Source organism: Papaver somniferum, chromosome 9, assembly GCF_003573695.1.
Source record: "Papaver somniferum cultivar HN1 chromosome 9, ASM357369v1, whole genome shotgun sequence".
Taxonomy (NCBI): domain Eukaryota; kingdom Viridiplantae; phylum Streptophyta; class Magnoliopsida; order Ranunculales; family Papaveraceae; genus Papaver; species Papaver somniferum.
This window is the reverse complement of record NC_039366.1, coordinates 122238810-122310898: the sequence shown is the minus strand read 5'-3', so window position 1 is coordinate 122310898 and position 72089 is coordinate 122238810. Positions and strand designations below refer to the sequence as shown.

Below are 72089 nucleotides of genomic sequence, written 5' to 3'. Positions count from 1 at the left end.
AGGCTAGAGTCTGTAGCGGCTAATACAGTTTGGTGTTCAATCTGGACTAGGTCCCGAGGTTTTTCTGCATTTGCGGTTTCCTCATTAACAATTTTTTTGGTGTTTGTGTTATTTCTTTTCTGCATTTTATTGTTTATCTTTATAATTGAAATATCACAGATTGCACGTAAATCAATCAAAGTAGATAACCCATCGTAGTTGATTGGATACGACTTGATTGATTCTTAGATATTGATCTTTGGAATCGTCCAAGTACTCTCACATGTAAATTAGGTTCACGGTTTAGTCTCTATAAAATTTCTGATTGTGGGAGAAAGAGATATAGCTCTGAATATTATTCCTTGATTGAGATTCATTAAGTTGAACTCTCGGAATTGTATTTAGGTTTTGTCCATACAGGTTGCCTAAGAAAAAGTTGATGGTGTATTTTGGTACTCCGCATTTTCATTAACTTTTGCCAACTCATGCAAATTTATTAAATCGCTCCATATTGATGAGTCAACCACGATTTTTGTTCTCCCCCGATCTGTTTTTGCTCTCCCTCTAACAAAAGTCAAACAAAGGAGATAACATTAAGAGAAAAACCTTCTACAGCTAAAAGAGATGCAAAAGGGGGTTTGGGAAGACGTATCACAAATAGTGAACATTTTTTTGAATAACAAGATTTCCGAGACTATGAGCTACTGTTTTAATTATTCTCGTTTGGTAATTGGAGATAAATGACTTTATTATCCAAAGATTAAACCTAATGAAATTATATTTTGTTTTGATTTGATTGTGTTAAGTGAGGCTATCATACCAGGGCCTATGGTTTTAGAGATGGGCTTGAGTATATGGGCAATGACAGAAAGAATAGAAGAAAATATAGGCACTTCTCACGTTGAAATATTCAAGCAGTTATGGGTTATGGAGTAATTACAGGATTCCTAGCATGAGTAACGGTTGAAATTGTGACCATCAATAGTGTTCACTCGATATTTCGATATGACTTGAGAGCAGTTAACTGACCGTCATGATGTAGTTATTCCGATGATAAATCTGGTAATGAGTCCGATAATCGAGATGTAATCTTTATGACGTAAAATCCCAAGTTAAAATCAGTGATTGCAATCAACAAAAATATCTTCCATGAGTTGCTTGAAAAATAAATATGATGTTTAACCCATGTGTCTTACCACTCACTAATTTTAAGATGGATCCCAACAAAATGTTGTATATAATGCGATCTTCCTGTAGGAAACCAATCTTGCATTGAATCCTATAATTAAGTTTAACCTTATTCGAATCATAGCAAAACTTATAAATTGAAATCATACCCAAGAAAATAACATCTAATGAAAAAGAAATAATCGTTTCAACGAACAAAGAAAGAATCATCACAAGGGTGAATCCAAAGAATCATCACGGGAATGAAAGAAATGACCGTAAGGGTGAAGATAAATAATCACCATTAAGGTGAAGAGAAACACCACAAAGGTGATGAGAAAAATACTAAAACCAACATTCCTTGATCTGACTGCAAGATCTAAGAAAGTCAGATCAAAACCGGTTAGATTAAGGATAAACAAGAGAGGGTGAGACATCTAAGTTGTTAATTCATTTGTATTTTATTATTTCGATATTTAGGCCAAGCACTATGAGTAGGGTTTTTTCTTCGGTATCCCCATAATTTTGCCAACCCAACTAATATGAGTGATAGAAAAAGCCTTGGCTAGTAGGGCACACATATGAATCAGTCTCTAGCCAAGGGATAATGTGACCAAAACTCAGTTTCCCTAATAAAGCAGATCTTATGGATGCTCAATTTTCTTCTGGTTTTTACGATCTGAGTATCTATCTTCAGTTTCTTTTTAATTTTTGTGTTTTTCAGTCTAACTATAAAGTCTTCTTTACCTATTAAACCTCCTAGGTTTTCTTTGATCAATAAAAAATAGTTAATAAAATCTAAGTAAAAATATTTTGGATAAAAAAGAAAAATTAACGGGTAATAAGTTTTTGTATGTCACTGTTAGTTTCTGAAAAGGAGAGGGTACCAAGTATACCACCAACTATTACGTTCGACAACATGTATGGACAAAATCTAATACAATCACAAGTAGGTCAAAGCAAAGACCATTGAACCAGATTGTATATAAAGTTTTTTTCTTTCTTTTCCATAGTCAATATGTATATATAAAGCAAGGTTCGTGTACCTGATTGTATAGATGAGTTCTTGGACGATCTCAAAAATGAATATCCAAGATCAATCTAGTTGTATTTGAATTATCAGGATCCGATTTCTAACAAGTGTGAAACATGTAATATATCTTTCAATATATAAATTCAACAATAACAAGTATTGTTTTTGATCTCAAACAATAAGTACTTAAACTATCTAGACTGATTACGTACTACTTGTGTTATTCCTACTATAAAGATAAACAACATAATGCAGAAAAGGAAAACACATGACATCAGAATTTTGTTAACGAAGAAAACTGCACTGGAAAAAAAAAACCTTGGCCAACTTTGAACACCACACCGTATTAACCCGCTGCAGATATTATCCTACTATCAGATTTCAAACTAGAATGTAGTTGAGACCTAATTAACCCTCCAAACAATTCAGTTGTTGTTGTATTCCTTACATATCTTGAGCCTCGTAAGATTCTACACACTTGATTCCCTTAGCTGACGTCCTTTATATCATGAGAGTTGCTTCAACCTCGATGAGTGAAGACTTTTTATACCTATATGGATGGATAAAATGTTTGCTAACTCATTATAGTAAGACACTTCATGCCCAAATGGATGACAAGAATATCCTTGTTCGCTCAATACTAAAGAGACCCTAGTTTGGACCATAACGACTCCCATAATTGCTTAGATTGAATGTCGTTATTTGCTTAATAGTAATTGCATTTTGACACCATCTTCATAATCAATTAAGCTAGATTTCGTAAAGATTAGATATTTTCTAAAACGCTGGGTTATTTCTTTATTTATTTACGCATACTCTTTTTTTCTTATACCAGTAGTCCAGTATATCGTATATCGGGATTTTGGAAGCTTGTGATTGTTGTTGTTTTTACTGAGTAGGTGAAACTGCCCTTGATCTTTATGAGATTAGTAGTGGCTTATGTATCTCTATCGGCATAATAGAGATAGATTGATATTTTGAAAAATGCGCTTATATCTTATCTCAGTATACTCAACAAGGAGTCTTAACATTATATAATTTCAAAATGCACTCGTATAAGTCAGAAGAGTTCTGATGCGCTTAGATGTATGTTTTATCTACCTGGTAAATAGATAAACTCAAAATCATTTTTGATTACAAATGAGCCACTCTTAGTATTTTTTTTCTTCTTACTTTCATTCTTCTTAAATCCAATGCATAATGGCAAGAATGATGATTCAATGTGATATCTGATTATTTATTCGGCTTTTAAAGGTCCAATAACCATCGAACTCCGAAAATAATAGTACTTGTTAGAAGTGTCTGACTTCTGTGGTAGGGGTGCTTCATCAAGCATGACACTATTCCTTCTAGACCACATGCCAAAGGTAGTTTTTTTAAAGGCTACCAAATGTTGGTACAATGATGCAAGGGTAATATGTTCGGATGAGTTATTCTTAATCCAAATCAGGTCATTTAACATTATCATGTTGCTTAGGAATCAGGTTGGAACCGTTAGATGTTTTCTTCGGATTATAATTTGCATCTGTATAATTAGGTGGCCTAAAATTATATGTGGTCTGGTAGTTGTATGTAGCCTTGTTGATCTTACTAAGTCAGTTGAAAATATCCGAGTCGTCCGATATTAAATCGATTTATTATCAATGCTAAAGTTTAAGGCTTGCTTTTTCCCAAAAAAAAATAAATATGATGCAGTTGTGTCTTATCTGCCCGCTTGCAAAATTTTAACAAGTTATTTGACCAATAAGCACAACCTAATAGTTTAAAATTTGATATTTTTGGTTGGACATACAACCACTTAATTAACTTTTCTCTTCTCTCTAGAAGATAGATCCAGAACTACTATTCCATGGTTATGAGTCTTATGAAAAACTCTTAAACATCAATTTGATAACTATTTGTGGACTAATAATCCTAATATCATTTTGGTACTACTTTATTAATACGACTTTGGTGTTCTGGTTTCATGTAAGGCCAAGTCTTATGGTGGAAAATTTCATCTTCAAAATTCCACGACACCTAATCACTTGAATAGATCATGAAAGTTCAAGTTTAATGGTGGAAGGTAAAATAGATTCCAAAAAAGCGATTCCGAATTGCATTCAAAATCGCGTACATTATTGGCCCACAAAATCGAGGGTCAAAATCAGGCCATTAGATTTAGAAATAAAACTAACCACAAACTTGAGCGCATTTCTAAATTGCGATTCCGAATTACCATTTTTTCTTGGATTCCAAAGTATCTTCCATGAAACCTTGGAAATTCATTGGAAAATGTGTGATGATCCCAACTTGGAAGCCATTAGACTTGACACTATACATTTTTTCTAAGCTTGTAATTAGGGCTGCACATGGGTCGGTACAGTCCGGGTTTCTTAAGAACCCGGTACCTCCTATTGAACGATTCATATCTTGAGTACTTGTACCTGTCCCTGTCCCTATACATGTAAGACCGGTTCGGTACAAATCCGGTACCGGGTTTTAACTCTTAAACTCAAGAACAACAACACAAATTCATACAACTTCAACAACCCCCACCTATTCCCTTTATTCTCCCAACTATTGGTTATGTTGGTCTTCTTCCCCATTCATACACATTACAAGATCCCTGTAAACCCATTGTTTCTCTGTAAAATAATAAACCTAAAACCATCTTTTATATCATCATTCATTAGCAGCGACGTCATCACCCCAGTCTTCTCAAAATCATCAAGAACATCTTGAATTCAATTTTACAAGTTTAATTCCTTTGTGTAGAACCAACTTCATCATAACCAATCTTCGATTGAACAAAAGTAGCTCAAATTTCTTTACCTAATTCTTCTCTGAGATCCTCATTGCAAACCCTTATCAGATTCAATCTTTCTCTGCTTATCTCATAACAACAACTTAATCATCCCATCTTCTTCTCAAAGTTCGTAACACACCCGTATCTTAGCCATTTCCATCAAAACCATATTAATTCTTTCATCAATTTTCGCTTCTCAGATCTAATTCATGTTGCAGTGACACTCAAGTGAAAGAGGGGAAGAATAAGAAGTTGTCTTCTCTAATTTCGATCTAATTAAATCCCATTTAAATCAACCTTCAAATCTTCGTATGTCTTCTATCCCTTCTTCCCAGTCCTTTCCTCCTTCCCTGATGGTGGTGATGGTGGTGATTCATTGACTCAGAGACGGTGAAGAAGAAGTAGGAAGAAGGAAAAAGATCGATCAAAAATATGATCGAGAGTAAAGTGAAGTAAATACCTAGCATCAACGAATAGGATTCACGGAAAATCAAAGGCTAGGATTAAACAGGTACTTTGGTCAGGTACATTCCGGAAATTTTAGCAAAACCGGTACCTGTACCCTTTATATTATCGGTTCTTGATTCTGATCCCGTTCCATGTACCCTATTTTCCGGTTCCAGTCCAATTTTATCGGTTCTGGTCCGATTCTCCGGTTCCGGTTCGGTTCATGTACAGTCTTACTTGTAATAACTTGAATTCCACCATAACACTTGCCTTAGCAATACATGCGAAATAAATCTACTATTCCGTTCATAAGTTTGAGAAAAGTAATCCAGTTTACCAACTTTAAAACCATCCATATAAAGAAATAGTTATAAAGAAGAAGTTTTGTATATATCATTAACGAGGAGAATCCTCCTCCTCATTGTTTTTACTTTTGTTTCTCTAAAAAAGCTCATATCTTATTTAATCATAACGAAGAGAGGATCACAAAAGGTCAAATCCTAGCATCAGTGAACAAAATACAACAAATAACGCCAAACAAATAAATTGAAAGGAGAATCCTCCTCCTCATTGTTTTTACTTTTGTTTCTCTAAAAAAGTTCATGTCTTATTTAATCATAACGAAGAGAGGATCACAAAAGGTCAAGTCCTAGCATCGTTACAACATCTGTTTTGTTATTCGAAGAAGACTATGACTCCGAGAAAAAATGGTTTTAAGAGTATTTCCAAATGGTTAAATCGAAGGATCCCTCGTCGTTTTTACCAAATCTAAACCGTTGATAGCACAATTGTTAGGGTCTTATTATTATTTATTTATTTTTCGTAAATCCAAATTTGTTTAAGTTGTTATAACTTTTGCCTCCCTGGTCAACGGATCCTACTATTTTTGTCAAGTTGTTATATATATGGCGTTCGGATGTGGCGGTTTGTTTTTCTTTGCTGCAGAAAGTCTTGTGTTTGCCCCCCGATGTTTTTCTTTGCTGCAGATAGCCCGTGTGGCTGTGTTCGTAATGTCTCAATCCGGTCGATCTTAGCCGTCGGTATATCGATCTGGATATGTATGAAGATTCCAGCTCGGATTGGTGGAGCCCACAAAACAGTAGAGGCCACACAACCACTAACACCACAACGTGGCTCCACAGACTGAAACTGATTATTCTTTCATCTTTTCTCCTTTCAAGAGAAAGAAAGAAAGAAAAGATCGAATCGGGAGAAAATAATTAGGGTTTTTAGTCGGGGAAGAAAGAAAGAATGGCAAGTCTATGGAGATACGCAATGGGATCAACACAAACTCAGAAAGAAGATTACGGAGGTGTTGAATATTGGAGTAATCCAGAAAGAACAGGTTGGTTAACAAAACAAGGTGAATATATTAAAACATGGCGTCGTCGTTGGTTTATATTAAAACAAGGGAAATTGTTTTGGTTTAAAGAATCAATGGTGAATAGTTCTTCAATACCTAGAGGTGTTATACCTGTTGGTACTTGTTTAACAGTTAAAGGTGCTGAAGATGTTTTGAATAAACAATTTGCTTTTGAACTGTCAACTAATAAGGAAACTATGTATTTTATTGCTGATTCTGAGAAAGAAAAAGAAGAATGGATTAATTCTATTGGGAGATCAATTGTTCAGCATTCTAGATCTGTTACTGATTCTGAAGTTGTTGATTATCAATAGTAAATCTATAATTAGTTGAACTAATTTCAAATTTCAAGAATCAGAGTCTGGATTGCGGAGTTGATCCTTATCTCTCTAGGTGAGCGAGCTTCAATATTTAATGAATTTTATGTGTATATCAGTTTATGATCGTTTTTTTCTTCTGTAATTTGGTATTTGTGGAAATAAATATGAATTTAGTAATTATCAAGATCTTAATTGATTATGTATTGTATTGTATGTTATTCATTGTAACAGTTTGCTCCTTTTGCTTTGGTTTGATATTTAAGCTTTTGAATTTCGTCTTTGTTGAAATAGGTGATTTGATCTATTTTTCGTTTTTGGCTTATTTGTGGAGATTGAGGGTACTTTTCAGGGCTTTTTGAAGTTCCCAAACTCTTATTACTTTGAACCATATTTCGTTTCTGATGAATTAGGAATGCAAATCGCTGTGAAGCTCAAATTGGGTGGCCGAGTTGTTTTTAGTTCTGTTACCACTTAGGAGCTGTGTTTGTGGTATGTATTTGTTTAGTTGTTGACTTTGATTGCATAATTAAGTACATTGAGAAGGATTAAGAATTTAAGATTGGCTGTCAGTGTGATTCTTAATGCCTTAATGGTTACTTGCTTGCATTGTTCTTTTCAGAATACCATCATGAGACAATAACCAATTTAGCCTCTACATTTCACCTTGTCTAGAATCCTTTGGCTTAGGACAACAGTGAATGCTTAGTCGTCAGGTCAGGAAAACAACCAAGCTGCATAATTGTTTTATCTTGAGATGTAAAATGAAGCTTAATCACTGGCTATTTAGTTAATTAGCTCCTCTGCAATACCTGATGGGAGCGGGATATTTCACTCTTGAGCAGAGCCGTCTTATGGACCAGGACAGCTAGGTTATTGCCTAGAGCGTCACATTGTTAGGGCCCAAAATTTTGATTTTTTCTTACAACTTGATTTTTTAGTGCTCTTACATAGTGGTTGATAGTCATACTATCTTCTTTAGTAGAAATATTTTTTCTTTTTTGCCTTACTTGTGGAGATTGATGATACTTTTTAGGGCTTTTTGAAGTGTGGAGATTGATGATACTTTGTAGGGCTTTTTGAAGTTCCCGAACTCTTATTACTTTGAAGTTTGAACCATATATCGTTTCTGATGAATTATGGATGCAAATCGCTGTGAAGCTCAAATTGGGTGACTGAATTGTTTTAGTTCTGTCACCACTTAGGAGCTGTGTTTTGTGGTATGTATTTGTTTAGTTGTTAGTAGGAATAGAACTTAATAAGACTTTGATTTGCATAATTAAGTACACTGAGAAGGATTAAGAATTTAAGATTGGCTTTCAGTGTGATTCTTAATGCCTTAACAGTTGCTTGCATTGTTCTTTTCAGAATATACCATCATGAGACGATAACCAATTTAGCATCTACATTTCACCTTGTTTAGAATCCTTTGGCTTAGGACAACAGTGAATGCTTGGTCGTCAGGTCAAGAAAACAACCAAGCTGCATAATTGTTTTATCTTGAGATGTAAGCTGAAGCATAATCACTTGTTATTTAGTTAATTAGTTCCTCTACTTGATGGAAGAGGGATATTTCACTCTTGAGCAGAGCCGTCTTACGGACCAGGCCAGCTAGGCTATTGCCTAGAGCCTCACATTGTTGGTGCCCAAAATTTTAGTTTTTCTTACAACTTGATTTTTAGTGCTTTTACATAGTGGTTGACAGTCATACTATCTGGTTGCAATTTAATGACGTTTGTCTTGTAAGTACTAACGTACTGCTTTTAATCCCATTTAGACATCTACATTTGTACACTTATTAACATTAGAATTCACTGTATTAAGCAATTCTTTTCGAAATAATTTAGATATCCTCTCTTCCAGTAAATTCATCAAAATTTGATGATATCACTATGCCACTAGAAGATCTTTGTTGACTTCCGCTTGTTCCTGATTTGTTAGTGCATCCGTCGCTTGGTTGGCCACTCTATAAATGTGGTAGTTTTTGTGGTGCAGAATACATCGCAGTAGGGCTCTGATTTTGTTGATCATGTCTCGCAAGTACGATGGTGTCTCGATCCGAATTGTGGAAAGATGATGAGGTTTTGTGAAGTTGACTCTAAGCAAATTTTTGTTCATTGTCATTTGTTGTTGTTCAGACCGTTATAAGCATGGCCTATGTTTCCGCCACTAAAACCATGATTATTCTAGTGGTGGTACCATTGATATGATCGTGGTAGTTGAGGAATAAGTTTGATGTTACAATTAATTGAAAAAATATATTACAACAAAAATCATCAAACTGGTAAAGACCAAGACGTCAAGTACCAACTCTTTGAAATCAAGATCCATGTTAGAGCATCACTTGGTTAAACCACATGTATTGATATGTCAAACTTGTCGTCAATGTTTGGTGACTAAAACTGTATCTTGATTTATAGTCTACTAAAGCCGTGCTTAAACTAGGATAGAGCATGATAGTTAAGTATTAGAAATCATCGAATACCGTCGAAGATTGAAGAGCAATGAAGACATCTGCGAGAATTTTCTCAACAAAGATATATGAAGACTGACTGTCTTATTTAATTCTACCATTCTATCTTCTAAGACAATGTCATATGGCTTTAGTATATGATGAATCATAAAGAAGAAGTTTTGAACTCAAGCTTGTAGTTGACAAATCTTGAAAATTTACTCAAGCATTATATGTTCATAGGTCTAATCACTTTTGATATAGAAAATAATTTTTATTGTTAAAAAAACTATGTATGTGAACTGTAAGCCTAAAGACGCTAAATTGTACTTTTGTTCACAAACTGAGTTTTTAATTTGCGAACTATGCAATTTATTGATGTTACAGAACTCCAAGGTGCACAAGTATTCACGAACTGATTTTTCAGTTTGTGAACTATGAAATTTCAAGGTGTTCCTCGATATTTTTTGAAATTTGCGTGTTTAAGAACTATGCACTTTTGGGTATGTTCATGGACACTTCAAACATATTGAGTCCGCGAAACACTTTTCGTAATTCGCAAACTGGTCTGTTTTTGGGTGTTATTGAACTCCAACATCGCTTGATGGTTCACGAACCATATTTGGTTATTCGTGAGTTAACTTTTATGCATGTTTGTTAATCGACAAATACACAAGTGAACATTGTATTACAATACAAACTTCTTCTTACCTGGTTTCCGTTTTTCATTTTCATTATATGTCGAGAACTTTAGTTTGCTTGGGATTACAATAATTCTTAAACATGGAAACTAGTTCACGAACTTGCTTTAATCATAAGAAAATTTGTTTGAACCTTAAGTAATCTAGCATGTTTCATCATTATAAATAGAGCATTCTCTGTTGCACAGAATCTCAGTCCCAACACGATGTATACTAGCTACGGCTATAGTCGTCCTCTGAAGACATAGGTTTCTTCGTGAAACATAACTAGGTTACGACTTTGAAGACTTAACTCGACCTTTGTGAAGATTGGTCAGACTATCTTTTACATGATAGATCTTTGATATCTGAAACATTACAAGGATTTGAGGTTTTAATATGATAACTAGATGACTGCCGCCTTGACAGGTGGGGCGGGGCGGGGGTGGAAGGGGATAAACCTGAACATGAGCATTGAGATATAAGTATTCAACAAATAAATATTCGTTTATTATAACAAGTTAAGATATTATGAATGCGCTTTTTTAACTTTTGATAATCAAAATTCCCATTTATGTTCGTTGAGAATTTTTGACAAACCTGAACACGAGCATTCATATGGATTTTGTCATCTATGTTTGTCGCTCAACGGATCATCCCATGTGATTATAATTCTCATATATGCTTATCGTCGAATTATGAATACCTTGACGAACTTTCAAGTCTAGATAGGTTCTCCCCTTTTGTCAACATTATGCACGGCAACCCTAGTATACACTGTCCAAAGACTCCAAACTATTAATAAACAACAAAAGTCAAATAACTACATAATGTCATCGAACTAATCCAACAACATTCATAAATGAGTGGTTTGCATCCCTGGCTTCATTATAACTACAAATGTTGTGTTAATGTATTTACGTTAATTGCTAGCATTACACATTGAAGAGGGGAGGGTACCAAGTATACCGTCAATTTTTTTGTTACAGAACTTATAGACAATTCCTTACGTGAACTTTAGTCCGGATTAAAGCAAACAAGAAACTCCTTGTATAATCTCAGTAAAATATTATTGAATCACAAGGATTGATTAATGTACAACTTGTTTGCTTTTTATATAAAGATAAAATCGATATAATACGAAAACTAACAATAAAGAAAATCACACACCAGAGATTTTTGTAACGTGGAAAACTGCAAAGCAGAAAAACCCCGGGACCACGTCTAGTTTGAAGATACAATGTCTTTGAAAAAGCGGGGGTCTAACAACACCACCCAATATTTCGCTTAGCAATCTGTATGGACAAACTCCAATATACTTTTTATGAGAATCAACTAGACAGTTAGACTCAATCAATAAAAAGATATATCAAAGAGTTTATATCTCAATCTCTCGATTTGATCTTTACTCAAGCAAATGGAAATCTGCGAGTCTTTATCAAAGAGAGATAACTTGGACGGTACCAAAGACCAATGTCCAAGGATCAATCAATATCAATCAACAACCAAAGGTTGGATTTCCAATTGATGATCTTTAACGTACAACCTGTATTATTTCAATTATATAAAAAATATAATGCGGAAAAGAAATAACACAGACACCAGAAGTTTTGTTAACGAGGAAACCGCAAATGCAGAAAAACCCCGGGGCCTAGTCCAGATTAAATACACATTGTATTAAGTCGCTACAGACACTAGCCTATTACAAGCTAACTTCATACTGGACTATAGTTGAACCCCAATCAGTCTCCCACCGATCCAAGGTACAGTTGTACTCCTACGCCTCTGATCCCAGCAGGATACTGCGCACTTGATTCCCTTAGCTGATCTCACCCACAACTATGAGTTTCTGCAACCCAAAATCGCAGACTTGATAATAAACAAATCTGTCTCACACAGAAAAGTCTATCAAAGGATAAATCTGTCTCCCACAGAAAAACCCTAGGTTTTGTTCCGTCTTAAGATATAAAATCAAGGTGAACAAGAACCAATTGATAATCCGGTCTTATATTCCCGAAGAATAGCCTAGATTAATCAATCACCTCTCAACAATCCTTCTTGCCTACACAAGCGGTTTGTCGAGGAATCACAAACAGTGAGACGAAGATGTTTGTGACTTCTTTATCTTGCCTATCGGAGAACTCTCACGATCTCAAGCCAATCAAAGATTGTACTCGTACGATAGAAGATGCAAGATCAGATCACACAACTACGATAAAAGTAGTATCGGTCTGGCTTCATAATCCCAATGAAGTCTTTAAGTCGTTAACCTGGTTTTAGAGAAGAAAACCAAAGGTTAAAGGAGAATCGACTCTAGCGAGCGCACTAGTATCACACAGACGTGTGGGGATTAGTTTTGCACAATGCTAGATGTCTCCTTTATATAGTCTTCAAATCAGGGTTTTGCCTTAGTTACAAAGCAATCCATATTCACCGTTAGATGAAAACCTGATTTAGATTCGATCTAATATTTCTCAACCATTGGATCGAAAACTTAGCTTGTCACACACACTTGGGTAGACGTTTACTGGATTTGTGAAAACCATGTCAAACGTGTACATGTATGTTGGTTCAACATAGTAACCCAAAAGGTTAACCATATGAGCATTTCATATTAACCTAGTTCTTCTTCACCATAACTAGTTCAATTGACTCAAATGAACTAGTTAGAGAGTTGTTCAATTGCTACGAGATCTTATGTAACTACACAAGACACAATTGAAACAAAGATGATTCGATTCGATGAATCGGCTCATGAACTTTTATAGCCACGGTTTGCATAAAGCATTCATGTTCAGAGCACATCTTTAGATCATAACCACTTAAGCTCACAAGAAAGTTCGTGGACTTAAGGCAACCGACAGAGTTTTCCAAACTCAGCAGAAAATCTCGGCAAAGAGACTTTCGTCAGTTCGCGGACTGAGTTCGCGGACTAAACACGCAAACGAGTTTTTGGAAAATCCCAACAGAAATTCTCGGTAAGAGAACTTCCGTCAGTTCGCGGACTTGGAAAAGCCAATTCCTCCGGTTTCTCTCAATCAACAAAGTTTGAAAACTTCGGATTAAGGAATACATGGTTATGTAATCTAAACTCTCATTCCAATCATTGAGACATTCTCAGAGGACGTTATGTAACCGTTATTCACAGACCGTTTCACGTCAGATCAATTCTCAAAGTAATTGAAACTTTTCATGACTTTCGTCACTAGGTGAAGATAAACTTGATCAAAGAGAAACGCTTTACCAACACACGATTTCGAGAAAAAGATAAGTAGTGAATACTCAGCTTGAAATGTCAAATGTGTATGATCCAGTCTATATAGCATATGACTTTTTGTCTCATAAGAAGTAGGAGATAGAATAGATAGACTTTTGAGTGATAGATACGTTCAAATCTCCACATACCTTTTTGTTGATGAAGTTCCACGATTCCTTGAGTAGATCTTCGTCGTTGTATGATGGCGATTGATGAATCGCCATGAAGTCCTTGAGCTCAACTACACTTTTCTATCCTAGTCCGAGACTTAGCTATGTAGACTAGAAATCAAGACTCATAGTTTTGATCACTAACATTGACAAACATGCCTGATATAGCAACGCATGCGAGTTCGACCGAGCTATGCTCTAAAAATCTCCCCCTTTGTAAATTTTAGTGACAAAACTATTAATACATATGGAATACAAAAAAGATAAACTTTAGTGGCTCCTATTCTATAGTCTAATCTTCAATGTTCCTTGAAATCTTCGTCCTTCCAAGTACTCCAATGATCCCAAAGGTTGTAAGTTTAGCACCACCGTTGTTTATGATCCGTAGCTATAACAATGAGAGAAATCGAGATTCTCGATCATTATTATACAGTGTCATAGTATCATTATGTAACATCAAAGTCCAATTGCATCACGACTTTAACAACAATACTATGGTGATATGTATCACTCCCCCTTAGTCAATACTCCATCTCGATCATGGAAACCGCTCCCCCTTACACAATGATTCGAAAACCATATGTATTTTTAGTGTGAACTACGTTATTTCTCCCCCTTTTTGTCAATAAAATTGGCAAAGGTAAAGGAACGGGATCATAATGAAATTTCCACAAGAGACATTTCATAGACTAAAAGAAAAATACATACCAACTTAATTTAGATGCAATCATAAAGCCGAAGCTAAATGGATTCATCAAGGAGTTTTAAGATACAAGATAACCCCTATAAAATTCCACAGCCGCACACCCCGCAAGATATTACCATTAAGCACAAGTTCAAAAGAACTCTCCCCCATTTGATGTGTCATTCCCGAAAGAACAACAAGAGCGACCTGAATTTCGAAAGAAAAGAAGGATTTTTAATTGGACACCAAAAACCATGGGAATGATTTTTTATATCCAAAACTCAACCAAATTAATCACAAGTAAACCCATGATTAATTTAATCGGAATACGCAACTAAATCAAACCACAAAAGTGATCAATTTAATTGATTGTGCTCAACATAAGAAAACTCACGGAGCTACGACTAAGATAACCACACGGAGATGACTACCTTAATCGTTCAAATACTCAACATAAGGAAAACCTTACGGAATATACGACTACATCAATCAATAGAACATGATTAGTGATGAGTGCTAAAAAGTGCATATTTCTATATATTTTTCTTGGCATTTAACTCATCTTTTGTGCATTAATTCTACATTTTATTCCATATTCTGTATTTTCATTGTTTTCAAGAATAAATATTTTTATTAATTAATTTTTCATTTTTAGGTAATAAATAAAGTTTGGATGAATAGCGGAGCGAAAAGAGCAGAAAAGTAGTGAAAAGCCGGGAGAAATTACGCAAGGAAGCCGCAAAGAATGGTGCGCACAAGTCCAAAAAGCTAGGAATGGGCTCAAGAAGGAAGAATTGTTCTTAAAGAAGACATGGGCTTGGCATACCCAAGGCCCAAAACCCTCACCCAAACCCATTTCCTATATCCAAACCCGCCTCCATCTTCAGCCGTCGGATTGGATCCATATCACCATCCAATGGTCGCTTCATCGTCGTTCATCGAAATCGGAAGCTCCTGTCTAACACTACAGCACCTAACTCCATCTGGCGCCGTTAGTTTCGTTGTATATCTGCATCCAACGGTCGCTGCCAGCCTCTTCACTTTTAGCCGTTAGATCAATCTTCATCTCCACACCCCACGGCTAAGCATCGCAAGACATCGAAATTTGATGAAACTGCCTCACACCCAAACATTAATTACCCTATACCCCAAAAGAGAGAACCCTAACCCAAATCATTTCTCCTCCTTCTTTCTTCTTCTTTCTCCCGACCTGCTACCACCTTTCCCGACTGCAACTCCATCATCCATCGCTCCTGTCACCACCATCTCTACCACCAACTCCTCTGTCTCAATCACCTATACATCCCCCTACTCTCTATCCATCTATTACATCAGCCCATCACCCCTTTTTCTCGTTGGAACCCTAGGCGTGAAGAGTTGATGAAATAGATGAGGCTATATATTGAAATTGAGGGAAGAGAAGGATCGAGAGAGAAGAGAAGAGGCATGGGTCACCAGCAATTCAGCGGATTTGGTGAGCAATTTCGGAATTGAAAATACCTAATTTTAATTTTAGGGTTTGTAAATTATTGGGGCTTTTGAAGTATAAATAGCTCATGGTGTAGAGGATGAAGGATATCTCTGGACTAGCCAGTGTATCCCCATGAGGGCTGGACTAGCCAGTTCCTCTTGGGTAGATTTTTCTTCCCTGTTTTGTATTTGTAGATTTAATTTTAATTTTCAATTTTAATTCCAAATTCAGTTTTAGTTTATCTTGTTTCAATTCAGTTTGTTTTATGTTTTAATTCACATTTCATTCTAGTTCACATGTTAGTTTGTAGTTCTCTGTTTAGTAAATGTTTTTTTGTTGCTGTTTTGTGAGCTCACATGTGTATGTGTATAGCTAGGCTCAGATGAAGCTTTAGTGGACTGTTAGGTAGTGGAATGTTAGGTTAGAAGCCTTAGTTCACTGAATTGATTGAGCAATGGGAGAAATCAGTGCTCACTAGTGCTTGTGATTGATTGTACTGTCAAAAGACAGTCAATACTAGGAGCACATCAGTTGAGCAAGCTGATTATCTTGCTATTCCCTTTTTGTATGCTTAGGATCTTAAGTTGGCCTTAACTGTCACTTAGTTCCATTAGGGATTCAACCTAGAACTACATTATTTGGCTCGGTCACAAGGTGGATTCATAAACTAGTTGTGTTGTTTCTCTGTTTTGTATCTGTAGTTTTGCTCCCCTGCCATTGCCCTTGGCTTAGGCCTTGGTTTGCAACTGTCTTGATTTATCACTACCACATTGTCACTACCATGCCATTGTTAATATGCACATGTAGATCACTGTTGTTTTATCATTGTATATATTGCCACATTGTATATAATGACACTATCTCCATTGCCATTGTCCACTTTCCCTTTGATATATTGCCATGTTTTGCCTTGTTAGCCCTGTTTTGCTTCCCTGCCCAGCCTGCATTACCCTACTGCTGCTGCTGTGCCTCTCTTCCTTTGCCTGTGCTGTCCACAATACCAGTCCTCTCTTGTCACTGCCCTGTAAATACCCTCTCATGTTGGCCTTGTACATACATTGTTTCACTTTGTTACTTCCTCACTGTCACTTTCTGTTTGCTCACTGTCTTTCTTTACCATTCCATTTAGTTTTGCATCAATTATCAGCATAGTGTAACTTCATTGCACACTCCCAAGTCCCTGTGGAATGACCCTGTTCTTGCACACAAGCTACAACTGACCCTGTGCACTTGCAGGTATCACTGTAGGCATCCATTTATTCTTATTTTCTGTCACACTTTTGAATGCCTACCAATTAGTATGGTCGTTCATATACTCAACACAAGAACTTGTGGAATATATGACAAACTCAACTAGATTAATTACAAGAGAACCTATAATTAATCTAATTGGAATACACAACCAAACTAATCACCGAAGCAATCAATTTAATTGTCAAAATATTTTGCTCGACAAAAGAAGACTTTCGGAGAAAATAACTAAATAACCAATCAAGATGATTAATTTAGTTCAAGAATTCTCAACATATAACATCTCATGGAACAACCAACAAGGCCAATATTAATCGACATAGTTGTAAGGTGCTCAACATAAGATACACAATGGAGCCTTCACGGTAAAACATAACAAAATGGATCAATGAAGATCAATACCGTGGATAACATACAAGGATCTATTTTATTTTCTATCACTATTTGCATAACGACATAATAGACTTTATCCTTGTCAAACAAAAGATTTCATCCTATTTTCCATCAAATAAATGACTGCATAGGCATAACTTTTGTAATTGTCAAAAGTCAATTCGTCCTTTCATCAATACGAATATCAATTTATGAACGACTTTACTTTTGACACAATATGGGACCTTCAAGTTCATGGACGCAAACAATACATATCCCATAAAAATATTGCAATACTTCAAAACAGATTAATACTGCAATAATATCATCCTCCAAATATTTTTAGAATTTAAAAACCAATAAACCTAAAAATAGATATGTGTAGTCACAATCTTCGCTATTCAAAGCACTAGTTATTCTTCCAACTAATCCAAAAAGAAGACATATTAGGCAACAATTCCTTTGAGAAATTTTTTATCATTCCCGAACTCCTTGTTATCGACAACCATTGGGACATAAGGTTCACGGAGATAAGTGTCAATACCCACGAACTATCTTGGCTGAAGAGGTCGAATTAGGGTCCTCTGAATTTCTAAAGATTTAGACACGAACGTCTTTATTTCATAAATCTCCCTTCTTATTTCCTTTAACTCGTAAAGAACATCGGAAAACTTCTGAGAGTTAGAAGGAACAACCCTGGGTTTTCTTGTATTCCTTCTTTTTCTTTTTAGGGACTTAGAAATAGGAGATTTCTCTTTTTCGTTGATTGAAGACTTAAAAATCATGTTGACATCCTTTCCATCTGACGACATAGTGCTTTGAGAACAGTTATGAACAACTGGATTTGTGTGATGGAATCACTTAACTCAACAAGCAGTCTTATAAAGGATGTCAAGAGGAAAAAGGAATGTAGGGTTCGAAACCTATTGACAGGTTCGTATATGCCCAACTCTAAAACCCTATAAAGAGTAGAATTGTCGATAATAACCCTTTATTTTATTTGATAGACAAAAAATAACAAATCTAAGAAAAGAAGGAAAAACTTTTCTGAAGCCTGGATCAGCACTCAATCTTGTCTCTTTTCGAACAGGCACATGAGACAAGATTTTCCCAACAACACAATCAAGTTGTGTTGCGATGAACAACGATTTGTCCATCTTTTTCCTCATGGGAGGAATCCTCTGATCTCTGTCTATCAAAACGATTTGACCATATTTTCTTTTCAAATGGTCTTATTCTATCCTTGGAAACCAACTTCTTATACGAAGATAAGATCCTACATACCTCGGCGGTCTTCTGAGCAAGTTTCATCTTCCTTGATAATCGATCTGCTCTTCGTTGAAGTTTTCCGGCGTGCCTTATTTGGTGCTTGTATTTTTAACACCTTGATAGTTCGTGTCCCTTCATCAAACAAAACGAGCACGTCAATCTTGGATAGTATTCAGGAATCTGAGATGTGCAAGCAAGACATACTGTTGATCCTGAAACATCACTGATAGGTTTTCCAGTTATCGGATTCAATGAATCTTCCAGCTTGATTGGGTTTCCCTCTTTTACGAACCCATTGAGGTTGATATATGTATTGCTACAAGTATCAAAATAGATGTTTTCATAAAGAAGCCCTACACTTTATTTCTTATCTTCATCGGAATCATAGGTTTCAGACATTTCATCAAGTGTTACAGCTAGACCTTTGTTCCCAGTGTATTTTCTACGATTTGGGCATTCGTTAGCAAAATGGCCAAAACCCTTACACTTAAAGTACTGAGGCATGTCCTCGTCATCAGCCTCGTCAGCATCCCTGTTTTTAGGAGGTACGCGACCGTGAGGTTTGTCTGATGACTTAGGTTTGTCTCTTGAAAACCGTTTACTTCTCTTCAACAGAAGATCCCTAAACTGTTTTGTGATCAAGGAGACTGATTTGTCAAGATCTTCATCCGAAAAATCATCCTCAGACTAATCATCCTCAGAGACATGAACACTCTTACCTTTGACAAGTAATTTAATGTTATTTTGTGCTTTAAAGGCAATATTCTTACCGACTTTGGATGTATGCTCATGGTCAAAGATCTTAAGCTTTCCAACCAAGGTGTTTCTGGAAAGATTATCGAGGTTATTCCCCTCAACGATGGCATGCTTCTTAGATTTGTATCTAGATGGCAGCGATCTGAGAATTTTCATCACAATGTCCTTTTCAGCAATAGTCTTACCCAATGCAAAAGATGCATTAACAATTTCAGAAACTTTGTGATTAAACTCATCAAATGTTTCTTCATCTGCCATACGAAGGTTCTCCCAATCAGAATTAAGGTTTTGAAGCCTAGCATCCTTTTCACTGGAGTTGCCTTCAAATACGGTTTCTAAGATATCCCAAGCATCTTTAGATCTAGTGCAGTTTGTAACATGATGCTGAAGATTTGGGGTAATGGCATGTATGATAGCATTCAAACCCTCCGAATTTTGCTTTGCAGCATTTATCTCAATAGCGGTGTATTCACCAATAGGTTTGGGAACGTTTACATCACCAACTGCCACAACGGGAGCATCATAGCCATTAACCACATATACCCATGATTCAAAATCACGCGATTGAAGAAAAGCTCGCATAACAATTTTCCACCATAAGTAATTGGAGCCATCGAAGACTGGTGGTATGTTAATAGAGATAGCACCTCTGTCCATAGAGTCAGATCGCTACAAACACAGACTTGTTAGGTCTTAAACGTGTTTTCCTGCTCTGATACCAATTAAAAAAGCGGGGGTCTAACAACATCGCCCAATATTTCGCTTAGCAATCTGTATGGACAAACTCCAATATACTTTTTATGGGAATCAACTAGACAGTTAGACTCAATCAATAAAAATATATATCAAACAGTTTATATCTCAATCTCTCGATTTGATCTTTACTCAAGCAAATGGAAATCTGCGAGTCTTTATCAAAGAGAGATAACTTGGATGATACCAAAGACCAATGTCCAAGGATCAATCAATATCAATCAACAACCAAAGGTTGGATTTCCAATTGATGATCTTTAACGCACAACTTGTATTATTTCAATTATATAAAAAATATAATGCGCAAAAGAAATAACACATACACCAGAAGTTTTGTTAACGAGGAAACCGCAAATGCATAAAAACCCCGGGACCCAGTCCAGATTGAATACACATTGTATTAAGCCGTTACAGACACTAGCCTACTACAAGCTAACTTCGGACTGGACTATAGTTGAACCCCAATCAGTCTCCCACCGATCCAAGGTACAGTTGTACTCCTACGCCTCTGATCCCAGCAGGATACTGCGCACTTGATTCCCTAAGATGATCTCACCCACAACTAAGAGTTGTTGCAACCCAAAATCGCAGACTTGATAATAAACAAATCTGGCTCACACAGAAAAGTCTATCAAAGGATAAATCTGTCTCCCACAGAAAAACCCTAGGTTTTGTTCCGTCTTAAGATATAAAATCAAGGTGAATAGGAACCAATTGATAATCCGGTCTTATGTTCCCGAAGAACAACCAAGATTAATCAATCAACTCTCAACAATCCTTCTTGACTACACAAGCGGTTTGTCGAGGAATCACAAACAGGGAGACGAAAATGTTTGTGACTTCTTTATTTTTCCTATCGGAGAACTCTCACGATCTCAAGCCAATCAAAGATTGTACTCGTATGATAGAAGATGCAATATCAGATCACACGACTACGATAAAAGTAGTATCGGTCTGGATTCACAATCTCAATAAAGTCTTTAAGTCGTTAACCTGGTTTTAGAGAAGAAAACCAAAGGTTAAAGGAGAATCGACTCTAGCGAGCGCACTAGTATCACACAGACGTGTGGGGATTAGTTTTGCATAATGCTAGATGTCTCCTTTATATAGTCCTCAAATCAGGGTTTTGCCTTAGTTACAAAGCAATCCATATTCACCGTTAGATGAAAACCTGATTTAGATTCAAGCTAATATTTCTCAACCATTAGATCGAAAACTTAGCTTGTCACACACACTTGGGTAGACGTTTACTGGGTTTGTGAAAACCATGCCCAAACGTGTACATGTAGGTTGTTTCAACATAGTAACCCAAAAGGTTAACCATATGAGCATTTCGTATTAACCTTGTTCTTCTTCACCATAACTAGTTCAATTGACTCAAATGAACTAGTTAGAGAGTTGTTCAATTGCTATGAGATCTTATGTAACTACACAAAACACAATTGAAACAAAGATGATTCGATTCGATGAATCGGCTCATGAACTTTATAGCCACGGTTTGCATAAAGCATTCATGTTCCGAGCACATCTTTAAATCATAACCACTTAAGCTCACAAGAAAGTTCGCGGACTTAAGGCAACCGACAGAGTTTTCCAAACTCAGCAGAAAATCTCGGCAAAGAGACTTCCGCCAGTCGCGGACTGAGTTCGCGGACTAAACACACAAATGAGTTTTTGGAAAATCCTAGCAGAAATTCTCGGTGAGAGAACTTCCGTCAGTTCGCGGACTGGGTTTGCGGACTTGGCAAAGCCAATTCCTCCGTTTTCTGTCAATCAATAAAGTTCGAAAACTTCGGATTAAGGAATACATGGTTATGTAATCTAAACTCTCATTCCAATCATTGAGACATTCTCAGAGGACGTTATATAGCCGTTATTCACAGACCGTTTCACGTCAGATCAATTCTCAAAGTAATTGAAACTTTTCGTGACTTTCGTCACTAGGTGAAGGTAAACTTGATCAAAGCGAAACGCTTTACCAACACACGATTTCGAGAAAAAGATAAGTAATGAATACTCAGCTCGAAATGTCAAATGTGTATGATCCAGTCTATATAGCATACGACTTTTTGTCTCATAAGAAGTAGGAGATAGAATAGATAGACTTTTGAGTGATAGAAAAGTTCAAGTCTCCACATACCTTTTTGTTGATGAAGTTCCACGGTTTCTTGAGTAGATCTTCGTCGTTGTATGATGAATCGCCATGAAGTCTTTGAGCTCAACTAGACTTTTCTATCCTAGTCCGAGACTTAGCTATGTAGACTAGAAATCAAGACTCATAGTTTTGATCACTAACATTGACAAACATGCTTAATATATCAACGCATGCGAGGTCGACCGAGCTATGCTCTAACAGTATTATAAGACTTCAGTCTGGAATGTAGTTGAGAAAGAATGAACCATCCACGTTATTTTGATGTAGTTATTCCGCTGAGTCTCTCGATTCTCGCAAGAACCTGCGCTCTTTATTCCCCTGACTGATGTCCTTTACATCCCTAAGAGTTTCGCCGTAGTTCGTCGTGAAGACTAGCGCTATCCTCCAACATGACGCCAGTGATTTCCTTTCTGATGCTAGATCAGGGGGACATAAATATATTCCCTGATTTGGACGAATCTAAATCTCCAAGGCTAGGGTTTAATCTCTTCAAAAGTTATAAGGATACCCAATCAACTATCAACACAAAAATATCAATCTTGATCAAAGTCCAAGATAAATTATCATGGAAAACTTATAAAAATGATTTCAATAGATAAATTTTATACTCAATGGTGTTTTAACTTTTCTATCAAATCTGGATTTGATCAGTAATTCTTGAAAGACTTTATATCAGAAGAGAATGACCTAAGAATAGACAATAATTACAAACACAATAAATACAAACACATGTTACGAAACTACCTATCTTTTGAAGATAGGTTTTACCCGTGCTTCATGAATCCGAGGTGAAGTCTTTCAAAGTCGAACCTTAGATCACAGACATCCAAGGTATTTCGAGGACAAAATTTTCAACAAGATACACAAGCGTGTAGGAATTGAGTTTTCAGTATTATAAAGTAACTAAACAAGGATGTGTTGCTTAAGGTGTAATAATGAATTTCTTACAACCATAGTCGATTCTCTGATTGTTAATTCTAAGTTGTTTCCTTCGATACAAAAAATTATTTCTTTGGTGAGAGTTAGACTTGCAATGAGGTTCTTTCCATAGTTTGAAGTTGTAGACAATTGTTAGCTCAAGTAAATTCTATGAAAATAATTACTACTAAAGATAACTCCAAACTACTAAGAACAAACAATGTGTACTAAGAGGCAACTATATAAAAGAATATCTAAAAGTTTGAATCTAAATCAAGATAAATTCTTAGAAAAAAATTAAAACTTTCCATTCAAAGGAATTAGCTAAGAAAAAGTGATTTGTAAGCGTGTGAAAAGTTCGCATTGAAAATTATAGAAGAATGCATGAGTCCAGAGCCAATAGTTTAGTAAGTTTACACATTAGGTTTTTAGGTTTGTGAACTCAAGTGATGAGTTTGTGAACTCATAAGAGAGAAGTAGAATTCAAAACATCTTCTTGAACGGGATTGTAAATATATATTAATATTTAAGCTTGAGTCGATGAATTTTGATATTATTCTATCACCTATTATTAGACGTGCTTAGTCTTATTCGTATACATCAATAAAATAAAATGGAGGTAATGTGCACCAATATTATAAATTGTTAATCCATCTGTACGCATTAAAATTCTTTTAACTAACATCTACCCACACTTTCATAAACCTAAAGCGATTTCAAATTTAGGATTTGCAAAACCAAATTTGGTTGTATATATATATACAGATTGCGCCACTTTTAAATTATTGAAGAACGATATATTTTTGAAAAAGTTAGTTTACACAAGTGAAATTTATAAAACGATTTATTTTCTTGCATTTGAGTGCATATGAATAATTATTTTTTCATATGAAATTTCTTTACAGCATATGAATACAGTTACTATTTACATTACTACTAATTAACTTAATTGTCAATATGTGTAAAAAAACAATGTGCCATAATACGAACTTTCGTTTTTGCTGATGATTACATATACCTTTTCTGATACAAATTACAATATGATTCATTTTCTTTTCGTATAAATATTTTTTTCCGCATATAATATCGTTATGAACCCGGATATTTTGGTAAGAATTTTTAAGAAATGAAATCCCTTATTCAATAAATCATATGAAAAATAAATATCGGTTCAAAATTTTTCTCTAATACCAAGAAAAGAAGATCTTGATATATTAGATATAGATAAACATTAATAGGAGGGACACAGTAGAATGTTGTTTGGTGGAAAATCATACTTTAAAGATTGTGTATGCAACCATTCATTACTAGTTTCATGTATGTATAAACACTATTTAAGAAAAAAAAATATTGAGCGTATTGGTGACACATAAAAAGCCCAAATTTGGAATCTGCCTAGAGCCTCCGGGAACTATGAGAAGACCCTGCTCTTGAGTTTGCAATTGAGTGAAAACTCTAAAGTTTTGATAATTGAGATGTTACATAATGCATCATACTACGTGAATTCTCACTGGATTTGTTTAAATTCTCTAGTTTTTTTCACAAATATCAAGACCCTTTCTCCAAACTTCTTTGAAATCCGTGCACAATGTGTGGGCTACGTCGTATTTCCGGAAAAAGCAACTATGAAACCTTCACAGGATATTACTTCTCCCCAACCTCTTCGACCTTAAGACGAAATCCTTCACTGGTGGCAGGAATATAAGAAATTCCTTTTATGCTCTTGTTAGTCGTAGGAAGAACAAGCGTACGACTTAATCTGCTATCGGAAGTAATATACAACTTACCACCATAAAAATACACAATAACTAAGACTTTTTGAGTTTCTTTTCTCCGGTTTGATATTCTGGAAAGCCTGCCTCTTATTCTTTTTTATATGCATGGGACTAGAATAAATATAAGTAGAGTCCAATCCATTAGCCTAATAATAGTAAGAGTATCTATAATTTCTTCATGCAAAGTCAATTTATATTATGTATGTTGAAGCTGTAGAGGATGATGATTTTTCTATGTATGATGATGGTGTTTTCACTAAGTACGATTTGATATTAATGTATTTAAGTATTGAACCTAATACGACATAGTTAAAATCTTACGATCACGGGGAAATCTAATATATTATGATAAGGAACATAAGAAGCTGCATTTCATAGTGGTTGAACTGTTGTCTAAGATATTATGATAAGGAACATAAGGAGCTGCGTTTTACAATGGCTGAATTATTTTACTGCATAATTTCTTATGTTTATTCCTGTTCAGTGGTATGTTAATACGAGGACTGATTCCATTTCAACAAAAGATATGTAGTGTTATCATGTATAGTTTTAATAAATGGTGACCTAACATTCTACTTCCACCTAGTTATTGCATATTTTATAACGCGAGTATAATCAAATGAACTTTTAGATCGCATTGACCGATCTATAAAATTCTTCTTCTATGGTATTATATCACTTGTTTCATATTCTTAAAGAGTCAGTAGAAGAAGATTGATGTGCCAAGATATTATATTTGTGATAAAGAAGTATTATTTTTGAGTTCTACAAAACTTTTCTCCATATCTGTTTTTCTAGTTAATAGTCATTAATTTCGATTATATATAAGCTTTCAAAAAGAAACAAATTCAGACTTTACAATAGATATTAAATGGTCTATTTCAAATGCACGCGTTGTTTTATATGATAGTGATTTATTTTAGATTTGGACTTCACAGTTCTTGACATCAATTATTCAAGGTTATATCTATGAACATTAGGTGGTTAATTTTATATATAACTTGTTGCTTTTATTACTTTTATTGGTTACAGACTTACAGTTTCAGAATTTTCCCCCCATTATTTTAGCGCTTATTTGATTAGATAAATGTTGTTGTATGACTTACTAATAACAGCGGATCTGGAATATGAAGTAAAACACGTTCTTGTTCAACTATGTAGTCTGAATTTTCAGTTCTGGAAAGTTTAGTCGTTAAGGTTCTTAAAGAGTCTTAATGAGAACAAAGTATGCGGATATTGTGGTTTGCATATGATCCATTCCTGTTGATTTTCACGTCAGTTTCCCAGTGGGATGTAAAATTTTACATTTAATTTTGTTTTGAGTGGCCTTTTTGCTCTTTCCTTTTTGCATAGTATTCCTTTATTCCCACCCATTTAGTTGGAAACTTGCTAATTGGTTCAGAAAAAAAGTAACATCGTCGATTTCAAAATAATCGATTTAAAAATAAATAATTGAGGTCCTTTTTATATACAAAATAGAACAATCTATTACTGATTCCATTTAAGAAAAATTGATATTTTTACTTTTTCATTTTTTCATAAAAATACCAAATTGAAAATGTGAAAGTATCACTTTTCCTGGAATTATGCTAGTATATACTCAGGGATATTGTCTGGAAAACGGTATCTATCCACAATGGTCTACTTTATTCAAGCCTACAATCAGAGCGGTCAGGGTATGCATTCAGCGGATATGAAGTATTTCATATTTTAACATGCAACAAATGGCTATGAGGAAGAATGTTGAACGCGTATTTGGAGTCTTGAAAAGGAAGTTCACTATTGTTTGTAGGCCATATCGTTTTCATGATCTTCAAGAAATTAACACAATTATGCTCACTTCCATAATTTTGCATAACATGGTCATCGAGTAAACCCGACGTGATCTTACCCGGCTAGTTATCCGGACGGAGATTTGGATCCTGATCTTGAAGTGTTCCATGATCATCTTGCAAGAGAATATAGACTTTCCATTGACGTAATTCAAAACTTAATTCTCCATCAGCAACTTAGACGGGATTCCACTATGCATCTTTGGGACAAAAGAGGAGACATGATGCTTAATGCGGGTCCAATTAAAGTACCTTGATCTTTATGAATTTAAATGTTGTTTTGCTTTAACTATTTTATTTAGTTTATGTAATTTGAATGAAGATTTAATGAAACTGTGGACTCTAACATTTAAATTTTGGACAACTATTGCATTTAAACATGACGAATTCAAACTAAATAACACATTTAAGAATAATTTCAAATTAAATACTATATTTCAGCATAACTTAAACTATATTTAATTGAAAACTAACTTAAACTAATAACCAAATTTCAAAGCAATTCAACCACAATTGTAGGTATTTTCTTCATCATCTTCAAAGGCATCGTCTTCCTCATTGTGGATTGATTGTGGTATTGGTTGTACATCCAATTATTTTTAAATTTTATTAAATTTTGTTTGTCATAAGACTAAGTCCTATGGGCTAGCTTTGGCTATTAGATTAGCCATAAAGCATTGCAGAATAGAAAAAAAGCGTTGTCTATTTTTTAATACTACTTCACTTTCTAGATATATCTCGCATGTGAACTAGTAGCAGATAATTTCACTGAATGGAAACGCACTGCGTCTCTGCGCTGAACCATACAACGCCAACAGAGTTTGACCTTTTTTTTCCTACACCTAATTTACACAATCAATAATTAAATGTTTATTAACCATGCCCATCATCATCATTCACCTCTGGATTGTAGTCTGGTTGATAGGTCTTCAGGAGGTGGGAAACCGATTCATGTCTCCAAGGTCTCTTAACTTCTGCTTCATAATTCATTTTGCCTTCGCGGTACTGGGAAAAAAATATATTAGTGTCTCACTCTTTAGAAAAATAATCAAAAACATCAAAAATATTTCAGCTACTTAGATAATCGGCTTCCCTCAATCCCGTAGGTCTATTCCGGAAGTAAGGTTTAATGCATGAAATATATCTCCTCACTTAGGCTCTCAGCGTGTTACACCTTGATTGCAATGACTTTTTGTCCATATTTCCACCACTAGGCCATCTTTTAACGAACTCTTCCATAATTCTATTAGGATATGCTCCATCTCATAGGTAGTACCCCTTGTCGTAGTTTCTGACACTGATTTGAAAATGACAAAGAGGTGTTACACCATTAAGTTGTTTATCGAACAAACTCGAAGCATGCAAGACATTAAGGTCATTATTCTGCCCACACAACCCAAAATAGGAATGTCGGATCCATCTATCATATGAAGCTACCGCCTGCAGACCAACCGTGGGATTTGACTTATAGCCCACGTGGGATCTTGCTTGTTACACTGGACATTCTCTCCGTACCCAGTAAAAACAATCGACACTACCAAACATCCCAGGAAATCCACGAGCTTCATTTTATGCAAAAATCCTTTCAGTATCTTGAGCGGTAGGCTGACGCATGTATCGGCCATTTTAAATCCAAATAATTGTATTCATAAACTCCATAGCATAAAAGTAGATAGTGGTTGCTCCCATTTGTGTGTAATCATCTAAGGAATCTGGTGCAATACCTTTGGCAAAATGTTTCATGACAACAACCATTTTCATATATGGAGCATGCTCAGGAATACCGCAAGCATCCGTTTTTTTGGCGAAAATCATGGTCATAATCACAAACTTGCTCTAAAATTCTCAGAAAAAAGGGACGAAGCAAAGCAAATCGACCTTTGAATTTCTTTGGCCCATACATACAATTGGAGTTGAAGTATTGTTGCATCATACGTGCATCGACATCTACACGTTTTATGTGCACCCTCTGATGGTTCTTGACTTCATTCGGGATGGATTGGTGTATTCCTTTCCTCCTCGGTGACTCCAAAATCGCAGGCACTGCTAAAACATTTTGTTCCGTATCATCTTCATCATCCGGAAGACCGAACAAAATTCTTCTCAAAGCTCCCTGCATAATGTACCTAATATAACGAAAACAAAAAGCTTCATAAAAAGTTAAGACACTCCATAAAAAAAAGCATTTCAAACACGCCATAATAAATAACACCCCATAAAACAAAATCACTTAAAACACTCCATCAAAAAAAAAAACTCCATAAAAAAGAAATAACATCCCATATGTTTTCATAAACACTACAAGTAATCACGGGTAGGTTGGGAGTATCGAGTATCAAAGACAACGTTCGTCAAGAAATTTATAGGTATTACCTAAGGAAGCTATACCCCAATCATATTCACCAACGTTTATCCACTCTTACACTAGCATCCGCAAGAAGAAAATGACCAAAATACCAAAGAAAGAATGCTCGTGTCAATAGCTCTGCACATCCACTGTTGTCTAGGTTTTCTCTACTTTTAATGTAGTTTTTCAAGGTAGCCAAGGATATGGAATTAGTTTTAGAGTTCCATGTACCATGATTTTTGAAATCTGGGAAATAAATATCATCCATGACATCATATGTTAGCTCACTACCCAACTACGGCATAACTACTTGACGTTTACTAGGGTCACCAGTGGGAATCCCCGTTAACATGTACCAATCTAAAGGAAGGATGCCAAGCTCAAACTCCTTAAAATCAAATCTCTTGGTTTTTTCCCACCATCTCTCAGTTATGGCTTCAACTAAGCCTCCATCTGTATTGGCGAAATCAAGCACCAAAACAGAAGAAAATCCACAACAATCACAGTATGGTTGTGCTGGAGGATTATTATTCACTACAATTTTATATAACACTCAACCTATTTCAAGCTACTTCTAAAGTTTATATTTCGAGGATCACCATAACATCGTTACATACATGGTGATCTTTATTCTTTGTCGATACTATTTCCAAACCATCTTGAAAATCGTCCATACTCATACTACGATCAATAACGAAAGCAATAAAAATTAATCACAAGACTAATTAAATTTCATACAAATTTAACTACAAATTTCATTCATTTTCATAACAAATAATCAAGCAAATATCATATAAATTTTCATCACGAATAAACATACAAATTATACAAATTTACCTACAAACTAATCATACAACTTTTCATTCATTTTCATCACAAATAATGAAAATTTCATTTTCTTCATCACAAATAATCAAATTAAACCCCCAAAATTTTAAAAATCAATTTCAATCATGGATTGTAACACATATCATCTAAATCATCCAACTCATCTTATATCAATCATCAATTTCATCAAAATATCATCATAACCAAATCATAAAACTTAAAACCTAAAATTTAAATTTCTTACCCCAACCGATTTTATGGACGGAATCGAACCAAACCACCATCAAATGATTCCAATCTTGATGTTGATCAAACCCACAGAGGGAATTGACAAAATGATGAAAAAATCGAGATCGATTCAAACATGCGCAGTTGTTGGCGGAGAAAAAAAATGAAGAACAAATGAAGAAAATGTCGACTTCTGTTGGTGAAATGGGGTTTTTGGCTGCGCTGTTTGGTTCAGCGCAGTTGCGGAATGGTTCAGCGCAGTTAACCAGTTTGACTGGTCATGCACTGTTTCATTAAGCTAAAAGTGCAAAAAGTTATTGCGTTGAACGATTTAGCGCATCCTTGTTGTTTGATTCTTCGACTAGCATGCTAGATCAGCAGTGCTATTGGACTGAGGAGGTTGTCCTAGATGCCAGATTAGAAGACCATATGACTTAGCATAATGCTTGTTGTTGTTGATTCTATTTGAAGTGTTCTTGGAAAAAGTTTTATTCTTGTTATATTATAACATTTGTCACGTGAAAGACAACTTTTCAAAAGCTATTTTCCCATAAAGCCAAACTGTGATGATCTTGCTTGTTATATCAGACACTTGTCATCTATGTACTCGCCCATGTTAAACTAAGTTGATGAAGATTCACCATCTTGGGCAAGTTTTCTTGTTAATTTTGGTTTTTTCTATCCTGCTATTCGTCGCTTTTTGGTAGTGTTATGGACTTTGAGTTTGGAATATGATTGATCTGATTTTCAGTATAACCTCTTGGGGTGGACTGGTCTAAGGTGAAGTATATGGTGTGCCATTTTGAAATGCTTTTGAAGTAGGGGAATATGGAGATCTAGTCGGTACTTGATTAGTATACCTACCATTTGACAAGTATGGGTTAAATCTATTCAGCTCCATCAGGATGGTGAAACAACTTTTGAATTGGAAACCAGTTTAGCGCGATGGATTGGTCACATGTGAAGTATATGGTGCGCCATTTTGAAATGTTTGTGAAGTAGGGGAATATGGAGATCTAGTCGGTACTTGATCACTGTACCTACCTTTCGACAAAGTATGGGTTAAATCTATTCAGCTCCATCAAGATGGTGAAACAACTTTTGAATTGGAAACCAGTTTTACGCGATTTTTGCCACTTCGTTCCTGAATTTAGCAAAAATTAGGACAATTTTTTGAGTTCATTTTGACTATTCTTACCACACTAGCTTCAGTTTCACCGCTTCTTGCGCATCGATGCAATTGCATAACCGCAACTACATATCGACCAACCTTTTTGTTGATACTTGATAGTGCCGAAACGTTACGGCAATCCGTCACTATCATTTCTTCACAAAACAATTTCGAATTTTTCTTGCCAAAAGGTTGCACCATTTGGGCACCGTTGATAGAAGCAAGTGTAATATATATGTAATTTCTACAAATATTTTTGGTCTTCACGATTAAATACTTTGGACGACGAATTTTATCGGAAGCTTGAGATGACGTTGGTCGTGAATTCCATAATCTACCGGAGAATGAACAAACAACAAAAACGGATGGCCAAACTAACAAATAGTTAATGGTGAATGAGTATTTCTTTAGAATAAGAAAAGATCTAGTTATCATAAACTTTCTCTTACTTTCTTAATTTATTTTTATCTTATCCCAATACAAATAGTTAATCAAAGATCTATGGATCTCCATCTCACATTTAACTAAATTTTATGTTATCTATGTTACATATAAACAAGGGTATATATGGAAAAACCGTCATTGAAATTGGAACTCCATCGATCTAAATGGACTAGAAAGGTGAGTCTGAATTTGTGCACACTCCTTAACGGATGTGTACGTAACATTTCAATCTCTACCACTGATTTCATTAGGGAGTTATGTAACGAGGGTTGAGATTCTAACCCAAATCCCAAAAATCGAATTCAAATTACAAACCCCAGCTACTTCAGATTCAGCTCTATTATGAAAACCAGCATCAATTGTAGTACTACCACAAAGCTGAAACTGCTGTTAGTAAAGGAGGAGGAGAGAGTTAAGAGGTAATGGGAATGGGAGTAGAAAATGAAACCACGTTAGACAGACAACTCGGCACAAAATTAATTTAATTATTAATGGATATTTTAGTCTCAAGGTACAAAAGAACTCGAAGACAAATGTAAGCCATGTGTTCACTTAAGTGGTTGTCATCCGTCTTTGGACATGTATAGACGAATGGTCAGTATTGCTCACATATGAAATGGGTTCATTATTTGGTTAGCTGCTAACATTGTAGGATCGGGATAAATGAGATAACAGCTGAATTTTTGTATGTATGTTCGCCTAAAATTATTATTATGCAGTTAACGCGTTTAAATATGTATGTGTCCTAAAAAAAAATTGAGAGTATGCACACAGCACCAGCACCTAGGGCTGTTCATGGTCGGTTTTGGTTCGGTTTCTAGCCAAACCGAAACCGAAATCAATACTATCGGTTTCTAAAAATCTAAACCAAACCAATCTATTAACCATTGGTTTGGTTTCTAAATGGTTCCAGCCGGTTTCGGTTTTTCCCAGTGGTTTTTGGTTAACCAATAGTTATGTCAAACGATTCAAAAAAAAAAGATACACAAATTTACAGATAAAAAAATCGTAGCTGCCGATAGTATTGGTTTACACAAATTTACAGACAAAGAAAATAAATAAAAAAATATCAAGAATAGTTAAAGTTTACTCTAAATCTAGAGATCAAAAGAAGATATATAATATATCTTAATTTAGTTACTGATAAACAAAAAAGAATGAAGAAAGGAAGAAGAAAGTCGAGTAGCAGCAGTGACTGCTGTAGTTAGGGGTGGAGAAGGGAGGCGACTGAGAGAAGGAGAAAGAGAAAGAGGGAAAATATCATACTGAAATATTAGATTTAGGATTTCTATATATCTTCTAAATCAATGGGTAGAATCTAATACTTGTTAATCAAGGTAGAAACTAAGTTTAAAAATTAATCGGTTTTACAATGATTTTTGGTTCGATTTTAGAGGTCAAACCAAATCAAAACCAACACTATCGATTTTTCACTTTCTACACCATAACCAATCCATTAGTAAATGATTCGGTTTGGTTTCTTCCTAGTTGATCTGGTTCGGTCCGTTTCCAGCGAAAAACCGAAACCATGTTCAGCCCTACCAGCACCACTTCGGCCACCACAAATATATCGTCACCAAAATTATAGCTTTTGAACAGGGCCGGTTGTCGTTTTCAATAAAATCAGCATTTTAAGTAAACTGTTTTCATGTTAGGCAAAAAAATTTCGTTGTGACAATAGGTAAGAAGAAGAGCAAGCCATCAGTTCTTCAAATGGAAATTTGACAAATTTTGTTTACGTTTGTAAAAAACCCTTAAATGACCTCTTGGCTTTATAATAGTAAAGATTTGTAGGACAAAGATAAACACTACCCAAATTCTCATTAAAAGAGAAGTGCAGAATAAACAAGTTTAAGAGAAAGATAAACATTACTCAAATTCCTATTATAAATGGAAGATACAAAAGATTTTGTTTGCCGACGTGCAGTTCACGTGCACTCCACTTGTACATGTAACATGTTTAAATTATTCACATTTCACAGAACATACAACCATGAAGGCATGAACAGAGCAAACAGTCGCTCATAACATTTTTAACGGCCACTCAGAAACTAAACCAAGAGCTCCATGGCTGTTTCCTATCCCCAATTAATTTCTCTACCAAATCCTAATTTCAGAACAAACAATCAGATATATAACACAAAACCAAGAGTCATAAACAACAATCCGAACCAATACTCTGCAGACCATTCTATACTAACCTTAATCGATCAATGTTCAAGTACAGTTCATTTAAAGGAAATCCATGCTCAAATGCTTCGTATCGGTCTACTGTTTGACCCTTTCTCAGCTAGCAGATTCATCACAATCTGTGCACTTTCTCGTTTTAAACCACATCTTGATTACACACGTAAGGTATTTGATCAAATTCCGGAACCAAATCGTTACACTTGGAACACACTTATTCGTGCTTATGCGTCAAGCTCTAATCCTACTCAGACCATTCACATTTTCAATCAAATGCTTCTTGAGTGTCCTGATCGTCCGAATAAGTTCACTTTTCCTTTTTTGATTAAAGCTGCTTCGGAAGTATCAGATTTGAGACAAGGAGAAGTTTTTCATGGGATGGCTGTTAAAGCTTCACTTGATTCTGATGTTTATATTCTTAACTCTTTGATTCATTTTTATGCTGCGTGTGGGAATTTGAATCAAGCTTACAAACTGTTTCTGAAGATTCCTGAAAGAGATGTTGTTTCTTGGAATACTATGATTACTGCTTTTGCTCAGGCGGATTATCCTGATGAAGCTTTAGAGTTGTTTAGAGATATGGAGGAAGAGAATATGAAGCCAAACGATGTGACTATGGTTAGTGTTCTTTCTGCTTGTTCAAAGAAATCGAACTTGGAATTTGGGAGGTGGGTTCATGCTTATATTCGGAAGAATGGGATAGAAGGAGATTTGATCTTGAATAATGCATTGCTTGATATGTATATTAAATGTCGTAGTCTTGAAGATGCTAAAAGTTTTTTTGGTAAAATGCCTGAAAAAGACACTGTCTCGTGGACTACGATGCTGGTCGGGTATGCAAGTTTTGGGGAATTCGATGCTGCTCGCAGAGTTTTTGATGAGATGCCAAGTCAAGATATTGCTGCTTGGAATTCCCTGATCTCAGCTTATGAGCAGAGTGGTCAGCCAAGGCAGGCACTGGGTATTTTCAATGAACTACAGATGAGCAGGAAAGCAAAACCTGATCAGGTCACTTTGGTGAGTACACTTTCAGCTTGTGCTCAGTTGGGTGCAACAGATTTAGGGGGATGGATCCATGTATACATGAAAAAACAGGGTATCAAATTGAATTGTCATCTCACAACGTCCCTCATTGATATGTACGCCAAGTGTGGGGATCTAGAGAAGGCACTCGAGGTTTTCCGTTTTGCAGAGAGGAAGGATGTGTATGTTTGGAGTGCCATGATAGCAGGGTTAGCAATGCATGGACGTGGCAGGGAAGCGGTTGATCTGTTTTTGGATATGAAAAATACCAAGGTAAAGCCCAATGAAGTGACCTTTACAAATGTGTTATGTGCATGTAGCCATGCGGGATTAGTAGAGGAAGGTAGGATATATTTCAATCAAATGCTTCCGGTGTATGGAGTTACACCTCAAACAAAGCATTATGCATGTATGGTTGATATTTTAGGTCGCGCTGGCCTCTTAGAAGAAGCCATGGAATTGATAGAGAGGATGCCAATTGTTTCTGGGGCTTCTGTATGGGGTGCACTTCTTGGAGCATGTAGGACTCGTGGAAATGTTGACTTAGCTGAACATGCTTGTAAACGGTTACTTGAGTTGGAACCAAGGAATCATGGAGCATATGTGCTTCTGTCAAATGTATATGCAAAGTGTGGTAAATGGGAAGAGGTTTCACGGTTAAGAAAGGTTATGAGAGATGCTGGAATTCAAAAAGAACCAGGTTGTAGCTTGATTGAGGTGGATGGCGTGATCCATGAGTTTCTTGTTGGAGATAACTCTCATCCTTGGTCGAAGATGATCTATACTAAGTTAGAGGAGATAGCATCACGATTGAAATCAGTTGGGTATGTGCCAAACAAGTCCCAGGTACTTCAGGATATAGAAGACGAAGATGTGAAGGAGCAAGCCCTATACCTTCATAGTGAAAAGTTAGCGATAGCTTATGGACTTATCAGTACAAATTCACCTGCACTAATTCGTGTAGTGAAGAATCTTCGGGTTTGTGGGGATTGTCACTCTGTTGCTAAACTCATATCTAGGGTCTATGACAGAGAAATATTATTGCGAGATCGCTATCGATTCCATCATTTCAAAGGAGGCCATTGTTCTTGTATGGACTATTGGTAACACATGCTAAAAGTGATTGTGCATTCTTCATAGTTAATACAGGCAGGGTATTTAAAACCATATCACTTGATCCTAGTTAAAAGTAGCCGAGCAAAACACTCACACTTTATGCGGAGTTCTATGTGGGCTTGCAATCAATTTCAGATGACCAGGAAACCACTTCCCCAAGAACCAGGGCTTTCTGGGTACGGCCTGTTTGTATGGGTATGTTACATGTTCATTAAAAAGTTCTGACGTGCCAGAATAACTGATCAACTGCTGTGGGATTCTTACGTGTTGATTGATGTCTTTATCAGGTCGATGAACTCAAGGAAGCTGATCAGGTTGTTAGTTAGGGAAATTTCAAATCTGTGGGAAACCATTGAAGTTCTTATGTAAAAACAAGCCAGGTATGACCTCTTTGTTGATTGTTGTTTACGGATGCATATCACCTTGCTGTCAAATATTTAACGAATTCAAGGACCTGAAATGTTCATTGGGACATATAACATCCTGGAACAAGTTACATCATTATCTTCATTAAAGTGTTATGGCGGGTAATCCTTACACCAGCATTTGATTATGTGCTGAACAATTCAAGGTAAGTATTGTGTTAGCTGTCATACATTGAAAACCCATTGTCCTATTTTCTTGAATCTGCTCAATCCGGATTTTGAAGCTGGGGACCATAATCCATATACCAGACTATATGGTGAAGTAGTTCAGATGGGTTAAATACTTGACTAATACCAGCAGTTGCATTTGCATCAAGAACACCACATATCTTGGGCTATCAAAAACATTTCAATAACTTACAGAGAGAGAACCACTTCAATTTTTTACTATGGAATTTACCTGTAAGGATTTAACTTGGATTCTGCAAATATTTTTGTGAGTTGACAGAATCAGGATATCAATCAAATATGGCACTTTCAACTTTGATTTTAAAGAATTACATACTTATGTATAACCCTGGACCTTAGTGATTTGGTCAAGTATTTGATATTTTACCCTCTAGATCATATAAGTCATGGCTGGTTGATAATTGACCCTTGCATGGTCAAAATCGTTTTTCATTGACCACAGTAGCCCATTTTTTATTTATAATGATTGGCTGTGGAAACTAGTCTACAAGATAGGTGCAAAATCTCACATTAGATTTTAATGATTGTATAGCTTGTGTTTACTTTCTTCAGTTCAACTCTTTCTAGATATTTGAAATCGCATTAAATTTTAAATTATTTCGAGTCATTGCCTTTTTGTTTTAAAAGCTTGATATGTCAGTTGAAATTTTCATACTTGGCGGGAAAAGTCTATGGGTGTGAGTGGTCTAGGCGTTTGTGTTTGCAATTTAATATTGTGGCCTACATGGCCTTGCATAATGATCCGAAGCCTGATTTTGGGCGAGCACTGTTTTCTTTATCTTCTATGAAGTCCCACTGTTTTGTTTTATGATCGGTAAAAGTCCCATTATTTTAGAGTAGATCTGCCAGTGCATACGAGATGTAGGGATTGCAAGCGTCCTTAGCTCAAACGAGTGCTGAGTACTGGGAACCTGGACTGCAGAATTAAAAGGTCCTAGAGGCCACTGTTTGGAGTCAATACTGAATAATAATGACTGGTAATTCTCCTAAAAAGAAGTAGACAAGCCGCCGGACTTATGACCCACCATGAAAGTGAGAAAAGATGATTCATAAATGGTTTGGCAGATCTGTGGTCAGGGCTTCTGAAGAAGTACTGCATCATTTAGGTTTTTGTTAAAGATGTCTAGGTGCACGAGGTGCAATTTAAGGCACAACAACAATAGCTGTTGTTCTCACCCTGCTTTGGAACTGTTTATTCATTTCAAGTTAATGTGAATGGTTAGAACCGAGAACTTTTGTTTCAATACTATCGTTCATGAAATATGATCAAGGCCAACCATTTTTAGGGATGTTTGCAGTTATATAAGAGCAGTCCTATTTGAAAATTTTGATTTACGACTCCAAGACGTCAGATCCTGTCCTGATCATGATCAAACCTGGGCTTTCCCATGGTGATGTGGTCGATTGGATGGCTGCTCTCTAGTAGTTTACGTGTACCGGTCATCCTCTTAGGGCTGCTAGTATAGGAATAGGCTTGCTTCAGCTATGGTGCACATAACTTCTTTCATTTAAGGCTACAAAATTATTTGTTAACTGTAATACTATTCTGATTGCGAAGTCAAAGACTGGAGTCTGGAGCAGCAGAGGCTCATCAATCGTTTTGTATTTTTGGTGTTATTTTTTCGTCGTTTGCGTTTGTCGGATAAACTGCTGGGGAAACGAAGAGCTTATGTATTTGTGAGAATTTGATTAGATTAATGATAGCTTAAGTCATTTTCGTTGAATTAGATTAGATGCCCGCACGTTTGCTTAATATAAAAGCTGTGCAGGATAATTTAATTAGCGTCTCCGCTGCGCTAAGGATGACACACACAATGAACATAGCAGGTTGAAAAAGTCCAGTTGAAAGACCTGAAACGAGAGAAGAAAAAGAATATGGAATCTAAAGATTCAACTACTAATTAATTTGAATCCCAACAGTATTTTTTATTTCCGATAAGAGGTCAATCTTATTTCCGGAAGTCAATAACGGAAATTGAAACAGTATCCGTCACTTTTTTGTTTTTGTCGGTACAAATCGCACCATTTTGGCTTGTGGTATTGCCGGTGTTGAACTGAGATTGACAATATCAAGAACGGCAATATACTTCATTATTGGTCTGGAAGTACCAGGTACGCATGCTCATTCAGATTGGGGTTTGATCTGGTCTGTGTTTGAAGAGATCAACTCAATCTACTTTTGTCTAGTTTCAACAAGTCTTTAGTCTACATTTATTACACTACCAGCATTTTTTATTGTATTTTGGATTTAAGGAAAGAAAAGAAGTAACAGTAGAAAATGATGAGCTAGTTTATACCATGACCAGTTTTAGTTAAGGGGTTATCTCAATCTGAGTATTGCCCATGTTACATGCACTTGGTGTTGGAACAAACTTTTTTTTTTCTTCTGAACTTGACTAATCAATCCTCGTTACCTTTCCCTTCTTTTAACTCAGTCCGTCAGTCATAAATATGATGTTTTTACTCTCTTTCGTACATCTTCTGTAGTACTTGTGAATTTAGCTGAAGCTGATGTAACTGATCAAGTTGGCTGGCTTTGCTCAGGGGAGATAAGCCGAGAAAGCCATATATAAAAAAATCAATAGGATTCGTTGACATGATTAGAATGACATAATTTTGACATTTTAACGTCAATTTTAACGACAGTCATTTTTTTAAAAGGCAGTACTTTTACAAAAACAAAAAAGTCATTGGGGATCGCCAAAAGTTAAATAGAGGAGAAAGCAGGAGGAGCTGAGCTTAACTAAAGAAGGTTGCTCTTTATAACATGATCATTTCAAGATGACAGTAACACGCTTTTAGCCGTCCATCTTGACCTACATGTTCCTATCATCATTCTTCATTATTACAATCTTAGTGTAGGGGCGGCATGTTTTATTAGAGGGGCGGTATTTTAATAGGACAAAAATGGTCATTACTTGATCATCTAAGATGTCCCTTATCAAAAAAATTGGAAATGATAAATTAACCCTCGTTATTGATAACCTAGTTTAGTGATGATAATCAAGTTTAGTGTTAATGATTAATTTCACTTATATTAACTCAAAATCAAAACAAAATCAGATTTTTAGAGTTAAAAAGAAAAAAGTTTAGAGGAGAAGACAAAAAAAATTGTGATATTTGTGAAATCCTAGATTTTGATTCACTCAACCAAAATGAGTGATTCCAGTGACCCGGTATACTTCTAAATTAGTTCCCATTAGCTTTTTCTCGCTCAAAATTATCTAAAGTACGTAACAAAATCAAAACTTTTAAATTTTCAGAAGAACTTACGGTTGCAATTTTGCTCGTGACCAACCGTAACTCTTAGTTACGGTTCGTAAGTTATCGAATACCAACCGTAACTGGTTAAATTTGGGGAAGATCCAATTGTAAAATCAGTTACGGTTGGTAATTAAATTTGGACAACAACCGTAACTAAATTACGGTTGGTAACTAATGAATCGAGACCAACCGTAACTACCCTACTACGGTTGGTGTGTCAACTTAACTTTTGAACCGTAAATCATTATTTGATAAATTCTTAAAACACAGGATTATTTAAGGTTGGTATGGTTGTTTGAGTAACAAACCGTAACTCAATTACGGTTGATAAATATGATGCAAATACAAACCGTAACTGAACATATTTCTCAAAACTAAGAACTTACGGTTGGTATTTGAGTTAAAACCAACCGTAACATCAACCCAATCTACAGTTACAGTTCGTATTTGAGTTATTACCAACCGTAACTCACATGCAACCAGAAATTTCAATTTCAATTTTCATACAAAACCCTAATTTTTGATACAAAATTAACTTAAATCCAACACGATAAACTAAACCCTAATTGGGTTTTTCCAAACATTTTTCGCATCGTCGATTAATCGAAGACGATGAAATTTTCAGTTTTAATGGAGGTTACGGTTGATGGAGGAGAAGAGAAGATGAAGAAGATGATGAAAAAAACTGATTTGATTTTTTCTGATTCATTAGGTTTAAAAAAAATTGATTTGATTTTGGTTGATTTAAGGTGAAAAAGATAATCTAGTCAATTTACATCCCCTTTAGGACATCTCCTAACCAACTAAAAGGACATTACTATCACAATGCCACCCCTCTAATAAATCATGCCGCCCCTGTAACAATCTTGCATTATTAACAACAGAGAAAAACTATATAAACCAAACCGTTTTCTGATTTTAAAAGAATGAACACTTTTAACCGTCTTTAATTTAACTCCACCTAAAAAACACCCACTTTTCCCCTTAGGTCTTCTTCTTCTTCCACTAGTAGTACTAGTCTAGATCAAATTCAGTAGAATAATTAGGTTATCATTTCTGTATGATTGGAGCTGGATATGATCTCATCATCCCTTGCTTCTTAGCATTTTAATAATCTCCACTCACAATTTTGTAAGTTCAATTCTTCTTTGTTCTGGGTATTCATTTTGGTTTTTTGATTTTGTGTTGGGGTGGAGGAATTTTGAGTTTTTGATATCTCTGCTTAGTGTTAGTGAACAGTTGGGTTCTTAAAGTCACTCAATCTCTCTTTTTGTTAAACAGGGAGACATTGTGGAATTAGGGATGAAGCTTTGTGGCTTCTTTGGTAGGCATGGAAGTAACCAAAGAAAGGCAGAAGGTATGAGTGTATTGATTGGAATCTTCAATTCACACCATAAAAAGTTAAAAAAATGAAGGAACTGTGGCTGTAGGTTCAATAAAACTTTTTGAAATTGATTTGGTATATATAGTTGCTTCAACAATTTGTGAGAAAATGTTTGGATTTATACCTCATCATTGCATTCTCTAGCCCAATTTTTGATGCGAATTTGACGACCTCGCCTTATGTCAAATGTTAAGGGGAAATTTTCACAGTATATATTGCTCTTGATTTCATGTAGTTTACAGCAGCATTCTCTTTCTCTAGGCAGCAAATAGATCTTAATTTTTGTTATTCTCCCTCTTTTTGAAGCAACAGAATCAACCTGCATATAACTGAGCTTACTTGACCTTGTTTTTCAATTGTTTGTGCTCAGAGATGAATACAAATGTAAGGCTGTTTTCGTATAGCATGTTGAAGTCTGCTACTGAGAGTTTCCATCCGTCAAAGAAACTGGGAGTAGGTGGCTTCGGAGTTGTCTATAAAGTAAGATTATGACACTTCATACAATGGGTTGATTAGATCCTTTGTCATCATTGTCTTTGTCATCACCGTTCGTGATGCGAAGACAACGAGAGATTTCTTCCAATGTTAAAATGCCTTTGGCGTTCTTGTTTTTTGGTTTCAGGGGACCTTAAAAGACGGAACATATGTTGCAGTTAAGACTTTGTCTGCTGAATCTTCTCAAGCAACACGTGAGTTTCTGACGGAAATTGACACGATAACAAATGTTAGACATCCAAATCTAGTTCAACTAATTGGATGCTGTTTAGAGGGAAGCAATCGGATGCTGGTCTACGAGTATCTGGAGAACAATAGCTTAGCATGTGCTTTATTTGGTAAGTTTCATCATGGTGGCAGCTCTATATGAAATAAGTTTGATCAAATATAAGATTAATGAGCCCGAAGTAAATGGACTCTTTCTTATTGTGAGTTTAGTTAATTTGTCCTTCCTCTCATTCAAGTTGGCCCAAAATTTATATGCTTTCTTGGAATTTTTCTTGAGCTTTATTCCATCTAAACGCACAAAATCAACACAGTTTTTTTGCTTAACGGTTCCAGGTTCGAAGAGTAAAAGGATTCCTTTGGATTGGCCAAAAAGAGCTGCTATCGCCATCGGTACGGCCAGAGGACTTGCATTCCTTCACGAGGAAGCTAAACCACAAATTATCCACAGGGACATTAAGGCTGGCAATATACTTCTTGACGCACAATTGAATCCAAAAATTGGAGACTTTGGATTAGCAAAACTATTCCCAGACAATGTCACTCATATCAGCACTCGAGTAGCAGGAACAATGTGAGCATAACTTCTCATCCTTTGGTTTTTATATAATGAAAAACTTTTATGCAATTCCATGTGAGCTTTGTGTATTGAGCGGACAAATAACAATACAAGTGTACTGACGGCTTATATCATGGATGCATGATGTGATGCCATACTATTATGAACCTACAGCTTCATCTGTCTTCATTTTCTGCATTTCCTCGTTGAATCTAGTGTTGACTTTGTACACTTGCAGGGGTTATTTGGCGCCCGAGTACTCCTTGCTGGGACAGCTAACAAAAAAAGCAGATATCTACAGTTTTGGGGTGCTTCTTCTTGAAATTGTAAGCGGCAGAAGTAGTGGTACATCAGCGTGGGGAGAGGAACTTATGCCTCTTGTCGACTGGGTACCCCTCTTCTCTCTCTCACCCACAAATATTCTAAAATGAGACTTTGAACTACTGTATCATTTCGTTGTTCTGTATGATTAAGTATACGATTGAAATTTACAGACATGGAAACTGCGGGATGAAGGTAGACTCTTAGACATTGTAGATCCAGATTTAGCAGAGTACCCAGAGAATGAGGTATTGCGCTTCATTAAAGTGGCCATGTTTTGCACGCAAGCAGCTTCAAACACAAGACCATCCATGAAGCAGGTTGTGAAGATGCTCTCGAAAGATGTAGCTCTTCCTGAAATGGAGCTCACCAAGCCTGGTTTTCAAAAGAGCAACATCACTCAACAATACTCTGGTAGTGGTAGCTCACAAGAGGGGTCCTCTCAACAGACTCAAAAAGAAAACAGATCGAAGAATCCGTTTGTAACCTCAACACAATTGACCACGCCTCATGTAACCTTGGTGAACCCTGAACCCAGGTGAGAAATAGAGTAGCATAGCATATACATTATACACATAACAAGTTGCAGTGACGTTCCAGTTTTTGCCTGACGATAAACCTTTTTGGCTTCTATGTAAAGCAACAGCTCAGGGTACAAACATTTACACCCATTGTGTGTCCGTCAGAAAAAGTAAATAAAAGAATAGAGTGTAATTTTTAAACCTTGATGTAAATTCAATATCTGATATATTAATTCTTTTGCTACCTGCTTGAAATTTATGGAAGTATTACCAGTGACACTGATACTTCCATGTTACTGCATTGGACTCTTGACAAAGACTCATAGTTACAGAAAGATCAAGCAGAAAACTAGTAGCATCGGCCTCTCCAAAGTTCACCAGCACCCCCAAAACAGAATTCCAACATGCTGTCCCACACACCCTTCACAAACTGCCCTACAATAACATACTCATTAACCATCTTAACATCAACACCGGACGTTTGAAACTGAGGGAAAAGCAGCCAACAGGATGTGATCATCATGAACGCAATTATCAGAGGTCCTGTAACTAACGGATGCAACTGCCACTTGTTGGCTGTAAAGCACTTCTTGATTTCAATTTCAAAAGATAAACAAATTCCATTGAGAAGCAACAACGTCAGGGCACTCCATGTAGGCCAAAGCCGCCCTAAGTAGAACAATAGCAGCTCATGCATTAACCCATAGACGGCAAATGTAGCGAGTATCCCCACATGTTGCGCCCAATTTTTTCCTATATAACGAGTACAAGTAAATCGTACTGGATTGTATACCGTCGGCCGTAGAATGCTAGTGACCATTAGATTCCACCTATGGCCCCAAAAGTTCTGCAATGAAGTTGAGAAATATGGCTCATTGAATTGTGGTTCGAGTTCCAGTTTTCGTCCAAGAATAAACGGCGTTAGGATTCCTATTAAGGCTAGAGCGAGTTCCAGGACCAAGTACAATAAGAAACAGTATAGATATATGCTAAAATTTGGGTGTAAATTAAAAAAAAATTGCTCATGGTTGTAAATGATGGGAATCAACAAAGCCACAAGTAAGATTTCTAATACATAGTATATGCCTGATTTGGGTTTAACATGAGATTTTGAATATGGGTTTGTTTGTATGGGAGAACAAGCAATGATGATAAAAAATGTAAGAGAGAAAGATGCTGAGTTTGGCTTTGATAAAGGGCCCTTTTCAAATGAGAAGAGAAGAAGTTTGAAGTTGGTAAGCCAGGAAATGAAGAAACCAGTGATACCAGAAAGATGAGCAGAAGACAGACAAAGAGGTAGGAGAGAAAAGATGGAGATTATGGGAAGGACAGAGATAAGTCTAAAGAAACCTTTTGGGATGTTTGCTGAAATGAAGTAAGAGTAAGTTAGCGATGCAAGAATTGTAAAGCATACCTTGATGAATCTCCATAACTCATCACCATGATAATACTCTTCTTCCATAGAAGGTACTATCATCAATTTCATCTTGCAGATAATCTTCCCAATCTCGATAAGAGTCAAACGTAACACTAAATGCATTTACACTTAAAGACAAATTGCAAGACTTTGTTCGGAGTCCATGTGCTGCAGTGCTAGCTCATGTTTTTTATTTTGTTTTAATAAAATCACGTAGTTTTGACTATCTCTAAGTGAGAAAGCCTTACAAGCAATGTAAATTAAAATAAAAAATACAAACAATAAACAATAAACAGTTAAACCACCGATGTACCTCAAGGATGAAATACGATGCTATGTTGGACACGCATGTGCTAGCTCATGTTAGGAAATTAGTTCTTCATACCTATTTTCACCGACCATCTAATAGAAATGTTAAAAGATAATGATCGGTTGTGTTAAGTTTTTGATAAAAACATATACAGAGAGAGCGCCTTATATAGGCAGTTACAGACAGATTGTCATAGACAATTACAGTTAAAAAACAGAAAAGTAAAACGTGTGTTCAACACACTATAATTACTCAGACTCTCTATCACTCAGACACAGTCAGACAGATAGAAACTCAGACAAAGCTAAGCTAATTATTCTGACACACCCTCTCAAGCTGATAATGTTGGAAACATAACAGTTTATAGCCAAAGATAGAAAAACAGGATGAGTGAGGCCCTTGGTGAATAAGTCTACAATCTGATCTGCAGAGGAAACATGACTGATGCTTAGAAAGGCAGAGCTCACTAGCTCTCTGATAAAGTGGTAATCAGTTTCAATATGCTTTGTTCTTGCATGAAAAACTGGATTGCAAGCCAGACTGTATGCAGAAGTATTGTCACAATATAACACAGAGGGTTGTTGTAAAGAGATACAGTTCACTCAAGAGAAAAGATAACCACACAACCTCAGCAGCTGCAACTGCCATGGACTTATATTCTGCTTCAGCTGAGGATTTGGACATTGTTGGATGCTTCTTGGAAGACCAAGATACTAAAGAAGATCCAAGAAAAACACAAAAACCTAATGTAGACCTTCTAGTGTTGGGACAACCAGCCCAATATGGGTCACTGTAAGTAGTTATTGAAGAAGCATTACCTGCAGATAGAAGTATGCCAGACCCAATAGTTCCTTCCAAATACCTCAATATCCTTTTTTGCTAATAATAAATGTTCAGAAGTAGGAGCATGCATGTATTGAGATACATAGTTGACTGGAAAACAGTTGTCTGGTCTTGTTAATGTCAAGTACTGAAGACCTCCTACCATACTCCTGTAAATACTAACATCTGAAAGAGGAACACCAGTTGATACAGAAAGTCTTGGACCAGGAAGAACTGGTGTGTTAGCATGCTTGCAGGTGGGCATGTCAAATTTCTGAAGCAAATCAATGGTGTACTTCTTCTGAGACAATAGCAGCTGAGACGAATTATTTTGAAAAGATGCTTCAATTCCTAGAAAATAGTGAAGTAATCCAAGATCCTTCATAGGATATACATTCTACAGAAAGCTAATGATGTTACTTGATAAAAAAATCTGATGGGCATGCCAAGATAATAACATCAACATACAGCAAGAGCACTGCCATAGAGTTGTTGTGTTGATAGATGAACATTGAATGGTCACAAGAAAATCTGAAGAATCCATACTCATCAAAGTACCATAGAATCTCTCAAATCAGGCTCCTAGAGCCTGGTTTGAGATCATATAGACTTCTGTTAAGTTCACATACATAATCTGGCTTAGAAGAATCTACAAACCCCTTTGGCTGATGCATATAAACATCCTCTGTAAGAAAACATGCAAAAAATCATTGTTCACATCCAGTTGCTTCACTGACCATCCTTTAGACAAAGCAATAGTAAGAACCACTCTAATAGTTGTAGCTTTGACTACTGGACTGAAAGTCTCAAAATAATCAATATCATCCTTTTGATTATAACCCTTGGCCACTAATCTTACCTTATATTTATCAACTGATCCTTTAGGATTGAGCTTTACTTTATAGACCTATTTATTTCCAAGCACATTATAACTAAGATCTGTTTTACTAGAGACCAAGTATCATTCTCATTTAGAGTTGTGATTTCATCTTTCATAACAACAATAAATTTAGGATCTTTAGAAGCAGGTTTAGAAGACTTTGGTTTAGTCACAGAAGTAACATAAGCGTTAAAGGAAGAGTGAACTGGATACCTGACCATGCACTGAGATACAAAATCAGTGGGAAGTTTTTTTCTCTTTGAATTTCCAGTTTTTTGACCTTGTGATAATGGTTGATGAAGGCTGATTAATAATGGAGACTTGAGAATCTTCAGTTGAAGTAGAATCTTCAGATATATGTGCAGAAGTATCACTTGTAAGTCAAGTACTTGTACATTTGTAATATCAGATAGGACTTCTGAAGCAAGAAGAAAAGTACTTGTATTTGATCCAAATGGAAAAATATTCTCATCAAATTAACATGGACAGAAATGTTCTTGGTTTGCAAATCATAACATTTATAATCTTTGTGAATTGGGTTATACCCAAGAAAACACATTTAGCAGACTTTGGACTTAGTTTGTCTACTCTATAAGGCTCTAGATTAGGAAAGCAACTATATCCAAACACTTTAAAGAAAGAGCAATATGGTAAAGTGTTGAATAATACTTCATAAGGATATTTGAAATGAAGTACCTTAGTTGGAAACCTATTTATAGTGTAAGTTGCAGTTAAGAAGGAATCATACCAGAAAGCCTATGGTAGACATGCTTGAAAGGATAAAGTGTTCCCCATTTCAGTTATGTGTCTGTGTTTGCGCTCAGCCAATCCATTCTGCTAATGTAAATGTGGACAAAAAACTATGTATATAATACCACATTCATCTATAAAATCTTTAAACTGTCCTTTAACCATCTCAAGAGCATTGTCACACTGAAAAAAATTGATGGATGATGATAACATATTTTCTGAAGTATGCTTGAAGTGTCGAAAGCAGGATAAACTCTCTGACCTACATTTCATGGTATATATCCAGTGATATCTTGAATAATCATCAATGAATACAATATAGTATTTGGAACCGGGGACATCCGATAAAATTGGAACAATACAGAGAAGATTAGCATGACCCCTGCGCAAGGATGACACACATAAATCGAGATAAGCGTACAGGATCTGTTGTTTAACAAGAGAGTTCACTCCTTGCGGGCATGTCGAGCGACCAGATGTGAGCATGACCGCAACAGTTTCCAGTGGCCGATCCACCTGCCTAATTTTTTGAACGGGTCATTACAAATGGTATCAGAGCCGACGACGGGTCACCTGTCGAGAGTGAGAAGGTACGCTGGACGGGATTGGTCCAGGTGCTTCTTATGAGGGGAAGAGAACGTCGGAGATCCGCGCTTAGGTAAATCCGGAGTCGATGACGACTCCAATTTAAGGTGGTGGTATTGTAATACCCCGATATTTGGCAGTGGTTGGCCAAAAGGAATATAAGTAATGGTTTGTCCTTTCTTAACACCGAGGCCTTTTCAACACAATTGGCTCTAGAGTTGGCACTGAAGTTAAGAGTGCTCAGGCGGGAGCTGTAAGGACCCGCAAGCTCGTCAACGCCATTAGACCGGTCAAGTGACGATTTAGCCGATAAATACTCGATTAGTGTAACTCGAACGTTAATTATTAGAAACTAATCTAACAACGATTTAGATACGAATCTAGTACCGTTAGATATAACTCGAGAAGTTATGCAGAATGGATTACTCGAACGTGTCATTCGGACCAGACGAAGAAGTACTAATCATCATATTGATTAGAAGGGAAAAATAATCTGTTCACAAATAGACCAACTTGGTATTCCCTTAGCGAAGCGCGTAGTTGCAATAGCATCATCTTGGGTCTTATCCGCAGATCGAGCAGATAAACTCATATTCCCTTCTTTCTTTCTTATTTTTCTTTCTTCTTCATTCTTCTCGTTCATTCTTCCTTTTCTCTCGTCGTTGTTCTGTGAGGCGAGAGTGAGATGTTTTGAGAGTTTAAACAGATTATTGTGATCGTATGAGGTGAAGAAGATTATGTAATTGGTGGTGTTGATGTTGGTTGATCATGAGAAGAAGAAGAGATGTTGATGCTGCTGTAAGTTAGAAGTTAGGGTTTCCGTGGGTTGAAGATGAATTAATTGATTGAATTCGAGTTCTTAGGTGATTTGAGAGATTAATCGAGTTGTTGTTCGATGAAGAGAAGAAAGGTTGTAGTTGAATTAAAGTTCTGATGTTGATTCAGTGGTGAATCGAGAAAGTTAGGGTTTGTATGGAAAGTCAAGAAAGATGAAAGTGACGTTCTAAGATGATGAGTTTGAGATGGGTAATGGGTGAATTGAGGATTTAAAGTTGTGTGACAGATGAAGCTAAGTTTCAGAGGATGAAATTGAGGAAGGTGATTGGGTTTATGGTTCTTGATGAAACAGAGTTTTGAGGTTCATGGATTCGAATATTAGATGGTGTTGGTGGAATTGGTAGTGAAGAATTAAAAGATGAAGGTATCCAAATCTAATCAAACTTCATAAGAAGCTAATTCAGTTGCAGGTCTGAGACTATTGAGGTAATTATTATCCTTCTCAAAGAAATTGGTAAAGTTAATTCGTTCTGTTGTTGAACTTATGTGATTGTTATGAAATCATAAATTTAGATGAATGATTAGAATAAAGCAGAGGTGGTTGAAATGAAACTCAGATATGGAATGGATGAATGGGTTGTTGTATGTATATGATATGGTTTTATATTGAGATGTTTGTACAGGAATGGAGTTATTTTGAGGAATTAGAATTAGGTAAAGATGTTTGTACTCTTGTTGTATGTGTGAATGATATAAAGATGGTGATGAAACTAAAATTGAATCAGCTAAGGTTATGTGGGGAGTGTAGTTGAGTTTTACTCAACTGGCATTAGTGATGTTAAGGCAAAGAATCATGGGTGTGGGTTGGTCTATGTGTTTGGTGTTCATAGAATGGTGGTAGTATTAATCTGGTAGAGAAGTTTATGATGTTGCTATGGGCCTGGTGGTATTGCAGTTGAGCTGGTAAGAGTGGATTGTCAGGTTGTTACTTGATCTAAGCTGAGGATGTTGATTGTTGCAGTGAGGATTGTAGTTGAACTTTAAATGAATGAATGAACTACATATGTTCAAGTTTAGATTAATGGATAAGGGATTGTTATACAACTAGTGGTGTAGGCAGTGTATATAGGAATGGGATTGCAGATGGCTGGGTTTTGTTGGTGGAGTAGACTGTGTTGCAGTTACTTATGGAACTGAAGTTGTAGTCTAATGAAGGGAGCTGAAATGTGTATGCAGTATTGCTGGTGTTGTTGAGCTGAGTTTGGCTGTGGTGATGTTGTAATGTGCAGGAAGGGTGTAACTGAGATGGTAGTTGTAGGATTTTAGTTAGGTATTGCTGTGAAAAGCTTAAAGCTGCAATTGCAGGTAAATTTAGCTTGTAATTGTATTTGAGTTATAAAGTTTTCTTTAAATGAATGCGTTTAGAATTGAGGTGTTAATGAAGTAGGCGTGGCTTGTCATCAAAAGAGGTGGGAATACTTTAACTCTTTTGAAACCATTGTTGTTTTCTTTTACAAAAGTTTATGTTTATCAACTCATACAGTGTTTGTCATGCATTCCATGCTTTATATAAACTGCATTATGATAATTATGTCGATTCTTTGAATCTTTTCATGAAATGGAAAGGACTTGTAAGGTATGTCATTATGAATTGTTATGGGAAATGAGAATTTCCACGTGTGGTATATAGGATACGCTCCTTCACATTTATATCTACATGAATTCAGCTTTTATGCTTATATCGGTCGACAGTTTGCGAGTTCGGAATTGTCGACATCCATATGTACGATTAGGTATGGATTTGCAAGTTCGGAATTGCACAATCATATTATACATTGTTTGACGAGGGAGTTTGTCCATATACATGTTTGTACATTCCAGTGACTTAGTCACTTTGATGTTTGGGAAAACATTAATTGTTTTCCAAATCTTGCTCATGATTTCTTTAAAGTTAAATGTTATTCCTAATGGCACTCTGTGCTCACCCTTTTCCACTTTCAGTTTCAGAGATATATCAGAGTTGCGCGGCGAAAGCTTAGCTAGTTAGTTAACTTCTGATGTGTTTATTATATTGTATATCTGTAAACCAAATGACTATTTATATGTATCACTCGAGAGGAGTTCTTGTATATATATTTCTGAGCGAGGCTAGTTTTGGGTCAAGTTTTTATAGTTGATTCTTAATTAAATGTTTATGTTTATGTTTTAGATTCTTAGTGCCTCTTTATTTAGTTAATCTCTTGGATTAGTCAGTTCCTAGCTTAGGGGGCGCTACAATGTTGGTTTAGAAGTGGGTTGGGTTTGTGAGATAAATCTTAATCACTAAAAGCTATCAATAATTAAAAGAATTATTTGATTGATTTGTTTGTTTGGTTACTTGTTTATGTATTAAAGTAAAATTTGTAGGGTACACCAGTAACCGTAGCTATTAGAGACTAGAAAGTAATTAGTTTAAAAATGTGTGAACACGTAAACAATCCAATATCAGAAGAAGAAGAAAAAAAGGTGAGATTAGTATTATTGATAGATCTTCAAAGTCACATAGAAATTTATTGAGTATCTTATTTATGCGTGGGGTGAACAATTTATAATTACATAAATGTTAATAATATTTTTGGACTCAATAATATTTCTAAGAGCAGTTAGAATAATAGTATTTGGATACTTAGTGTAATATTAGAATTAAAAAAAAAATCGTATATTAATAGGATACTTCACATTAATAACAAAATTTAAAGATTATTAGGATATATATTACAATTTTATGCAGACACAAATTTAAATTATGTTAAATTATCAGCGCCAATATTTAACACGATATAGTATATAGACTCGACATGAATAAATAAAATTTATAATATCAATCTTTATGCGAATGTAGAGTTATATTCAGAAGATTAAGGCTTAGTGTACCAACTGAACTATCAATTTAAGAATACCGAAAATAATAATACGATTGATAATAGTATTCGAATAATTAGGCTAGTAGGAAATTTATAGTAGATTATGTTTGGAAAAGTTATATAAAGGTATTATAACAAAGTTAAAAATATCAGATATTATAAGTTGACGTGAATGAAATTTGGATTACTTACAATGATAAAATAATTAAATAATAACGGTAAATAAAAATAAAATAAAATAAATTTTGATGATTAAATTGCATAAAATGATGTAAACTATTCATATATTCTACGAAATAAATTTATCGGACTTACACCAGTTGCGATGAAAGTTTTGAGACTAATTAATCTTAATAAATTAATTTTAATTAATCCAGCATTGGGGAATAGTGAAGGTTGTGTTTTCTCTGTTCGTAGGAAGCCATTTTTGGGAATGGCCAACCTTGACAGGGCAACTGCATTCAGAGATGACCGATCATAGAAGTTTAGTATAATTCTTTAGGAACCCGATAGATATAATTTCACTTAGAAAGATTTGTAGGATTCTTCCTTGTAACTAGAGATACCTATTTTACAAAATAGGAGTTAGTGTAAAGAGCTTAGACTTCCCTATTTGATATAACTAGTCTATTGAACCCAGAGCCACAAATTTTAGTTATAGAAACCATATAGGTTTGTGCTTTATTTCTCATTGTTTGCGCTTAGATAGGAGATAGGATTATTCTTTAAGGTGGGAGGTTTTTGAAGACCAGAAGAATGGCTTGATTTTCGAGGACGAAAATGATATAAGGTGGGGAGAATGTAAGGACCCTCAAGCTCGTCAACGCTATTAGACCGGTCAAGTGATGATTTAGCCGATAAATACTCGATTAGTGTAACTCGAACGTTAATTATTAGAAACTAATCTAACAACGATTTAGATACGAATCTAGTACCGTTAGATAGAACTCGAGAAGTTATGCAGAATGGATTACTCGAACGTGTCATTCGGACCAGACGAAGAAGTACTAATCATCATATTGATTAGAAGGGAAAAATAATCTTTTCACAAATAGACCAACTTGGTCTTCCCTTAGCGAAGCGCGTAGTTGCAATAGTATCATCTTGGGTCTTATCCGCAGATCGAGCAGATAAACTCATATTCCCTTCTTTCTTTCTTATTTTTCTTTCTTCTTCATTCTTCTCGTTCTTTCTTTCTTTTCTCTCGTCGTTGTTCTGTGAGGCGAGAGTGAGATGTTTTGAGAGGTTAAACAGATTATTGTGATCGTAGGAGGTGCAGAAGATTATGTAATTGGTGGTGTTGATGTTGGTTGATCATGAGAAGAAGAAGAGATGTTGATGCTGTTGTAAGTTAGAAGTTAGGGTTTCCGTGGGTTAAAGATGAATTGATTGATTGAATTCGAGTTCTTAGGTGATTTGAGAGATTAATCGAGTTGTTGTTCGATGAAGGGAAGAAGGGTTGTAGTTGAATTAAAGTTCTGATGTTGATTCAGTGGTGAATCGAGAAAGTTAGGGTTTGTATGGAAAGTCAAGGAAAATGAAAGTGACGTTCTAAGATGATGAGTTTGAGATGGGTAATAGGTGAATTGAGGATTTAAAGTTGTGTGACAGATGAAGCTAAGTTTCAGAGGATGAAATTGAGGAAGCTGATTGGATTTAGGGTTCTTGATGAAACAGAGTTTTGAGGTTCATGGATTCGAATATTAGATGTGTTGGTCGAATTGGTAATGAGGAATTAAAAGATGAAGGTATCCAAATCTAATCAAACTTCATAAGAATCTAATTCATTTGCAGGTCCGAGACTATTGAGGTAATTATTATCCTTCTCAAAGAAATTGGTAAAGTTAATTCGTTCTGTTGTTGAACTTATGTGATTGTTATGAAATCGTAAATTTAGATGAATGATTAGAATAAAGCATAGGTGGTTGAAATGAAACTCAGATATGGAATGGATGAATCGGTTGTTATATGTATATGATATGATTTTATATTGAGATGATACAGGAATGGAGTTGTTTTGAGGAATTAGAATTAGGTAAAGATGTTTGTACTCTTGTTGCATGTGTGAATGATATAGAGATGGTGATGAAACTGAAATTGAATCAGCTAAGGTTATATGGGGAGTGTAGTTGAGTTTTACTCGACTGGCATTAGTGATGTTAAGGCAAAGAATCATGGGTGTGGGTTGGTCTATGTGTTTGGTGTTCATAGAATGGTGGTAAAATTAATCTGGTAGAGAAGTTTATGATGTTGTTATGGGCCTGCTGGTATTGCAGTTGAGCTGGTAAGAGTGGATTGTCAGGTTGTTACTTGATCTAAGCTGAGGATGTTGATTGTTGCAGTGAGGATTGTAGTTGAACTTTAAATGAATGAATGAACTACAGATGTTCAAGTTTTGATTAATGGATAAGGGACTGTTATACAACTCGTGGTGTAGGCAGTATATACAGGAATGGGATTGCAGATGGATGGGTTTTGTTGGTTGAGTAGATTGTGTTGCAGTTACTTATGGAACTGAAGTTGCAGTCTAATTTAGGGAGCTGAAATGTGTATGCAGTATTGCTGGTGTTGTTGAGCTGAGTTTGGCTGTGGTGATGTTGTAATGTGCAGGAAGGGTGTAACTGAGATGGTAGTTGTAGGATTTTAGTTAGGTATTGCTGTGAAAAGCTTAAAGCTGCAATTGCAGGTAAATTTAGCTTGTAATTTTATTTGAGTTATAAAGTTTTCTTTAAATGAATGCGTTTAGAATTGAGGTGTTAATGAAGTAGAGTTGGAAATGAGACAATGGTAGGGAGCAATGGTTGTTCAGTTTGAGCTTAGAGAGTGTGTCGAGTCTTGTGATGCACCATTAAGGTGCAGTCCAGCTTCTGGCCTGTGCAAGGGCCTTGTTTTGATAACCCCGAATCAGTCTTGTATACTGAGTCGACTCACCTATTTCCCTGAGTTGACCCTTGACCCAATTTGACCAATTTAGACTTTGACTATTTGAACCTGGACTTTGACCCGACCTTAGACATTGACTATTATTTGACCTCTGACTGTTAGTTCGACCGTTAATGACTGTTAGTTGACTTTAGTGGACTTGGGCTTGGGGTAGTTTTCTTAATTAGATGTTTTCGACCTCTTGTGGTCCGAATTAGACTTTGGCATCTTCTACAAAGTTGTAGACATTCATAAGACTGGGCTGATAGACTATTGAACTAATCTAATCGAGTTAGTAAACCTTAGATTTGTTAAGATAGATAATGAAAGGTGTAGAACAATAAATGGGCCTAGAATTATTAGTTAGACTTGTATGAATCTTGTATGAGTCATTTTGGCTAGGTTCTTAGACTTCTTGTGTAATTAACAGTTAGTCTATTAACAACGATCGATTCAAATGATGAACCAGTGGATCGTGGATCTCGAGGTAGGTGCGGCTTGTCATCAAAAGAGGTGGGAATACTTTAACTCTTTTGAAACCATTGTTGTTGTTTTTTACAAAAGTTTATGTTTATCAACTCATACATTGTCTGTCATGCATTCCATGCTTTATATAAACTGCATTATGATAATTCTGTCGATTCTTTGAATCTTTTCATGAAATGGAAAGGACTTGTAAGGTATGTCATTATGAATTGTTATGGGAAATGAGAATTTCCACATGTGGTATATCGGATACGCTCCTTCACATTTATATCTACATGAATTCAGCTTTTATGCTTATATCGGTCGACAGTTTGAATTGTCGACATCCATATGTACGATTAGGTGTGGATTTGCGAGTTCGGAATTGCACAACCATATTATACATTGTTTAACGAGGGAGTTTGTCCATATGCATGTTTGTGCATTCCAGTGACTTAGTCACTTTGAGGTTTGGGAAAACATTAATTATTTTCCAAATCTTGCTCATGATTTCTTTAAAGTTAAATGTTATTCCTACTGGCACTCTGTGCTCACCCTTTTCCACTTTCAGTTTCAGAGACAGATCAGAGTTGTGCGGCGAAAGCTTCGTTAGTTAGTTAACTTCTGTTGTGTTTATTATATTGTATATTGTATCTGTAAACCAAATGACTATTGTATATGTATCACTCGAGAGGAGTTCTTGTATATATATTTCTGAGCGGGGCTAGTTTTTGGTTAAGTTTTTATAGCTGATTCTTAATTAAATGTTTATGTTTGTGTTTTAGATCCTTAGTGCCTCTTTATTTAGTTAATCTCTTGGATTAGTCAGCTGCTAGCTTAGGGGGCGCTACAGGAGCAATCCAAGGATGAGTGACCTCTCGGGAAGTTGCTGCTCGATATCCGTAGCGATGCCTGTTGAAAATCCCACACTGCCGGATAACCGCAGTGGCTAAGTGGGAATAGTGTCGGTGGAGGGACGAGTCATTACAAAGTAAGCTTGCAACTGGGGCTGGCCTCCAAATGTCACAATCTACTAAATGTAGAGGTGATTTGGTTATCATGTTTGACAAATGAAAAGGCAACTTATGATTCTTTCCCAGCTGACATGCTTCACAGAGACAAGAAGAAGTAGATGAATACGGTTGAATGACAGATGAGGAAGCAATCTTGTGTAAGACCAAATCTGATGTGTGATCCAACCTCCTCTGCCAAAGATTATTCACTGAATTTGATGTTGAGGCACTAAAAGCAAAAGAAGTAACACTCTCTATTGGATACAAATTATTCTTAATCTTCCCTTTTAGTCAAATTATTCTTAATTTAAGGTTTATTGTTTGTAATACTAGTCTAGAAGAAGAAGTGATTTTGATGGATCAAATCTTGAAGTGGAGGTGGAGGAGGATAACGGGCCAAGATTGAAAGAGAAGGGTAGGAGTTTGAAATTTCCAAGCCAAATGAGATAAAAAGCTGTAGGAGCACCAAGATGGAAAGAGTTGAGGGAAAATGGAAGAATTGTGAAGAGATGGAAAACTGGTAACATAAAAAACAATCTGAGAAATCCCTTTGGGATCAATTTTGATACAATGAAATAGGTATAAACTAATGATAACACAACATATAACCATACCTTGATGAAGGTTTGCATCTCATCTTAAACAAACCCGTAAAACTTCAAACACAAACATACACCGTACTGCTGGCTAATTGACAATAATCGTCCTCGGTGAAGACTTCATAATTAACTTGGCCTGATAACAATTAGCCAGTACTCGCGAATAATTCGATCGTGTTCACAAAGTTTTATTATATGGGGTACAAACAAAGAGATTAATTAGAAGATAACAAAGTCTCCGATTTAGAATCAAATATCACGCGAAAAAGATTAGACCATGCAGCTTGTTCTTCAGAAATTCCACCATAATCCCATATTCACCTATAAATTTTGTATCAACACCATTACGTATGAGTTGCGCAATTAACAACCATAACCCTGTACCATTGACAAACCCCACAGTCAAAATTCTCGACACCCATGGATTCAACTCCCACCTGTTCTTTAACACTCTCTTCACTATTCCTTCCAAACATGTACACACGCCTTGTATCACAAAATACCACGTCGCCTCCCATGTAGGATCCACGCGTGTCATATAATAGAAGAGTACCTCATGCATCAATCCAGACACAACAAATGTCAGGAACACCCCTGGTAATGGCTCCCATTTCTTCCCAATTATTGGCTTACAAGTGCGACATACAGGATCATACACCGTCGACCGTAGAATACTAGTAACTATAAGATTCCATCTACGACCCCAATACTCTTCGAGTGAGGTTGAAAGGTATGGTTAATCAAAGTGTGGTGCAAAATCTTTGCCAAAAATGGTTCCAATTATGGCTCCAATCATGTCTAGAGTGATCTCAAGACCAAGGTAAAGATGTAATAGGTAGATAACCAAGATTGCATAAGGATTCAAATACTCTCTGTAATCATAAAACTTTAGCACAGCATACAAAACCAAAGCTTTTAAACTTAAAATCAGATATTGGTTTCTCCATACTTTGTTTTCTTTGATTTTTGTTTTTGAAGTGTTTTGTTTGAGTTCGATAGGAAGGCAAGCTAATGAGATGAAAAGCAGAGGTGAATTTGATAGATCAATTTTTGAAGTGGCGGAGGAGGAGGAGGAGGATAATGGGCCCTGATTGAAACAGAAGAGGAGGAGTTTGAAGTTTCCAAGCCAAGTGAGATAAAAAGCTGCAGGAAAACCAAGATGAATAGAGTGGAGGGAGAGAGGAAGCGTTGTGAAGGGATAGAAAACTGGCAGAGCCGGGCCTGAGGGTACTTAGGCTGTGTTGTACAAGTATCATAAATATACTGCTGATAAAAGAAGCTGAGGCTTGTGCATATTTCTCTTGGTGTCGATCTTGCTGATCAGTTACAGCTAACAAGTGTCAGGTGTTGCCATAAATATTCCTACTGCAATCAGTGGTGACTTACAAGACATTTCAGGAAGACTGAGAGCAACCATTCAACAAATCAGGTACAGGTGACATAAATAAAGAGACATCATTCATTGCAGTCTCTAGGTCCATTAATTTTATAGCTCATGATCCCACATGCCCGCATCAAATTTTGTTCCTCGTCAAGAATTTATCGGAAACTCGTTAATTATACCCTATTTTCACCGGTCATCCTTTCGTCAACAACACGAAATGACAACTGATTCACCTGATCGGGACACAAACTTGTTACATTTGATTACAAGAAAAACAGAAGAAAGATATTTGATATTTGCAATGGGATGCGTCCAATACAAGAGGAGAGAATGTCAATTGATTGCAATGCACTCTCCTCGTTTAATTTGTCATTGGACAGGAAAACTAACCAAAACAATATAGTTATAGGATTGTGGGTTCAATGGCCGTTTCATTTGTTTTATTTTCACAGTTGGAGAGACTATAACTTTTTCTAAAACGAAGATCATACCGAAGGAAGGAACGAGTACGTAGAACGTATAAGATTAATAATCTAGAAGTCGAAAATTTAACTCTTTCTTTTGCTTCTGCTATCCAAACGCGTTATAAATAAGCGTATTGGACAGCTCTCAACCGAACATGGAAATGTTTTACTAGTGCTGCTCCAGAAAAAAACATTATCAGAGTACCAAAACTGAAGTTAACCGTTGGTATTTACACAGAATGAAATAAGCACGAGAAAACAACAAAACAGTCGCAGCGCCAATTCTTATAGCAGGAGCCAGTTGTGCAGCTTAAAGAACTGTAAATGGACTACGAATTTAAATGAACTTTTGGATACAAAGAGCTTTGAAGATTAATCTACAATCAAACATCATACATAAAAGAATAGACCTTCTAGCTAAAGATGCATCTTCTTCCTGACAAATTCCACTATTATCCCATACTCACCTATAGCCTTTATATCAACACCATTACGTATGAGTTGTGGAAAGAACAACCAAAACCCTGTACCACTAATAAACCCCAGAGTCAAAATCCTCGACACCCATCGATTCAACTGCAACTTGTTATTTAACGACTTCTTAGTTACTCCCTCCAAACCTGTACACACGCCTTGTATCACAAAAAACCACGTCACCTCCCAGGTAGGATGTACGCGTGTCAGGTAATAATACAGTACTTCGTGCATCAATCCGGAGACCACAAAAGTCAGGAATGTCCCTGATAATGTGCCCAACTTCTTCCCAAGTGTAGGCGTAGAAATACGACATACAGGATCATATACGGTAGACCGTAGAATACTGGTAACCATCAGATTCCATCTACGACCCCAATATTCTTGGAGTGAGTTTGAAAGGTATGGTTGATCGAACACTGGTGCCAAATCTAGGCCTAATATGGTTTTAGCTATGGCACGACTTATGCCTAGAACGACCTCAGCACCAAAGTAAAGATGTAAGCAGTAGATAACCAAGATTGCATTCGGATTCACATATTGTCTGTAATCATAAATTTTGACCACAACAGATAAAATCAAAGTTTTTAAGCCTAAAATCAGATACTGGTTTCTCCAGAATTTGTTCTTATTTTGAATGTTTATGCGAATATGTTCTTTGATGATTTTTGGTTTTGAACTGTTTTCTTTGAGTTTGATGGGAAAGCAAGCTAATGAGATGAAAAGTACAGATGATTTTGATGGATCAAATCTTGAAGTGGAGGTGGAGGATAATGGGCCAAGATTGAAAGCAAAGAGGAGGAGTTTGAAATTTCCAAGCCAAATGAGATAAAAAGCTGTAGGGGCACCAAGATGGAAAGAATTGAGGGAAAATGGAAGAATTGTGAAGAGATAGAAAACTGGTAAAAGAAAAACCAATCTAAGAAATCCTTTTGGGATCAATTTTGATACAATGAAATAGGTATAAACTAATGATAACACAACATAAAACCATACTTTGATGAAGGTTTGTATCTCATCATCCTGATCATCCTCCATTAGTTTGCTCATTTCAGTGCTTTCTGATAATCCCTTCTATTTTTTAATTTTTGGATAAACGATGCAATTTGGGTAATGTCTAGGAGGCAAGATCTGGTTTAGTTTCTGGGTTTGACATTGTATTATCGAGTCATCGACCAAATATTATACTATTACAATTTTTAAGATGATGGTTCCCACTAAGGGATCTCTGCTTTGATAAAAATATCGTGACACTATTTATTCATTTAAATAAACCAACCCACACCGATCCAGTATGATATTTTATTTTCTTTCTCTAAAAGAGCAAAAGCGAGAGACTGTTAGGCACATACATTTTTAGTTTTACAGTTTTACTGCATAACTATTGGAGTACCTTTTAAAGTTCAACCTGACAAATGAGCAACGTAAATGCCGACCCCAAAATTTTTGTACATTTGATTTCTAAACTTGAAATCAAAATGCAGAAATAAGCAGACTCGATGATAATTTACATAATCAGGTAATATTGTAGAAAAGGTACGCCTACAATGAGCTCATATATGTTATAATGTTTGGGAGAAAACATTTTAGTCTCATCAAATGTAAGACCAATACGATATCACAACTGATACAAAGTTCAGGCATGTAGATGATTAAGAAAAAAAACCTAATGTTTACCTGACATTCTTGATCAACTGGCATCATCTGTTAAAGGACCATTTTATCTATGTGACCTCCTCTGACTTGTATCAGTTTCCTCTCTCCTGTGATGGTAAGAAGAATCTCTATCATACCTTGGTCGCTTTTCATCTTCCCTGTGGTGCCGATCTTCTTTTTGATATCTTTCTGATTCATGTCTTCCCAATCTTTCTTCCTTTCTATTCTCACGGTCACCTTTATAACTTGGTTCTGAATCACGCCTTCCAGAGTTCTCCTGCCTTCCTCTGTCATCACGATCTTCCTTCAGGTTCAATTCAGAATCGTGCCTTGAAGACCGTTCAGTCCGCCGCCTGTCCAAGTCCTTGTGACTTGTTTCTTTCTCATACCTCTCTGACCTTTTATCATTGCTTCGCCTATCCTGATCTCTTGGTTTAGTTTCAATTTGTTTCTCAAAGATATTCTTCTTCCCTTCGTTCTCCTCAGATCTAGGTAGTCTCCCGTTTTTATCATCTGACCTAAACCTTGAGAACCCTCCCTTAGGCTCTGTGTGACGATCGGACGATATGTTGCCAGTACTTTTGGGGCCCTTTGATGAACTATCGTACTTGTCTTTTCCCCATCTTGCACCGCTGTCTTCCTTAACACCCCAACCCGTGTTCGCAGCTCTCTGTATTTGGCAATTACATGAAGTGAATAAGCAAGATCATGATGTGAAACCTTCAAGACAGTGTATATATTAGCAAGAGGCAACATGCTAATGTATATGGCACAGGCTAGTAAGGTAGGTGAACGTGCATGGTGTAGCATGAATGAATGCTACTGGATTGAACGGATATTAGTACTGTTCCTATATAAAAGTAAGCAAAATATTGTAAATCTCAAATCAGAACTTAAAACGTCGTATTGATATTATGGAACATAGTTGATGAAGACGCGTGTGAGAAAGAAAACATGGGGAATGGGATACTATATCTGCGGATTCTGGTATCATTGAAAAAGAATTCCCAGTCAATTGTGGATAATTTTCCTTGATATCTGGTTGAGAAAGGTTTTACATCAAAGTGTTTGTATCTGTGAGTTCTCTTTATACAGTGTCTATCTGTTGATTATACCAATATCACCTTCCCAGCTAATTGATAAGAGAAGCTGCCCTTAACAGGCGACAAAAAAGAAATATTGGATATCCAACCACGACCAAAGCTTGAATGTTATCAGCATCCCAACTTGTATGTTAACACCAAAATTTATTTAGTATAACCTAAGTCAATGTCAAGGTTTCAATTGAATACATGTACTTCAATTACTGCATTAGCCACACATTGATTTGACAAGGCTCTTATAGAGTCCAATCATGTATGCCATGCTGGGTTTTTAGTTTCTTAATTTTTTCTAATGTATGGCAACTCAGGGTGCAGTTTAATCTATGGCAAGTACCAGCGTTTAATGATCTCTTAACAACTTTATTCAAAATTCAAAAAAAAAAAAAAAAAAGTGAGCCAAATAGAAAAAAAAGCATATAATTTTGCTAAAAAAACAAATTAAATTGCTTATGCATGATCTACTAGATGAGCAACAAATAATTGGCAATTGAGCTCATATATTCAGTCCTCATCCTAACCAATAATGAGCGTGTTTGTGAATCCAATTCAGCACCAGGCGTGCAATGTGCATAAAGAACAAGGAACGTCAATATTCAAGTAGCATTTTCTATGTTTCTCAGCGTAGCCAGGAACAGACCTTAGCCCCTAATAAATCTATTCCAGGCCAACGGGAGCTGAATCTAAGATTATAGGGCACAGAGGCAAATCCGTGGAGCAATTTGGTCACGTGGTCAGTTTGGAACTACAAAATATCCCACTGCAAAGTTCCAAACAGCCTATGTCATGTAGCATAGTAATATTTTCAACATTCAGTGAAACGAAACATGTTCCTATTCAGTAACTCAATTGGTGTTTGATAGGTGTAATTGCATCCTACTTTACCAGACGACACATGCATATTGTCCTGACCTTATGATGCCATGACTCCGATCCTACAATTACAAGGTCAGGACATACACAAATTTATAAGGGTCATACTAGTTAACAAGATACTTCTATCGGATATATCTTAGTTCCATTAGTTTGAGGAACATGATCATTTTGCATCAGTGTCAAACAGAAAAGAAGTATATATAATTCCTTACTTGTTCATTGTGTGAAAACTTGCACGAAGCTCCACGATTACAATCGCCCCTTTGGAAAGCACGGCATACACCACGCTCCTCCCTCTTCTGCTGTTCCTCTTCTTCATCCTCTTCTTCTTTCTTTTTGTACTTTGTAACATGATCAACCCGAATGATGCGACCAAGAACATTAGCTCCATTCAAGTTATCTATAAGAAACAAAAAACTCAGAGAACTGGTACCTAACAGTCTTGTACCTATCACTCTAAATCAGAACAAAACTGATATTTTAACTTAAACATCTCCAAATAACTAAAAGAAAGGATCTGAAATAGCACCAACCTACAGCAAGATTTGTACTTCTCTGATCTTCATATGCAACAAAACAAAACCCTTTCGATTTACCCGTCGCTTTATCTCTAACAAGATTAACATCGACAATCTCTCCATACCTGAAAATTATCAATGAAAATCAAAACAAGTTCCTCATTTTTATCACATAAAACGGAATGGAAATACAGTGGAGTGTGTACATAACATAAAACTCTCCATACTGTTTTCTGTACCATAAAACTCAACAATACATAACATTATAGAAAACATATCGGGTGGTGTGTGTTTCGCAAATAAATTTACAAAACTTAAAATCTAAACTCGCAAATAGAAAACATACTTTAACGTTTTCTTGAGTATTTTTTTTTTTAATTCTATTCCTTTTCACTCTCTCACTCACTCCATCTCTCTTAGCTCTAATTCCTTTTTCACTTCCCCTCTCGACTAACAAGTAACAACTACATATTCTTCTCTCAAGAATTTCTAGTTCTTGTCAATACATCAGCGATGCCTCCCTCCGGAAAACAAATTCAGTTCTCATCTATAATTAATCCCTGCTTTTTCTTCTATATATGATATGATATATGATTCTTTAAAATACCATGTTCGTGGTTTACAAATATACTACCTCCGTCCCACTATTAAGTGACCTAGTGTATAACTTAGTTATAACTTAGTTAATTCAACCCAGTGACCTTGTGTATAACTTAAGTGACCTAGTGTATAACTTAGTTATACACTAGGTCACTTAATAGTGGGACGGAGGGAGTAGTTAATTCAACCCAGCCATTCTCTTTCTCACTGACTACTTAAAAGGAACACACAGATCCAAGTTCTTAAAAAATTCAGTTTATTCCTTCAAACAAAAAATTGGGGAAAAGTTTTGTGAAACCCTACAAATTATATTTTTCATTTTTTAGGTTTGTACTGTTCATAGAAAATATCTCATTACAGATTTCTCAACCTCCAATAATCACCATAAGAGTTTGCAACTACATTGATTACAGATGCAACAAATCAAAATTTTCATGGAATCTTATATATCCACATTGATAATACTCTGGCACTAAAATTAGAAGGAAAAAAAGAAGTGGAGAAGTGAATTACTACTTACTGTGCAAAAACGGCGAGAAGATCACCTTCAGTAAGATCATAAGGAATACCACCAACAAAAACATATGCAGATTCTTTATATTTAGCATGCCATGAAGCATCATCTGATATACCTAGAGCTGCTTCTTTTGAATTTATCTGTTGAATACGTTTTACTAGTGTTAAGGGATTCATTGATGCTGATTCAAAACTCACAATAAGAAGAAGTAGAAGAAGAAGAATTTCAGAACCCTAGAAATAGAGTAAAAATGGCCAAAATTCTCAAATAGAAATTCCTTCGGCTTTGAACGGTGCGGAGAGATAAGAATTAAAACAGCCCTCGAGAGTCGAGACCTCGGGATATCTGAAGCCCGATAGAAAGACCAAGCCCATATCACCGACAACTGGTTAATGATCCATGATTTTTCCTATATGCCACCCACACTTTTCCTAATTGCCACTCACATAAATTACCGCCCCTGTTAATCTTATTTACCACTCATAAAAGTTTTAAAATTTCCTAAATATTACCTCTTGACTTTTTGTTTACACCCAATAAAAATACCACTCCAATAACTTTTAAAAAAACCCTAAGCTCCAAATTGTGTCTTCTTCATCTTCACGCACCAACCATTTCTTCTACTCCATCTCCGACCCACCGCCACCACCTTCTCCCATCTTTTCGCCCTGTCTTATCTCCTCCCATCTTTTCTTCCTTCCTTATTTGAGGGAAAAAATCCATAAGAAAGAAAGTTTAACATTCGTGGTTAGGGTATCCTAAACAACTAAGCCGGCTAGGAACAATCGTTAGATAAATCCATAAGAAAAAGTTCAACGTCACAGTAAGCATGGGTTTCATAACTTTGTTAAGGGTCTGATTGTTATCATGTTTGCCAATTATGAATTTGTAGAATGGGTTCAATAAGGCGTTCTTGTTTTATAAATACAAATTGTTGTTAAATATTCAGTGAAGCAACTAGTTTGTCAAAGTTTTGTTATAATAGTTGTCACAACATGGTCGATCAAACTAACAACCAAGTTTTTGATCGATTTATCATGCGGCATATTTTTTTTCAGATGTTCGTGTATGAAGAACTTTGATGGTGCCAAATCGATAGTGCGTGATGACAAACACCTTCGTTTTCAGTAAGCTTTTGTTTGCAATTACTGATGATCTTCAATTGAAAGATTAAATCGCTCATTTCTCGACGAATTAAATGATATAAAATTAAAAAAGTCAAGCAGTAATTAAACAGAATTTAACCTTGATTAGTACCTTTTAATGATTTTTTAATGGAAATAGAGACCAACAGATAAGAAGGGTGATAATTACAGTCAAATTTAATTTGACTTTTGCAGGTGTTAAATAGGAGAAATAGAATTGAAAATAAAAATACTTTAGAAATTTTGATGAAGGTGGTAAATAGAAAAAGTGTGGGTGGCAAATAGTGAAACCTTTGTTTTTGTTTTTATAAATTGTAAACCATTTTTTTAAACGAAAGCCTTCAGCAAGGCTAATGATCCCCCTCAACAACCGGCAACAGCCAGATAGGAGGCACAGACCAGTACATAGTAGACTTATGTTTTTTCTCCCATTGAGCTAGCTCATAAGCTACAATTTACAAGTTCAAGGTTGAAAAATAAATAAATACAAGCTTTTAAACTAGAAGCAAAAAACTTAATATCCTTAAAGATAGCATCTGTCCTAGAATCACCATCAAATTGACCAGAGGAAAAGCGATTTATGAGGTCTTGAGCATCACTTTCAACAATCATATGTGTAAGATTTTGCTTCACTGCTTTATTTAACATCGCCCAGATTGTTGTAGCTTCAACCTCTTTAGCAGATTGGACTTCAAAAACCATAGCAGCACAAAAAGAAGCTTTACTGGTAAATCCCTCATCACATAGCCTGATCCATTGTTCAAAGAAGAATCGTCAAAAGCTCCATCAGTGTTGCATTTCATCCAACCAGTTGAGGGGGCATCCATGTATCTAGTAAACCAGTATGTATAAAATGGATAATAGGTGTACTAGGTTTTCTGGTCAACAACATGGCTCTAGCTCTGTTAAGAACTGCTCAATGGTTTTCATTGGTGTTTTGGAAAACAAACAGATTTCTACTACTCCATAAAATCCAAAGAATGGTAACAAATAAACACTGAGATTCATCAGGAAATTTAGACTTAGGGTCAACTAACAAGAACATCAACCAATTAGTAAAAGTGTGATTACTAAAAACTTGGGTATTGACACACACAGAGGATAAGAACCAAACACGACTAGCAAAAGGACATAAGACCAAAGCATGCATAACAGTTTCATTAGGATGAAAGCACCTAGAACAGTCAACCTCATTCATAGGCATTCTAGTTTGAAGAACATTTCTAACAGGTATAGCATTTCTAGCAGCTTTCCAAATAAAAGTTTGGATTCTATGGGGTGCTCTAATATTCCATATGCGCTTACAAAGCTTACTACAAGGGGAGGGTCTAACTCCTCTTATTACCAAGTAGGCAGATTTAGATGTAAATTTGTCATTCTTTAAAGATCTCAATCCCTCCTATCAGGACTGCACAACTGACTTAAGGGAAAAGTGATGATCTTCTCAACAAAAGCATAATCAAAGTGGGTATTTAGTCTACTAATATCCCAAGTCTATTACTAAGAAGTTAGGCTTTCCTTGCTTAATTGAGCAAATTTGTCATAAATATTCCATTGCTCCAATTGGAAACTCCCTTGGAACTCCCAAACTTGTTTGTCCTTGTACTTTTAAACGTATGAAGGAGAATGCTTGAAAAAAACAAAGATGTGATTCCCTCGACGGTTCTTATGATCCTACCACCTTGAGTCTTCTTCATCAAATTCGCAAGGGTGTGCGGAAGATCAATTCCAAGGTGAAATATGTGCAAGAACAAATTCTTGTGATTGCTACAAAGTTTTCCGAAATCAAGGAAGAAATGGAAAAAGTTCAAGCATCTTGGACGGATTCTGATGATGAAGATGATGATTAGTTTCTCTATCTCTTATCATTTCTTAATGTCTAGGAAACTTCTTATGAGAATTTATTCTTGTGTTTTAAGAAGGATAACTAGGGTTACAATAGCATATATTGTGAGTACACATTGCTATTGCCAACAATTTGCATCTTGCAATGTTTTTTAGATTTATTTATTTAAATTCTAAAGTTTATTTAGAAGATGATTTTGCAGTATTAATCTTTATTGGTTTCATATATTGCAAATAATGTTATGGGATATGTGTGTTTACGTCCGTGAACTATGATTGTCCCATATATGTCAAAAGTTAAGTCTATTGTGTCATTATGCAAATATTGACGAAAAATAGAATGAATCTTTGAATATTCCGCAGTTTTGATCTTTCTCTGATCCACTTCTATGTGAAAGTACTGTATGGCTCCGTAAGTTTTCTTATGTTGAGCATTTCTGATTAAATTAATTATTGAGGTTCCTTTGTGATTAATTTAATTGAGTTTTCTGGATACAAATTCATGTTTCATGCGATTGGTTAATGTCCAAAGAAATCCTTCTTTTCTTGCAAAAGTAAGGTCGCTCTTATTGTTCTTTAGGGAATGACATTTTATGGGGGAGAGTTCTTAATTGAACTTGTGCTTAATTGCCAAATCTTTGTGGGGAGTTCGACTGTGGAATATTGTAAAAGTTATCTTGTATCTTTATAAACTCCTTGATGAATACACTAAGTTTCGACTATGTGAAATCATCAAACCAAAGTTGATATGTTCTCTTTTAGTCATGAAGTATGTCTATGAGAATTTCATTATGATCCCGCTAGTTTTCGTACCTTTGCCAATTTATATTGACAAAAAGGAAGAGAATTATTGTGTAGTTCACACTACAAATACATATGGTTTATGGATCATTATGTAAGGGGGAGCGGTGTTCATTGTAAGATGAAGTATTGACTAAGGGGGAGTGATACATATCACCATAGTATTGTTGTCAAAGTTGTGATACAATTGAACTTTAATGTTGTGTAATAATACTATAACACTGTATAACAATGATTGAGAGTTATTGTTTTCTCATTGTTAAAGCTACGGATCTTCAACAACTATGATGCTGAGTTGAACACATTTAGAATCATTGGAGTACTTGGAAATGACGAAGATTTCAAGTAATGTTAAAGAACCAAGGAGATCAAGCATTTGGAGAAGCTATAAAGTTTATTTATTTTGTAATCCATATGTATTGATAGTTTTGTCACTAAAATTGACAAAGGGGGAGATTGTTAGAGCACTGCTCGGTCGAACTCACAAGCGTTGTTATCTCAAGCTTTATTTTTCAAGTTTAGTTGTCAAAACTATAAGTTTTGATTTCTAGTCTACTTATAGTTATGTCTCAGATTAGGATAGAATGTGTAGTTGAGCTTTAGACTTCACGGTGTTCATCGATTGAAGACGAAGACTTACTAAGAGGAGCTTGTGGAAGTTCATCAACAAAAGGTATGTGGAGACTTGAACTCATCTATCACTCAGAAGTATATTTTTATTCTATCTCCTATTGAGACAAAATTCGTATAGCTATATAGACTTTAAATTATACACATTTGATAATTCGAGCTGAGTTTAACTCGCTTACATATTTCTCGAAATATGTGTTGGTAAGCTTTTTCTTTACCCAAGTTCATCTTTTATTCTTGACGAAAGTCAAAAGATGAAAATCGCTTGGTAACATCTTACATGATTTGTGTGAGACAGTCATTTGATGTAGACTCGGAACGTTTCGAATTGATCATTTGATCACTTGAAAATTGCTTTGAAGCTAATAGTTTGTGTGAGACAGTTATTCTCGTCTTCGAAGAATGTTTTAATGATTGAAATGGAAGTTTAGAACAATTAACCTTTGATTGGATATAGCACAGTATGCGTACTTGTATGTGAACGGTTGCAAGTGTATTTCAAGTCCAGGAATTTAGTATGCATACCCGTATGCATACTGATTCAACAGTTGAAGTCCGAGAACTATAGTATGCATACTCGTATGCGTACTGATTTCAACTGAGTCCGGTCGTGAACGACAGTATGTGTACCCATTTGCATACTGGCGAACAAGCCAAGTCCGGGAACTTCGGTATGCGTACCCGTTTGCATACCTGAGTGGGTTAAGTTCTAAAACTGGCTATGTATGTTTACATACTCATGAACAAGTACATTTATATAATAAGGAATGCAATCTTTGCAAACCGTGGATATAATGTTTATGAACTGACTTGAGTGAATCAAAACCAATTTTGCTTCAATTCTGTCTTGTATACTTCTATGAGAATATAAACAATTGAACAACTCTATAACTAGTTTCATTTGTTTCATTTGAACTAGTTGTGATTAAGATGAACAAGGTTGATATGAAAGTGTTCATATGGCTAACTTCGGTTAACTATTGTTGAGCTAACCAAGTGTAAACGTTTAGGTATGGTTACCCATATCTAAATGAAGGCACATTTCATTTGTGTGTAAGAAGCTAATACAATCTAACGGTGGAAAGATATTAGCTTGAATCTTAAATCAGGTTTCAACTAACGGTGAATATTGAATGCTTTGTTACCAAGGTAACATCTATTGCAAACCTTGATTTGAAGATTATATAAGGGAGAACTCTAGCAACTGGGAAACCTAATCCCCACACATCATGTGTGATACTAGTTGCGACTAGAGTCGATTCTCCTTTAGCCTAGGTTTTTCCTAAAACCATTAAAGGTTAACGACTTAAAGACTTCATTGGGATTCTGAAGCCAGACCCAACTATTTTCTCTATAGTTGGGTGTTATCTTACTTTGTTCTATCGTATTGAGTATTATCTTCTCTAAGATTTTCTCGAGATTTAACCACATCACTCTTCAATAAAGTTAATATGTTGGTTTGCTGGCCAGACTGTTGGAGGAAATGCTCGAGGAACAATCAAGTAACCACATGCAAACCAGGGATGTTGGTCGTTAAACCTGTTGAAATCATTCTCATCCAAGAATCTTATAAGGACTTTGTTCTTCAACCCACTGAATGTTGTCACAGTAGGAGTTTGAGCTAGAGGCCGTTGAGTGCAGATGTGTTGACGAATAGATAAAGTAGGTACAAGAGTTTCACAACTCACATATCCAACCATACACCATTTCCAATTGTTATCAGATTCTGCTAGAATAACAGTCTTATCGATGAAGACTGGCTCAGATAGAGTAGCTGGTAGGGAGAGTTTTTCTGCCACTTGCAAAGCTAAGTTTTGGATATCTTGATTTGAAATTTGAGGTGTGTCTTGAGATGTTGAAGAATCCATATGAATTATAAGATAAACAGAGAGGAGGAGAGAAAGATGATGAGGGTATATTAAAAAATTATTTGAACATGGAGAGATATAATGAGATTATGATTTAGACCTGTCACAATGATGCGCATAGATAGGCATATCTTACCTATAACCAAAGAATGAACCTTAAAAGGGAAAATATCATCAGGTTGAATATAATTTCTGGTATCGGTCAAAACAAAAGGATGTAAAGTATGTTATAAGGTTTATTTGTCTTATGATATATGAGTAGGTTGATAGTTTGTTTTCCTGTTGCCATATAAATTTTCAGATAGGCAGAGAAGGATTGGAGATTAAGGTTCACGTGGGTTTTATAGCAAAGACACAACCCAACCAGTTGTGATATGGTCCAAATCAAATGTTTTTGTATTTAGTACAACAAATACGTAAGCATGAGGGAGGAGGGATTTGGTGAACATTTAAGAGGTTTGTTTTTCTATGATGATGACGTAATTGCATCACCTGCCAAATGTAATTAACACAGTAGGATGGGAATGTGGTATGATAAAACTTACGTTTTGTTGCATGGGGTGGTGCAGTAAAAAAATTGGACGGTAATTTTTTGGTTTTGGGTTTTGAAGAAGTAAGTGGTGATGCACCACCATATTAACCCATACATTGGGAATTAAAACCTTCATATGATACGCCCCAATTAGCAATGTTTCCTCTCGAAAAGTGTTGCATTCTCTGAATCTGCATAAAACCAACAGTTTCAATTAGACCCCAATTAATATTATCCAAATTTGGTGACCTACCGATAAACCTCTTAATGACAGTCCAAAAATTGTAACGACTAATGAAAAATATAGAGTTAGGTTTTGAAAATAAGGCTTTAGAGTGTAATGATGATCTTGAAATTGATATGCATGGCTTTGAAGAGGCGTGGATAGCCAAGCGACAAGACACTTGACCAAAGGGTCTTAAATGGCTATTAATGGGTTCAATAAGGTATTTCAAAGGGGATTTGTTAGAGAGCTTATCATAACAATTCTCAATTTTACTAGGAAATGAAAAATTAGAGAGGAAAGAGATAGAAATGGCAAATCCTGGTAATTATCTTCCTGTAATTCCTCCTCCTTCAGCAGAGTACAATCAAGCCAAGAATCTTGCGTTTTTACTGAG

At 35.9% G+C, this 72089-nt stretch overlaps 5 protein-coding genes and 1 non-coding gene across 7 annotated transcripts; 4 read left to right on the top strand and 2 right to left on the bottom strand.

The window, feature by feature from the left end:
• Nucleotides 1-6552: 6552 nt before the first annotated feature.
• On the top strand, nt 6553-7348 carry LOC113311771 (pleckstrin homology domain-containing protein 1-like). Its single transcript, XM_026560570.1, has one exon. The coding sequence runs from the start codon at nt 6666-6668 to the stop codon at nt 7089-7091; it is 426 nt and encodes a 141-aa protein (XP_026416355.1). The 5' UTR covers nt 6553-6665; the 3' UTR covers nt 7092-7348.
• Nucleotides 7349-33824: 26476 nt separating this feature from the next.
• Nucleotides 33825-36808, top strand: LOC113307928 (pentatricopeptide repeat-containing protein At2g29760, chloroplastic-like). Of its 2 annotated transcripts, none has more exons than XM_026556400.1 (2): nt 33825-36409; nt 36521-36808. In XM_026556400.1, the coding sequence occupies exon 1, from the start codon at nt 33975-33977 to the stop codon at nt 36222-36224; it is 2250 nt and encodes a 749-aa protein (XP_026412185.1). In that variant the 5' UTR covers nt 33825-33974; the 3' UTR covers nt 36225-36409; nt 36521-36808. The 2 variants fall into 2 exon arrangements, with proteins under 2 accessions (XP_026412185.1, XP_026412184.1); XM_026556399.1 differs by having other exon boundaries at nt 33825-36428.
• A 4232-nt stretch (nt 36809-41040) lies between these two features.
• On the top strand, nt 41041-43860 carry LOC113313645 (putative serine/threonine-protein kinase). The gene is made up of 7 exons (XM_026562437.1): nt 41041-41242; nt 41393-41468; nt 41866-41975; nt 42118-42328; nt 42552-42789; nt 43013-43163; nt 43269-43860. Exons 2-7 carry the CDS (start codon nt 41414-41416, stop codon nt 43635-43637), a joined length of 1134 nt encoding a protein of 377 aa, XP_026418222.1. The 5' UTR covers nt 41041-41242; nt 41393-41413; the 3' UTR covers nt 43638-43860.
• LOC113313644 (acyl-CoA--sterol O-acyltransferase 1-like) lies at nt 43810-45180 on the bottom strand. Its single transcript, XM_026562436.1, has 2 exons — nt 45031-45180; nt 43810-44463 (listed from the first exon to the last, which is right to left on the bottom strand). Exons 1-2 carry the CDS (start codon nt 45154-45156, stop codon nt 43966-43968), a joined length of 624 nt encoding a protein of 207 aa, XP_026418221.1. The 5' UTR covers nt 45157-45180; the 3' UTR covers nt 43810-43965.
• A 2936-nt stretch (nt 45181-48116) lies between these two features.
• LOC113314511 lies at nt 48117-48223 on the top strand. The gene has a single exon (XR_003342450.1). It is a non-coding gene; the product is annotated as a U6 spliceosomal RNA (small nuclear RNA).
• Nucleotides 48224-60887: 12664 nt separating this feature from the next.
• LOC113314459 (zinc finger CCCH domain-containing protein 25-like) lies at nt 60888-64934 on the bottom strand. The gene is made up of 4 exons (XM_026563250.1): nt 64652-64934; nt 63547-63656; nt 63226-63413; nt 60888-61707 (listed from the first exon to the last, which is right to left on the bottom strand). The coding sequence occupies exons 1-4, from the start codon at nt 64822-64824 to the stop codon at nt 61102-61104; spliced, it is 1077 nt and encodes a 358-aa protein (XP_026419035.1). The 5' UTR covers nt 64825-64934; the 3' UTR covers nt 60888-61101.
• Between the last annotated feature and the right edge of the window lie 7155 nt (nt 64935-72089).

Bases quoted from the DNA above. Each gene is read 5' to 3' on its own strand.
- LOC113311771 (XM_026560570.1), top strand. From the start codon at position 6,666: ATGGCAAGTCTATGGAGATACGCAATGGGATCAACACAAACTCAGAAA.
- LOC113307928 (XM_026556400.1), top strand. From the start codon at position 33,975: ATGGCTGTTTCCTATCCCCAATTAATTTCTCTACCAAATCCTAATTTC.
- LOC113313645 (XM_026562437.1), top strand. From the start codon at position 41,414: ATGAAGCTTTGTGGCTTCTTTGGTAGGCATGGAAGTAACCAAAGAAAG. The intron at 42,329-42,551 runs GTAAGTTTCATC...TAACGGTTCCAG, and splicing joins CTTAGCATGTGCTTTATTTG to GTTCGAAGAGTAAAAGGATT. The intron at 43,164-43,268 runs GTACCCCTCTTC...TGAAATTTACAG, and splicing joins TTATGCCTCTTGTCGACTGG to ACATGGAAACTGCGGGATGA.
- LOC113313644 (XM_026562436.1), bottom strand. From the start codon at position 45,156: ATGCATTTAGTGTTACGTTTGACTCTTATCGAGATTGGGAAGATTATC. The intron at 44,464-45,030 runs GTATGCTTTACA...ACTTCATTGCAG, and splicing joins AGTTATGGAGATTCATCAAG to AACTTTTGGGGCCATAGGTG.
- LOC113314459 (XM_026563250.1), bottom strand. From the start codon at position 64,824: ATGAATCCCTTAACACTAGTAAAACGTATTCAACAGATAAATTCAAAA. The intron at 63,657-64,651 runs GTAAGTAGTAAT...GATAATTTTCAG, and splicing joins CTTCTCGCCGTTTTTGCACA to GTATGGAGAGATTGTCGATG. The intron at 61,708-63,225 runs GTAAGGAATTAT...TGCCAAATACAG, and splicing joins AGTTTTCACACAATGAACAA to AGAGCTGCGAACACGGGTTG.